Raw genomic sequence first — 62,924 nt, forward strand, 5'->3', positions numbered from 1 at the left:
TCACCAAAATTGGCAGACTGCCCCAGCTCGCGAAAAATGGCGATCTGAAACTGTCACAAGGACTGTGACTTGCAAAATGGCTCTGCAGCGCCCCCTAGATTTTCAAAATATTAAGCGTAACAGCTACGGCAATGACAATTGGTATGCTGATATATCGCCTCATACCAGGAAACATGGTTTTGGAAAAAAAAATTCCACCCCATACAGGGCATCGGCCATCTTGGAAAAACCATGCCAAGTTCCAATTTGCTCACCCCACACTATCGCGAACTCCTCCTAGGGGCCTTGCTTGATACGGCTGAAAATTGGTGCGCTCACCCTTGAGGGGTCAGGGACCAAAAGTTATCAAAAACTTGATAACTGAACAGATTGATATGCTAATGACCACAAACTCTCATAGCGCCACCAACTGGCGGTCTGAATTGTGTTCAGGCTGATTATCCATGTTCCACACCTCGTATTTGAACGAACTCCTCCTAGGGAAATACTCTGACAGACCTGAGATTTTGTCACATGGTTCTGAAGACATGGCTGAGCAAAAGTTATCAAAAACGCAGCTCAATGTTACACCGTGTGGGCGGGGCATCGCCACCAAGGTGACCCTTCGCCACCATAGAGAAAGCTGCTGTGTTTCTTGATTTGTTTATCCTACCTGCCTCTTACTCTATCATGACATCGGCCCCTGTACACCTTTTCATATCACCTCATCGTCATATTTGGCCATGGCCACATGGCTCAGTAGCGCCCCCTGGAATGAGATCTGCTTTCCCGTTTGACCTACAGACACGAACATTGGTACACATATGTATCACCTCTAGACAAGAAAAAAAGTCTCTGGGAGGTATCCTCTAAAACACACAGGAAGTCCGCAATTTTGAAAAAACTGCGCCATTTTGCATTTTCCACTCCCTGCACTTTTGCGAACTCCTCCTAGTGGATTTGTCCAATCCATCTGAAAATTGGTGTTGATACTCTTAAAGGATTGGGGACCAAAAGTTATCAATAACTGTGGCGCCACCACGAAATTGACCCTTCGCCAACACACAGGAAATAGATGTTTTTGTGGCTGTACCTCCCTCATACTTCATCCAATGTGGATGAAAAAAATCAGGCATGCTGGGCCTGTCATTCTGAACAGATTTATATAATTCAATTCAATTCAGTTTTATTTATATAGGGCATATTACAATCAGACATTGTCTCAAAGCGCTTCACAGGAACCCCCATAAGAGCACTGTGGCAAGGAAAAACTCCCTTTAAGAGGAAGAAACCTTGAGCAGGACCCGTCAGCTTAAGGGGGAACCAGTCCTGCCGCTAGTCAGAGAGGATGAAGGAGAGAGAGAGAGAGAGAGAGAGGAAAAAGAGAGAGAGAGGATGAAGAAGAGAGAGAGAAAGAGGAGCAAACATGATACAAACATGATACAGTACAGAGCAAACATGACAGCAAGATGAAACAGTGATTATATTGTAATAGATGTCTATATATATTGTTAGTCCATAAGTAGGAATAGTAATTTGGTAGCAAAGATGAGCAGCAGGGACTAGTGAAGTCGATGAGCACAGGAGAGACTGCAGGTCAGTATGCAGGTCTTGAGACCTGCAAAGAGAGAGAGCGAGAGCGAGGTACAGAACTACGAGGAAGACAGTGAACACAGATTATGAGACGATATTACCCAGTATGATCCAGACTAACGAGAGTAGAGGAGAGGTCAGAGGGTGAGGGGGAAACTGCTCAGAGGATAGTGTTTGTGCCCCCCGACAATGTAGAGCAAGAGAGACTTCACAGGCCGGACTGCAGGTCAGCGTGCAGGTCTTGAGACCAGTGTGAGCCAGACTAAGGAGAGAAAAGGAGAGGTTAGAGGGTGAGAGGGAATCTGCTCAGTGGATCATGTTTGTTCCCCTGACAGCATAGGCCTAGAGCAGCATAGCTGTGCTACACACTAGGTCTAAGGCTAACTGTACGCCTTACTAAACAGAAAAGTTTCAAGTCTAGTCTTAAAAGTGGAGGCAGTGTCTGCCTCTCAGACCCAGATTGGTAACTGGTTCCATAATAGCGGTGCCTGATAGCTGAAAGCTCGTCCTCCCATTCTACTTTTATGAATCCTAGGAACTACAAGGAAACCTGCACTCAGAGATCTGAGTGTCCTATTAGGAACATATGGTACAATCAGGTCCTGCAGATACAATGGAGCAAGTCCATGAAGAGCCTTGTAGGTTAGAAGAAGGATCTTGAAGTGTATTCTTGAGTCCACTGGGAGCCAGTGAAGAGATGCTAGAACAGGAGAGATATGATCCCTTTGGCTGCTTCCTGTCAGAACTCTAGCTGCTGCGTTCTGGATCAGCTGCATACTGTTGATGGAGTAATGTGGACATCCTGACAATGAAGAGTTTCAGTAGTCCAGTCTTGAAGTGACAAAAGCATGGATGAGCTTTTCAGCATCACTCTGAGAGAGGATGCTCCTGATCTTAGTAATATTACGCAGGTGAAAGAAAGCGGTCTTGGAGACCTGCTTAATATGAGAGACAAACGACATGTCTTGATCAAAGATAACGCCAAGGTTCCTCACAGTCGTACTGGAGGCCAGAGTAATTCCATCCAGAGAGAAAGTATTATCTGACAAACTAGTTCTGAGATGTTTAGGTCCAAAAACAATGACCTCAGTCTTGTCCGAGTTTAATAGTAAAAAGTTGGAGGACATCCAGTCCTTTATGTCCTTTAGACACGCCTGTAGTCTGACTAGCGGCTGCGTTTCTTCAGGCTTCATGGATAAATACAGCTGGGTATCATCAGCATAACAATGAAAGTTTATGCCGTGCTTCTGGATGATGTTTCCTAGAGGGAGCATGTAGAGGGTGAACAGGATCGGTCCAAGCACAGAACCCTGTGGAACACCGTGATTAACCCTTGTACCTGTGGAAGACACATCGTTAGCATGAACAAAGTGAAATCTGTCAGATAAATATGATTTAAACCAGCGCAGTGCTGTTCCTGTAATCCTGATCTCGTGTTCTAATCTGTGTAGCAGGATGCAATGATCTACGGTGTCGAAGGCAGCACTGAGATCCAGTAGAACGAGTACAGAGACGAGTCCCCGGTCCGATGCCATGAGGAGGTCATTGGTGACTTTAAGCAGTGCTGTTTCTGTGCTGTGATGGGCTCTGAATCCAGACTGGAAAACATCGAGCAGACTGTTCCTATGCAGGTGGTCATTTAGCTGACTTACAACAGCTCTTTCGAGTAGTTTGGAGATAAAGGTGAGGTTGGAGATTGGTCTGTAGTTTCCTAAGACGTCCGGGTCCAGTGAAGGTTTTTTAAGTATCGGAATGATCACAGCAGTTTTAAAAGCCTGTGGTACATATCCTGTTTCCAGAGACAAGTTGATCTGTCCTAATATAGACTCTCCGATCAGAGGAATAGCATCTTTGAGGAGCCGTGAAGGGATCGGATCCAGAAGTCAGGTAGTAGGTTTAGACTTGCAGATGCTGGTGGTCAGCTCAGGGAGGCCGATGGGCACGAAGCAGTCCAGAGTTAGATCAGGATCCGTTTCCAGAAGTGGCGGTGTATCCTCAGCGGTCACAGAGAGATTGTGGTTGATTTGTCCTCTAATAGTGGTGATTTTATCGGTGAAGAAGCTCATGAAGTCTTCACTACTAAGAGCTGCAGGAATGCGAGGCTCCATAGAGTTGTGGCTCTTTGTCAGCCTGGCTACAGCTTTAAAGAGAAAGCGCGGGTTGTTCTTGTTTTCTTCTATTAGTGATGAATAGTAGGCTATCCTGGCTTTGCGAAGGGCCTTCTTATACGTCAGCAGACTGTCTCTCCAGGCCCTCTGGGAGTCATCTGATTTAGAGGACTGCCACATCCTCTCCATCCTTCGTGTAATCCGTTTCAGTGATCGGATATTTGAGTTGTACCACGGAGCTAGCCTCTTCTGGTTTGTAGTTTTCTTCTTCTTCAGTGGAGCAATCCTGTTTAAGACTGAGTGTAGTGTGTCTTCAGTGTTGTTGACAAAGCGGTCCAGCTCTGCAGGAGTAATATTTAAGTTGGTACCCCCATCAGTACTTGGGACTGTGGGGAGTACTGGTAGGATTGCTGTCCTAAACTGCTTTACGTCGTCTTCAGACAGACATCTGCTGTAGTAGACCTTTTCCTTAGGTGCTGGTAGGTCTGAAAGAGAGAAGTCAAAGGTTATTAATGAGTGATCTGAAAGAACAGGATTTTGAGACCATACTAGCAGGTTCTCAGCTTCCAGGCCATAGGTGAGAACCAGGTCGAGGGTGTGACTGTGGCAGTGTGTGGGTTCATTTACTAACTGAGAGAACCCAACTGAATCAAAGAGTGAGCTGAAGGCAATCTTCAGACTGTCGGAGTCGACGTCCATATGAATGTTAAAGTCACCCACTATAATGACTTTATCTGTGCTAAGCACTAAACTTTATAAGAAGTCTGAAAACTCCAGCAGGAACTCTGAATAAGCAGCAGCAGGTGGACGATACACTACGACGAGTAAAACAAATTCTGACTTCTTCCAGCTTCCGTGAGACAGGCTGAGAGTGAGACTCTCAAAAGAAGTATGAGTAGACTTAGGTTTAGGATTCATCTGAAGACTGGAGCGGTAGATTGCTGCCACTCCTCCTCCGCGACCTGTAACTCTAGGAACATGACAGTTAATATAACAAGACGGAGTTGATTCATTTAAAGCAACATATTCTTCATCCTGTAACCAAGTCACAGTGAGACAAATTATATCAGTGTGATGATCAATAATTAGATCATTAACTAAGAGCGATTTAGAGTGGAGGGATCGTATGTTAAACAATCCACACCTGAGTGTTCTGTTACCTTGTTCTGTGTGTTTGTGTGTGTTAGTGTGTATTTTTATGAGGTTATTATGATTAATACATCTTAACTTGTGTGCTTGATGAACTGTGGGAGAACGTGTGACCGTCACCACTTCAATTATTAAGCTTAGTGTTTCTATGTGTAGACCTCCAGAAGCAGCAGAGAGGTGTGTAGGACAGCGACTCTGCCTCCTGGCCTCGACCCTGGGTTGTCAGGTTGGTCTAATAAACTTGGCTATGTTGCTAGAAATCAGAGCTGCACCACCCTGGGTGGGATGGATGCCGTCTCTCCTAATAAGGCCAGGTTTCCCCCAGAAAGTTTCCCAGTTATCTATAAAGGCCACGTTATTTTCTGGACACCACCATGACAGCCAGCGACGGAGCGAGGACATGCGGCTAAACATGTCATCACTGGTCAGATTTGGGAGGGGACCAGAGAACGCTACGTCCGACATGGTTTTAGCTAAATTACACACCGACTCAATATTAACTTTAGTGACCTCTGACTGGCGAAGCCGGGTGTCATTAACACCGACGTGGATTATAATCCTACTGTATTTATGCTTATCTCTCGCCAGCAGCTTCAGGCTACCCGCTATGTCGCCCGCTCTGGCCCCCGGCACCCCCTACATTGAGATGTGGGTTGCAGTTTCACCTACACACTCAAAAATTAATACACGTGTATCACCTCTAGACAACAAAAAAAGTCTCTTGGAGGTATCCTCTAAAATGCACAGGAAGTCCGCCATCGTGAAAAAAATGCGCCATTTTGCATTTTTCACTCCCTGTACTTTAGTGAACTCCTCCTAGGGGATTTGTCCAATCTACCTGCAAATTGGTCTGGTTACTCTTAAAGCATTGGGGACCAAACGTTATCAAACACGCACCACTTTGTCATACGGTCTGGCTAACAGATGGAGAGTTCTACTCTCCATCTGTTAGTTACCTGGGCTTCATTATCCACGAGGGACAGGTGGAGGCTGATCCTGAAAAGGTCAGGGCAGTAGTTGAGTGGCCTAGACCAACTACTCGTCGTAAGCTCCAGCAGTTTTTAGGATTTGCCAACTTTTACAGAAGGTTTATCTGCAACTACAGTCGCATTGCTCTCCCCTTAACTCAGCTCACCTCCACTCTTAGACCGTTTGTATGGTCCTCCCCAGCTGAGGAGGCCTTTTGTGAGTTAAAGGCCCGTTTTACCTCAGCTCCTATCCTGATCCAGCCTGATCCCACTAGACAATTTATCGTTGAGGTAGATGCATCCGATTCGGGGGTGGGGGCAGTCCTGTCACAGCGCTCTGCAGTAGATGATAAACATCACCCCTGTGCTTTTTTCTCTCACCGCTTCACCTCTGCAGAGCACAACTATGACGTGGGCAACCATGAGCTGCTCGCAGTGAAGTTGGCCCTCGAGGAATGGAGACATTGGCTGGAGGGTGCCGAGCAACCCTTTGTGGTTTGGACCGACCACAAAAACCTCGAGTTCATAAGGGGAGCTAAGAGACTGAACTTCCGCCAAGTTCGGTGGCAGTTGTTCTTTACCAGGTTTGATTTCACCCTCACCTACAGACCTGGTAGCTGTAATATTAAACCTGATGCTCTCTCCCGTCAGTATGAAAATCCTGGTGTGTCCCCTGAGACAGAATCCATCTTACCTGCCTCCAGGGTTATTGGTTCTCTTACCTGGGAGATTGAATCCACCGTCAAGGAGGCCCAGCGCCAAGAACTGGACCCAGGTGATGGTCCACCTAATTGCCTCTTTGTCCTCTCCGCAGTGCGGTCCAAAGTCCTGCTATGGGCCAATTCTTCTCGCTGGTCCTGTCACCCTAGAGTCCGCCGCACTGTCAACCTGCTTCAACGCCATTTCTGGTGGCCTTCCTTGGAACGGGACACGAAAGATTTTTTTTCTGCCTGCTCTGCCTGCTCCCACGGCAAGTCCTCTCATCGTCCTCCTGCTGGCCCGCTCTGTCCTCTCCCAGTGCCCGGTTGCCTCTGGTCCGATATTGCACTGGACTTCATCACAGGTCTTCCGCCATCTGATGGTAACACAGTCATCCTCACCATTGTGGACCGTTTCTCTAAATCTGTGCATTTTGTCCCACTCCCCAAGCCTCTATCTACCCTCGAGACGGCTCAACTTCTGGTCACCCACGTCTTCCGGCTCCATGGCATCCCTACCGACATCGTCTCCAACAAGGGTCCTCAATTCACCTCCGGGGTGTGGAGGGCATTCTGCCGGGCACTGGGGGCCTCCATCAGCCTGTTGTCGGGCTTCCATCCCCAGACGAACGGACAGACGGAGCGGGCCAATCAGCATCTGGAGTCTACTCTGCATTGTGTTGTGGCCGCTAACCAAGGGACCTGGAGTTCCCACCTGCCCTGGGTGGAATACGCCCACAATTCCCAGTCCTGTGCTGCTACCGGTTTCTCTCCCTTCGAGTCCTCACTGGGTTATCTGCCCCCCCTCTTCCCGGCCCAGGAGGAGGAGTTGGCCGTTCCCTCGGTGCAACATCACCTGCAACGCTGCCGCCGGATCTGGAAGCAGGCCAGGAGAGCTCTGCTCCGTTCCTCCGACCAGAACCGGAGGTCAGCCGACCGCCATCGTACACCAACTCCCCCCTACCAGGAAGGTCAGTCTGTCCTCCTGTCCACTAATGACATTCCGCTGCAAAACAAGTCCCGTAAACTTTCTCCCCGGTTCATTGGCCCATTCAAGATTCTGAAGATCATTAACCCTGTCACTGTCAAACTGTCACTTCCCTCATCCATGAGAATCCATCCTGTTTTCCACGTCTCCCACATCAAACCTGCTAACCATAGCCCCCTGCAGCCTCCTGTCCCCCCTCCTCCCCCTCCTCGCATCATCGATGGCGTCCCCACCTACACGGTCCGGAGGCTTTTGGATGTGCGCCGCCAAGGCAGGGGCTTACAGTATCTGGTGGATTGGGAAGGCTACGGCCCTGAGGAATGCTCCTGGGTCCCCAGATCCGCCATCTATGATTCTTCGTTGGTTCAGGAATTCCACTGTCTCCACCCTGACAAGCCTGGGGGACTGCCAGGAGGCATCCGTTGAAGGGAGGGTACTGTGGTGAGACGCATGAGCACCCTCTGTTGGTCTCCTGGTTGTTGTGCTTTTTGTTTTTGCCTTTGCTTTTCTTTCAGATGCTCTGTTCTGGCTGCAGCTTCCTCTGGGCGGAGTACTGGGCTGATTGGTCTCACCTGTTCCCCATCTGCATTAAGTTCCCCGCCTATTTAAGGACCTCACTTACGTGCCTTCCTCGTCAGTTCTTTAGTTCACATCGCGGTAATCAGCCCAATCTCCTTCCTGAACTTTTGATGCACCATCCGCATGTACTTACCCTTTTCTTCCGCCTCCTAGCAGCCTCAGCCTTGGTCTCTTACAGTCTTCCGCTGCAGTCTTCAGAGCGCCTTCAACGATTCTCACCGTCGTGGGTTTTTTCTGTTTCCTCAAAGACTTTCGCCCTTGTGGTTGTTTTCCATTTACTCCAGAGAGACCTTTTTGCCCTAGTGGTTGTATTTTGTTCTTTGAATAAACCTGAACACCTTCTGAGACCTGCATTTGGATCCAGTATTTATTGTCTCATAACAATATATATATATTATTAATATATGATGCAGAAAGTTTGATGCGTCAGTGCTTCAAACAGGGAAAAAATACACTGTTTATCATAGAAAGAAACAACATTCAATATATAATAACTGTACTCGAATGCACTATTAATAATGTTGAGAGACAAACGTGAGCATTAATTATCCGATATATTTAAAATTGCATGCACTAAAAAAATGTTTAGCTAAAAACAAAAAATTCTGCACATCTCAGCACAAATAGGAAGCTGTGATTGGCTTGTGTCCAGCCGAGGAAAAAAAAAAGACAATTTCTGCATTTAAGCTATTTAATCATGATTTGCAACCAGGTAATAGAAGCTGTAAAAAGTAAATGGGAGTTTGTAAACAATGACAGCAGGTGGTAGGTCGAGTATTTTTAGTATTAAGGTATAAACGCAAATCAGAATGTGGGTCTTCTAGTCCAGGAAGCAGTCCAGCATCCTCTGGATGTTTTCGTAGGCGTCTCTGCCCAGGTAGTCAGCCTGTCCGAGTTCCCACTTCCTGCGGTGCTCCAGTTGTTCCGTCTCTGGGTCCACTGCCTTTTTTTGTTGTAAAGAAATAAGTCAGACAAAGAATTTTGTGCTCATACATTTGCAATATAATGGTTTTTATTATTCTTTTAAAGCTCAGTTTATGTGACTTACAGGCTGTTTCATCATTTCATACTGGCTACATTAAGCTTTGATTTCTGTATGAACATGAACCCTGTCTGTGCAGCCATTGTAGTGAATTTAGTCCTCCTCATGGTTTTCTGACCCCTTATGTGGCTTCTTTTAGGGTAAAACTGCAAAACTATTCTCTTTTTTTTATTGGTTGCCATAGTGATGAGTCGCTTTTGTTGCCTGGAAACAGGACAGGGTTGTCAGGGAGCCCATTGTAGCTCTCTATGGGCAAGACGTGGGGTACATCCTGGATAGGTCGCCAGTGCAGACTCAGGAGTTCCCTGGAGGTCCCACTATGGTGGGACTGGTGCTTCAAAGAAGACAAAACCCAGTCTGGCTTAAGTACTTCTGCCATCTGGACCACCTTGCTTACAAACCTAGAGTTGGACAGTTAAAGTGGTCAACCATCACACTGTGGAACCCCACGGCAGGTTGTGAGGGGGCGCTGGAGCCCATTGCAGCTCTTAATGGACGTGGGGTCCGTTGTAGGGCTCGCACGTACGTTAGGCTAATTCAGAGTCCACAATTAACCAATAGTGCAGACTCAGGTCTTCCCTAAAGGTCTCACTATGGACTGGTGCTTCAAAATTTGACTCCTATGTCAAAGAAGCCAAACCCAGACCCAAACCTAGAATTGGACAGTTAAGGTGGTCATCCATCACCCTGTGGCACCCCACGGCCGTGTCTCTCTTGAACCTAGACCCCCTACAGTCTGCTTATAAAGTCAGAAAGAACAGTGTCCACCTCATTCAGGTTCTTTTCTTGGACTTCATTGTGCTCAGAGTGTTGGGTGTGGACTTCATCTGCATCTGGGCCCTCAACCATGACATGATTGCCAGACTAGGCCGTGCACCATCAAGGTTTGCATCCTAGGTCCCTGCCAGATTCAAGCACCAACTGGTGCCGGACGTGAAGAATCAAAAAGGGGACATCAACATACCAGAGGTGTACAGGTTTCTGCAGTTCCATCTCTGTCCTCTTGTCTTCCTGTACCCACATGTGGATCTTCATCTTCTGTCCTTATAGAAGATTCAAAGTGTTCCACCAACGGTGCGCTGTAATCTGCGTGGGACTACACACAGCAATGTTATTGAGTGCAGTTTGACAACCTCATTTTACAAGCTTGTATAAACACATCCGGCTGAAACAAATGAAACGTACGATAGAAAGGCAACAAGAAGTGGCAGATAATTGGTTCTGTGTCCCTTAATTCAGCTGGAGTCAAATGCAGTCAAGCAGAAACGCTCATAAATTAACAGGACTAACAAGAGGCACTTGAACTGCCTAGTAACCCGGCACAATAATCACTGTGATGCATTGTCAACACAAGCAGCTATGCTAATAAGATCCCCCCATTAAGCTAATTAATGGATTGATTAGTAAATATTTCTAATACTTATGTATTATGCTATGCTACGCTAACACATGCTGTGCTTATTAGAGCTGACACTGCTGTTGTTGTGCAGGAACGCCGCACTTATTCTGGGTAGGGCCTCCATTTTCACTCTGATACGTATTCTAAGACACCCCCTAGGTTTCCTGACAAGTGGTTACCTCAACCACTTAGGCAGTACTTGGACTGGACCGGAGAGACCACTGATCATTCTTCTGGCGCTGGTGGAGACCGGCTGCTGCTTGCAACGGCTCCTGCCTACTGTCTCGTTTTTTCCTATTTTTCGCTATTCTTCACTTTTTATTTTTGTACAAAACTTCTCTCTACCCACTTGTAGAGTATGGTACCGTGTCCCTGCAGTTTTTTTATTAGGATTCTCGCTGTTTTTCTGCTTTTACGATCCATTCAGCGCAACAATGCATGAAGCAGCTCACGTGCTCGTTGTTTACAGTAGGGAACAGCTGATTGCGCTGCGTAGCACTGTAGTGTTCCCCAAGGACAGACACCAAATACCCCCGGAACTGGTTCGGAAGACCTGCCGTGGTTGCAGTGCGGGAAGAAACATCGGGAAAAGAAGAGACGCTTCAGACCGGCTCTCCCCACTGTCACTATGGGAAATGTGAGATCTCTTCCCAACAAGATGGATGAGCTAGCGGCACTAACTCGGCATCAGCGTGAGTACAGGGAGAGCAGCGTCCTTCTGTTCTCCGAGACCTGGCTCACACCGAACATCCCGGATTCTACTCTTCTGCTGGAAAACTTTCATCTGCTGCGGGCAGACAGAACGGCAGACAGCGGTAAGGGAAAAGGAGGGGGGCTGGCTGTGTATGTGAATGTGAGGTGGTGCAAATCGGGACACTGCACTATTAAAGAACAACTGTGCAACAGGGACATCGAACTGTTAGCAGTTAGCATGAGGCCTTTCTATCTACCACGGGAGTTCTCACGTGATTGTAACGGTGGTGTACGTCCCTCCCTCTGCTAACGCGGACACAGCTTGTGACACCCTGCTCTCAGTCACCAGCAGGCTGCAGACAGCACCCACAGGCCCTCTTCCTCATCTCTGGACACTTTAACCACGCGTCTCCCTCATCTGTTCTGCCCACATTCACTCAGTATGTCACCTGCTCCACTAGAGACAATAGAACACTGGACTTGCTTTATGCCAACACCAAGGAGGCATATTCTGCATCCCCCCTCCCTCCCCTGGGAAGAGCTGACCATAACATAGTCCATCTGCAGACTGTGTACACTCCTGTTGTGCACAGGCAACCGGCGGTCTCACGCAGAGTGAAGAGATGAACCGAGGAGAGTGAGGCTGCTCTCATGTACTGCTTCAACACCACTGTGTGGACAGAGCTTTATGACCCACATGGGGAGGACATCAACACAATAACGGACTGCATAACGGACTATATTAACTTCTGCGTTGAGAACACCGTTCCTTCCAAGAAGGTACGGTGTTTCTCCAACAACAAGCTGTGGATTAGATTAACCCTGAAATCAAAGCTCTCCTGAAGGAGAAGAAGAGAGCTTTCAGGTCAAGGAACAAGGATGAGCTGAGGGCTGTATAGAGGGAGCTGAGGAGGAAGATCAGAGAGGGAAAAGCCAGCTACAGGAAGAAGATGGAGGAGCAGCTGCAGCAGCAAAACGTCAGCGGGGTGTGGAGAAGCCTGAAAACCATCTCTGGCTACAATACACCCCACTCACAGGCTGAGGGGGATCAGAAGTGGGTCAACGACCTAAGCCTACACTTCAATAGGTTTGATGAATCACCCACACCTCCCCCCATGCAGTCGCACCTCTACTCTCTGACTCCTGACCTTTGTTCCTCTCCCACAGCCCTCCACACTCTTAGCTTATCACAACATCAAACCATTTCACACCCACACAGAGACACTCATCCCCCACCCCCACCCCTGTCCTTCACAGCAGACGAGGTGAGAACAGAACTCAGGAAGACAAAGACGAGTAAGGCAGCTGGACCAGATGCCATTAGCTCCAGGCTCCTTAAGTCCTGTGCAGACCAGCTGTGTGGAGTTATGGAGCACGTCTTCAATCTGAGCCTCAAGCTGGGGGTGGTACCACAGCTCTGGAAGACCTCCTGTGTGGTACCAGTGCCTAAAACACCGCACCCCAAAGACCTCAGCAGCTACAGACCAGTGACTCTGACATCCCACCTCATGAAGACACTGGAGAGACTGGTCCTGAGACACCTCCGCTCCACAGTGGGCTCCTCCATGGATCCGCTGCAGCATGGTCCACTTTGTGGACTGGTGTCAGCGAAACCACCTCCTGATCAAGGCAGGGAAAACCAAGGAGATGGTGGTGGACTTTCGCAGACGACACTCTGCCCCCCTCACCGGTGAACATCCAGGGAATGGACATTGAACAGGTGGACTCTTACAAATACCTGGGTGTTCACCTCAACAACAAACTGGACGGGACTCACAACACAGATGCACGTACAAGAAGGGCCAGAGCAGGCTCTACCTGCTGAGGAGACCGCGGTCTTTTGGAGTGAAAGGCGCACTCCTGAAGACCTTTTATGACTCTGTGGTGGCATCAGTCATTCTGTACGGTGTGGTCTGCTGGAACAGCAGCATCACTGAGAGGGAGAGGAATAAGCTGGACAGAGTCATCAGGAAGTCCAGCTCTGTCCTGGGCTGCTCCCTGGACTCAGTGCAGGAGGTGGGTGACAGGAGGGTCCTGGCAAAACTGACATCCATGCTGGACAATGAGTCCCACCCCCTGCAGGACACCCTGTCAGCACTGCAGAGCAGCTTCAGTGGGAGACTGCTCCACCCTCATGTGTGAAGGAGAGATACAGAAGGTCTTTCCTTCCTGTTACTGTCAGACTGTATAATAAACTCATTGCGTCAGTGGGTAACGTATTGCGTCACTTCCTGTTTCGACACTGTCCTGTTTGTTCACTTGGTGTGCGCTGTTGGTGCTACGGACTTTCTGCATTAGACATATTGTGTTTGCTTTTATTGTGGTAATACACAAGCACCGTAGTGTTAGAGTTAAGTGCACCAGTTTCTGGGTTCCCTTCTCGTTTACCACTGTAGCGAAGCTTACCGTAACTTAGCGGTTAGCATTAGCGCTTAGCATGGCTTCTTCCACTCACTCTGCATCTCCCTCTCGTGCTCACTGCACGGTGTGTGACATGTTTAGCTACTCCTCTGCCTCCTTTAGTGAGCGTGAGGTGTGCACAAAGTGTAGCTTATTCACAGTCTTGGAGGCGAGGCTAAGCGAGTTAGAGGGTCGGCTCCGCATGTTAGATAATAGACCTGTAGCCACAGCAGCTAGCCAGCAGCAGTTAGCCTGTGCGGACCAGCCTGCCTTAGCTGATGTTATCCGCACCCCGGCAGCCCCTGAGCAGCCGGGAAGTCAGAGAGGTTGGGTGGCGGTTCGAAGGAAGCGTAGCCCGAAACAAAGGCCCGTGGTTCACCACCAGCCGCTTGACATATCGAACCGTTTTTCCCCACTCGGCGACACACCCGCTGAGAAGCCGACCCTGGTTACTGGCGACTCTATTCTGCGGCATGTAAAGCCGACACCAGCGGCTATAGTTAAGTGCATCCCGGGGGCCAGAGCGGGTGACATAGAGGGTAGCCTGAAGCTGCTGGCGAGAGATAAGCATAAATACAGTAGGATTATAATTCACGTCGGTGTTAATGACACCCGGCTTCGCCAGTCAGAGGTCACTAAAGTTAATATTGAGTCGGTGTGTAATTTAGCTAAAACCATGTCGGACTCCGTAGCGTTCTCTGGTCCCCTCCCAAATCTGACCAGTGATGACATGTTTAGTCGCATGTCCTTGCTCCGTCGCTGGCTGTCATGGTGGTGTCCAGAAAATAACGTGGCCTTTATAGATAACTGGGAAACTTTCTGGGGGAAACCTGGCCTTATTAGGAGAGACGGCATCCATCCCACCCAGGGTGGTGCAGCTCTGATTTCTAGCAACATAGCCAAGTTTATTAGACCAACCTGACAACCCAGGGTCGAGGCCAGGAGGCAGAGTCGCTGTCCTACACACCTCTCTGCTGCTCCTGGAGGACTGCCGCCCTCAGTTAGAAACACATTAAACACAAATACACATAGAAACACTAAGCTTAATAATGTTATTGAAGTGGTGACGGTCACACGTCCTCCCACAGTTCATCAAGCACACAAGTTAAGATATATTAATCATAATAACCTCATAAAAATACACACTAACACACACAAACACATAGAACAAGGTAACAGAACACTCAGGTGTGGATTGTTTAACATATGATCCCTACACTCTAAGTCGCTCTTAGTTAATGATCTAATTATTGATCATCACACTGATATACTTTGTCTCACTGAGACTTGGTTACAGGGTGAAGAATATGTTGCTTTAAATGAATCAACTCCGTCCTGTTATATTAACTGTCATGTTCCTAGAGTTACAGGTCGCGGAGGAGTGGCAGCAATCTACCGCTCCAGTCTTCAGATGAATCCTAAACCTAAGTCTACTCATACTTCTTTTGAGAGTCTCACTCTCAGCCTGTCTCACGGAAGCTGGAAGAAGTCAGAATTTGTTTTACTCGTCGTAGTGTATCGTCCACCTGCTGCTGCTTATTCAGAGTTCCTGCTGGAGTTTTCAGACTTCATCAAGTTTAGTGCTTAGCACAGATAAAGTCATTATAGTGGGTGACTTTAACATTCATATGGACGTCGACTCCGACAGTCTGAAGATTGCCTTCAACTCACTCTTGGATTCAGTTGGGTTCTCTCAGTTAGTAAATGAACCCACACACTGTCACAGTCACACCCTCGACCTGGTTCTCACCTACGGCCTGGAAGCTGAGAACCTGCTAGTGTGGTCTCAAAATCCTGTTCTTTCAGATCACTCATTAATAACTTTTGACTTCTCTCTTTCAGACCTACCAGCACCTAAGGAAAAGGTCTACTACAGCAGATGTCTGTCTGAAGACGCCGTAAAGCAGTTTAGGACAGCAATCCTACCAGTACTCCCCACAGTCCCAAGTACTGATGGGGGTACCAACTTAAATGTTACTCCTGCAGAGCTGGACCGCTTTGTCAACAACACTGCAGACACACTACACTCAGTCTTAAACAGGATTGCTCCACTGAAGAAGAAGAAAACTACAAACCAGAAGAGGCTAGCTCCGTGGTACAACTCAAACATCCGATCACTGAAACGGATTACACGTAGGATGGAGAGGATGTGGCAGTCCTCTAAATCAGATGACTCTCGGAGGATCTGGAGAGACAGTCTGCTGACGTATAAGAAGGCCCTTCGTAAAGCCAGGACAGCCTACTATTCATCACTAATAGAAGAAAACAAGAACAACCCGCGCTTTCTCTTTAACGCCGTGGCCAGGCTGACAAAGAGCCACAGCTCTGTGGAGCCTCGCATTCCTGCAGCTCTAGTGAAGACTTCATGAGCTTCTTCACCGATAAAATCACCACTATTAGAGGACAAATCAACCACAATCTCTCTGTGACCGCTGAGGATACACCGCCACTTCTGGAAATGGATCCTGATCTAACTCTGGACTGCTTCGCGCCCATCGGCCTCCCTGAGCTGACCACCAGCATCAGCAAGTCTAAACCTACTACCTGTCTTCTGGATCTGATCCCTTCACAGCTCCTCAAGGATGCTATTCCTCTGATCGGAGAGTCTATATTAGGACAGATCAACTTGTCTCTGGGAACAGGATATGTACCACAGGCTTTTAAAACTGCTGTGATCATTCCGATACTTAAAAAACCTTCACTGGACCCGGACGTCCTAGGAAACTACAGACTGATCTCCAACCTCACCTTTATCTCCAAACTACTCGAAAGAGCTGTTGTAAGTCAGCTAAACGACCACCTGTGTAGTAACAGTCTGTTTGATGCTTTCCAGTCTGGTTTCAGAGCCCATCACAGCACAGAAACAGCACTGCTTAAAGTCACCAATGACCTCCTCATGGCATCGGACCGGGGTCTCGTCTCTGTACTCGTTCTACTGGATCTCAGTGCTGCCTTCGACACCGTAGACCATCGCATCCTGCTACACAGATTGGAACACGAGATCAGGATTACAGGAACAGCACTGCGCTGTTTTTAAATCATATTTATCTGACAGATTTCATTTTGTTCACACTAACGATGTGTCTTCCACAGGTACAAGGGTTAACCACGGTGTTCCACAGGGTTCTGTGCTCGGACCGATCCTGTTCACCCTCTACATGCTCCCTCTAGGAAACATCATCCAGAAGCACGGCATAAACTTTCATTGTTATGCTGATGATACCCAGCTGTATTTATCCATGAAGCCTGAAGAAACGGAGCCGCTAGTCAGACTACAGGCGTGTCTAAAGGACATAAAGGACTGGATGTCCTCCAACTTTACTATTAAACTCAGGACAAGACTGAGGTCATTGTTTTTGGACCTAAACATCTCAGAACTAGTTTATCAGATAATACTTTCTCCCTGGATGGAATTACTCTGGCCTCCAGTACGACTGTGAGGAACCTTAGAGTTATCTTTGATCAAGACATGTCGTTTGTCTCTCATATTAAGCAGGTCTCCAGGACCGCTTTCTTTCACCTGCGTAATATTACTAAGATCAGGAGCATCCTCTCTCAGTGATGCTGAAAAGCTCATCCATGCTTTTGTCACTTCAAGACTGGACTACTGCAACTCTTTATTGTCAGGATGTCCACATTACTCCATCAACAGTCTGCAGCTGATCCAGAATGCAGCAGCTAGAGTTCTGACAGGAAGCAGCCAAAGGGATCATATCTCTCCTGTCCTAGCGTCTCTTCACTGGCTCCCAGTGGACTCAAGAATACACTTCAAGATCCTTCTTCTAACCTACAAGGCTCTTCATGGACTTGCTCCATTGTATCTGCAGGACCTGATTGTACCATATGTTCCTAATAGGACACTCAGATCTCTGAGTGCAGGTTTACTAGTAGTTCCTAGGATTCATAGAAGTAGAATGGGAGGACGAGCTTTCAGCTATCAGGCACCGCTATTATGGAACCAGTTACCAATCTGGGTCCGAGAGGCAGACACTGCCTCCACCTTTAAGACTAGACTTAAAACTTTTCTGTTTAGTAAGGCGTACAGTTAGCCTTAGACCTAGTGTGTAGCACAGCTATGCTGCTCTAGGCCTACGTTGTCGGGGGGCACAAACATGATCCACTGAGCAGTTTCCCTCTCACCCTCTAACCTCTCCTTTTCTCTCCTTAGTCTGGCTCACACTGGTCTCAAGACCTGGATGATGACCTGCAGTCCGGCCCGTGAAGTCTCTCTTGCTCTACGTTGTCGGGGGGCACAAACACGATCCTCTGAACACCCTCTGACCTCTCCTCCACTCTCCTTAGTCTGGATCATACTGGGTAATATCGTCTCATAATCTGTGTTAACTGTCTTCCTTGTAGTTCTGTGCCTCGCTCTCGCTCTCTCTCTTTGCAGGTCTCAAGACCTGCATACTGACCTGCAGTCTCTCCTGTGCTCATCGACTTCACTAGCCCCTGCTGCTCATCTTTACTATCAAATTACTATTCCTACTTATGGACCGACGATATATATAGATATCTATTGCAATATAATCACTGTTTCATCTTGCTGTCATGTTTGCTCTGTACTGTATCATGTTTGTATCATGTTTGCTCCTCTCTCTCTCTCTCTCTCTCTCCTTCATCCTCTCTCTCTCTCTCTCTCTCTCTCTCCCTCATCCTCTCTGACTAGCAGCAGGACTGGTTCCCCCTTAAGTTGACGGGTCCTGCTCAAGGTTTCGTGGGACTAATAAAGGTTTCTTAATCTTAATCTTAATTAATCCGGTGAACTCGGTGTCATGGAAATAGGAGGTCTATAATTGAATATATGGGTCAATATTTTGGGTTCTTACCTGCGGTTCGGACCGTGAAGGTAGTTTCTGGGATGGTGGAGAAAAATGTGCAAGCAGTGAATTGGAGTGGCCCAGGTTTTCTTGGATCTGCAGATCATGTGAAGATTTTTGAGTCATGGGACAAGACCAAGGCCTTAAGGCCTTAATTGTTATGTGTGTGTGGTTCCTTGTACCTGTTCTGGTTTGTCCCAGTCTTGACTAAGTTGGGTCATCGGAGCAGGTAACACTGTGTGACTATGGTATTCTTTCCACCACTGAGACACAAACTCTTCCATGGTGTCCAAACGCTGTGAGCTCCAGGGTTTAACCGGTCCTAGGAAGTGAACAATCTTTGCGTTGTGGCCAAACCTGCGGAAACAGAACTGGAACACTGAGAAAACTGAACCATAATCCTAGGAAGTCAAACAATGATGCTTGTCTAAGGTAACCACGGACGTTTAAGGGTGTTGTACTCACTGTTTAAAAGCAGGGAGGTAGGTGTAGACCGAGTTGGCACTGAGGTTGTAGACAAACGGTAGGTGTTTAGCGATGTCTTCCACCGGCCAGCTGCTGAAGAAGGAGTTCAGCAGACCCTGATCTCCTCCTAGTAGCATAGGAGGCTTTACGTAAGAATAGAAATGTTCCTAATGTTTTAGCGGTAGATTAAATTGGACTTCCTCTTACTGTCAAAGCTTCCATGCTGCAGGGCGAGATTCACAAGCTTCTTGTGGGTCTGTAGGGACGGCCTGAAGACGAACACACCTGAGTTAAAGCAGTCGGGCCAGCCTGGATCCGGAGCTGCTGACAGCTCGTCTCTCTCGAACAGCTCATCCACGTTGCACAGCACCTGAAAGGGGACAGAGTAGTAAACACAGTGGTTTTGGTTAAATATTACTCCTGCAGAACTGGACCGCTTTGTCAACAACACTGCAGACACATTACACTCTTAAACAGGATTGCTCCACTGAAGAAGAAGAAAACTACAAATCAGAAGAGGCTAGCTCCGTGGTACAACTCAAATATCGGATCACTGAAACGGATTACACGAAGGATGGAGAGGATGTGGCAGTCCTCTAAATCAGATGACTCCCAAAGGGCCTGGAGAGACAGTTTATTGACGTATAAGAAGGCCCTTCGCAAAGCTAGGACAGCCTACTATTCATCACTAATAGAAGAAAACAAGAACAACCCGTGCTTTCTCTTTAACGCTGTAGCCAGACTGACAAAGAGCCACAGCTCTGTGGAGCCTCGCATCCCTGCAGCTCTTACTAGTGAAGACTTCATGAGCTTCTTTACCGATAAAATCACCACTATTAGAGGACAAATCAACCACAATCTCTCTGTGACCGCTGAGGATACACCGCCACTTCTGGCGGATCCTGATCTAACTCTGGACTGCTTTGTGCCCATCGGCCTCCCTGAGCTGACCACCAGCATCAGCAAGTCTAAACCTACTACCTGTCTTCTGGATCTGATCCCATCACGGCTCCTCAAGGATGCTATTCCTCTGATCGGAGAGTCTATATTAGGACAGATCAACTTGTCTCTGGAAACAGGATATGTACCACAGGCTTTTAAAACTGCTGTGATCATTCCGATACTTAAAAAACCTTCACTGGACCCGGACGTCTTAGGAAACTACAGACCGATCTCTAACCTCACCTTTATCTCCAAAATACTCGAAAGAGCTGTTGCAAGTCAGCTAAATGACCACCTGCATAGGAACAACCTGCTCGATGCTTTCCAGTCTGGTTTCAGAGCCCATCACAGCACAGAACACTGCTTAAAGTCACCAATGACCTCTTCATGGCATCGGACCGTGGACTCGTCTCTGTACTCGTTCTACTGGATCTCAGTGCTGCCTTCGACAAAGTTTAGAACACGAGATCAGGATTACAGGAACAGCACTGCGCTGGTTTAAATCATATTTATCTGACAGATTTCACTTTGTTCATGCTAACAATGTTTCTTCCACAGGTACAAGGGTTAATCACGGTGTTTCACAGACACACATAATCCAGAAGCACGGCATAAAGTTTCATTGTTATGCTGATGATACCCAGCTGTATTTATCCATGAAGCCTGAAGAAACGGAGCCGCTAGTCAGACTACAGGCGTGTCTAAAGGACATAAGGGACTGGATGTCCTCCAACTTTTTACTATTAAACTCAGACAAGACTGAGACCATTGTTTTTGGACCTAAACATCTCAGAACTAGTTTATCAGATAATACTTTCTCTCTGGATGGAATTACTCTGGCCTCCACTACGACTGTGAGGAACCTTGGAGTCATCTTTGATCAAGACATGTCGTTTGTCTCTCATATTAAGCAGGTCTCCAAGACCGCTTTCTTTCACCTGCGTAATATTACAAAGATTAGGAGCATCCTCTTTCAGAGTGATGCTGAAAAGCTCATCCATGCTTTTGTCACTTCAAGACTGGACTACTGCAACTCTTTATTGTCAGGATGTCCACATTACTCCATCAACAGTCTGCAGCTGATCCAGAACGCAGCAGCTAGAGTTCTGACAGGAAGCAGCCAAAGGGATCATATCTCTCCTGTTCTAGCGTCTCTTCACTGGCTCCCAGTGGACTCAAGAATACACTTCAGGATCCTTCTTCTAACCTACAAGGCTTTTCATGGACTTGCTCCATTGTACCTGCAGGACCTGATTGTACCATATGTTCCTAATAGGACACTCAGATCTCTGAGTGCAGGTTTACTAGTAGTTCCTAGGATTCATAAAAGTAGAATGGGAGGACGAGCTTTCAGCTATCAGGCACCGCTATTATGGAACCAGTTACCAATCTGGGTCCGAGAGGCAGACACTGCCTCCACCTTTAAGACTAGACTTAAAACTTTTCTGTTTAGTAAGGCGTACAGTTAGCCTTAGACCTAGTGTGTTGACCTGACCTGCAGTCTGGCCCCTGACCTCTCTCTAGGCCTACCTTGTCGGGGGGTACAAACAGGACCCATTGAGCAGTTTCCCCCTCACCCTCTGACCTCTCCTCTACTCTCCTTAGTCTGGCTCATACTGGTAATATCGTCTCATAATCTGCGTTTACTGTCTTCCTCGTAGTTTTGTGCCTCGCTCTCACTCTCTCTCTTTGCAGGTCTCAAGACCTGCATACTGACCTGCAGTCCGGCCCCTGATCTCTCCTGTGCTCATCGACTTCATTAGCCCCTGCTGCTCATCTTTGCTATCAAATTACTATTACTACTTATGGAATGACGATATATTTAGATATCTATTACAATATAATCACTTTCATCTTGCTGTCATGTTTGCTCTGTACTGTATCATGTTTGTATCATGTTTGCTCCTCTCTCTCTCTCTCCTCTTCATCCTTTCTCTCTCTCTCCTCTCTCTCTCCTCTCTCTCTCTCTCCTTCATCCTCTCTGACTAGCAGCAGGACTGGTTCCCCCTTAAGCTGACGGGTCCTGCTCAAGGTTTCTTCCTCTTAAAGGGAGTTTTTCCTTGCCACAGTGCTCCTAGGGGGGGTTCCTGTGAAGCGCTTTGAGACAATTTCTGATTGTAATATGCACTATATAAATAAAACTGAATTGAATTGAATTGGTGGAACCCCTAAGCTAATGCTAAAGTTAGCACCTGCCTGCTACACTACTGTGAGGTTATATTTGTGCTTCAAATTGGGTCTGAATGTTTGATCCCGACTCTGGTTTACACATCCATTTGACCCCAAATTTAACCCCCAAATCCAGAAATTCAAGCTGTGGTTTGGGACTTTGATGACCTTGGCTCGCAGATTTGGAACCTTCACCTGTTTGACATCACTGAGCCGTGCAGAGACATTGGACAACAGATGAACTAACACAGTTATGTTGACTCTGACATTGTTGATAACCTCTGGCATAGATCAAAGCTTGAACTGGAGTTAGGAGTTCATCACTACCAATCCGGTTCTCTCTGACGTAGCATGTGTTGCAAACACAGGGGTTCAATTTTGCCAATAAGCTATTGACCAGTCAGAGGACTCACAAGCGTGTCGGCATCCAGGAAGACACATTTGCTGTACTGGGTCAGAGTCCAACAGTGGATCTTAGTGAATGTGGTGCCAAGCTCAGGGCGTCCCAGCAAGGCAAGGTGGAGGCGGTCCTCGCTGTCCATTACGTCCACGGTGATGACCTCATCAAACACCTTTTCCAGGGAAACCCTGCCAGGAGAATGCAAACAATGGACCGATGTGATGTTATTAAGTTTAAAGCCCCCCCCCCCATCTCCTACCTCGACTGCTCAGAGATGTTCGGCGTGACCATGACAACGATTTGACGAGTCGTCCCGTGCCGTCGCAGACTTTTGGCCACCACTGTGGCACCCATACAGTAGGGGTCTGTGGTGGCTAACGTCACAAAGGCTTCACCAGCTGAGGACAGAACAAGGAGGATTAGGGCGTTTACACACCAACAGTGCAGGGTTTGTCAGTCTCTACAAGACCTAAGGTCAACATTTCCCCCTTTCATCACTTGACAACAAGACCCTATGATTCAGAAGCACCTCCACCTCAGTGATATTAAATAAAGCCACCCACCTGACATTTTTGACATTCCCAGCATGGTTATTAATCCACAAAGAGGACCAGAAGACATGCACGCAGGAGGTCTAAAGGGTCCAGTCCTGGTGGAGGCAACTGATGACTGCGTGTGTGATGCTACTTCATGATTTTCTTTTTGTTTGTGTTCAAACTCAAGTGTACATAGTGGAGCTGAGGCCCAGTGTTGCTCAACAGGTCATTCAACCAATAAAAAGCAAGATCTGCCAGTTGTTGTGCAACAGACTCAACCTTCAAATGCCCCTTTTTTTGTTTCCCCTCATGTGAGAGGCAAACACACATGTCCAATATGACCACTACTAAAGTACACTAGGTGCAAGAAAATTGCACTAAACCCTGCGGATCAGTGATTTATTTATTTATTTTTTGGCATGTGACTGCTGGTTACACGTGAGTCAATCATGGCTTGCTAGTTGCGCTGACATGTGCAGAATTTTTTGCAAATGCCCATAGGAATATTTAAAGATAGAAGCTGAGGATCAAGTACAGATATTTAAATTGCGGTCTGAACTTTGCACACAAAATGCAAAAAAATGTGGATAGGTTGCCATGGTAACCACACCTCTCTGACAACATAACATCGTTTAGATCTACCTTGTTTATATTATTGAATGAAAAATGATGACTAAAAGCAAATGACCTGTAGACCATAACTTTATTAAAAACTTGTACACACACACAAAAAACATTCATCTTATAGTGTGTTGGTCTATGGTTGTAAAACAATTTGAATAATAATAAGAAGAAGAATAAAAAGCAAGCCTAAAGCAGGCGCCTATACACATTGTACTCGAGTATTTACAGCTCACAACACATGACAAACCAAAAGTGCAACTTAGTGGCAAATTAAAGAAAGCAGAGAGAGAGAGAAAAATAAAAAAAAATCATAATTTCCGTCCTTAAAACATTATTTTCTTTCGACAAAAATCATACATAAATGTCAGTGCGGCACATTTCTATACTACCAGCTTTGCAAATTTCCAAAAAATAAAACTTTTAAGGACTCAAATGACCAAACACATCAACACTGTCCCCTGATTATATATGAAGCTCCTTCTGCTTGATTCACATCCAGGTGTTGTAATTAATGTTGCTGGCATGTTTTTATTTTGAAAATAATTTAACCCAAAAAGGAGTTTTACGCAAAGAAAAATAAAATAAATCAATAAAATTGACAATTTAGGGTTCAAGGTGTTAAAGACATTTTTCAAAAAGTAAAAAAAAATAAATAAATAAAAAAAAAGGTTTGATCCTTCCTAGCTCCTAGCTGGGTTAGGTTCACCCTATAGGCAGCAACTAGTGTAACAGACATGGAAATCAACAATTGGCAGTGTTTCAAGTTGCATGAGGACCGTCGACTGGTTCGTAGATCAGGTGTTTGTCTGGAGCAGGTTGCTGAGAACTGATACAGAAGACGAGAATTTGTCCATATTTCACGCATAATCTATGCCTTCCTGCACATCCGTCAATCAAAATTATTTCATGGACTCACCTTGAGGCTCAGAATGTGCACCCTGGTGGGCTTTACCTCTCTCTGGATCTGCACCTTAAACAAATAATAGATTTTTTTTGTCAAATCTCTGCGATAACGCAAACGCAACCGTTTCCGTGATGACACACTCACCTCCCTGCAGTTTAAAGCAGAGCTTTTTCTTCTGGTAAGCGAAGTAACTGGACGCCGCACCCAGAAGAGCCACTCCTATGGCGCTGGCGATTCCGGCGATCTGTCCAGACCCGGCTTCTGTTAGGAAAAAAAAAACCCAGATGTTTAGATCTGATTGGCTTGTCATGATCACTTGATCACTTAATATGTTCTTACAAAAACAACTTTAAAATTGCAGTGAAAAAAATTAAAGCTGCAAGCAGCATTGCGGGCCCTCGCGCACCTTGCGATCCGCGGGGCTATTGCTGTCTTCTCTCCTATGCTCTTGTCTCCCATACTCTCCTGTGCTATGCTCTCCTCTCCTCTCATTTGCAGAGATGTACAACAAACACGTTTACAACCAAACTTTCCTGCTACCAGTAGGTGGCGCTATGACCGTATCATCCTAGTAGCATATATATTTGTTCAGACTCGGGTCCATAGCAGTACTGTAAGATTTTGTCCACATTGCATAAAGTACATGGGTAGTACTGCATAAAACACGAGTTCCTTTGTAATGGCGAATGGCCAACTTTGAGGCCACTCCCCCGCCACATGGTAATACTTTTGAAGGAGTTTTGGAATGCGTCTATTCCCTATGGTGTCCTGAGTGGACACAGTGAATTTCTGCTCAATTGCATGAAGTATGTGAGGCGTGAAAAGTTTTGAAGCAGGGTCACAAACAGGCAAAAAATGACCACAAAAGTCAAAATGGCGGACTTCCTGTTGGGTTTGGAGGGGGGGTCCAAGAGACTTTTTTGTGCGTCTTGGGATGATACATATGTGTGCTAATTTTCATGATCCTGTGTCAAATTTGCCAGCGGGGCTACGCATTAGGGCAATAAATACAGTGAGTTCCTTTGTAATGGCGAATGGTCAACTTTGAGGCCACTCCCCCACCACACCGTAAGACTTTTGTAAGAGTTTTGGAATGCGTCTATTCCCTATGGTGTCCTGAGTGGACACAGTGAATTTCAGCTCAATTGCATGAAGTATGCGAGGCATGACAAGTTTTATAGCAGGGTCAGAAAACGGTAAAAATTACAAAAAAAAATCAAAATGGTGGACTTCCTGTTGGGTTTGGAGGGGGGGTCCAAGAGACTTTTTTGTGCGTCTTGGGGTGATACACGTGTGCTAATTCTCATGATCCTGTGTCAAACTGGCCAGCGGGGCTACGCATTAGGGCAATAAATACAGTGAGTTCCTTTGTAATGGCGAATGGTCAACTTTGAGGCCACGCCCCCGCCACACCGTCAGACTTTTGTAAGAGTTTTGGAATGCGTCTATTCCCTATGGTGTCCTGAGTGGACACAGTGAGTTTTAGCTCATTTGGATGAAGTATGCGAGGCGTGAAAAGTTTTGTAGGAGGGTCACAAATCGCCAAAAATTAACAGAAATTTCAAAATTGCGGACTTCCTGTTGGGTTTGGAGGGGGGGTCCAAGAGACTTTTTTGTGCATCTTGGGGTGATACACATGTGTACCAATTTTCATGACCCTACTCAAAACAGGCCAGGGGGGCAGGCAGAAAAACCTATGAAAACACAACATTTTGTGTAGCCAGTAGGTGGCGCTCTGTCAAAGCCTCAATATTGTTGTATAGATGTGTTTAGGGTCAGACTCTGATCATACATGTGACATTTCGTACAGATCGGACAGAAAACGAAGAAGTTATAGAGACTTTCTGTGTCCTCAGAAATGGTCAAACTTTGAGGCCACGCCCCGGCCACACCGTCAGACTTTTGTAAGAGTTTTGGAATGCGTCTATTCCCTATGGTGTCCTGAGTGGACACAGTGAGTTTTAGCTCATTTGGATGAAGTATGCGAGGCGTGAAAAGTTTTGTAGGAGGGTCACAAATCGCCAAAAATTAACAGAAATTTCAAAATTGCGGACTTCCTGTTGGGTTTGGAGGGGGGGTCCAAGAGACTTTTTTGTGCATCTTGGGGTGATACACATGTGTACCAATTTTCATGACCCTACTCAAAACAGGCCAGGGGGGCAGGCAGAAAAACCTATGAAAACACAACATTTTGTGTAGCCAGTAGGTGGCGCTCTGTCAAAGCCTCAATATTGTTGTATAGATGTGTTTAGGGTCAGACTCTGATCATACATGTGACATTTCATACAGATCGGACAGAAAACGAAGAAGTTATAGAGACTTTCTGTGTCCTCAGAAATGGTCAAACTTTGAGGCCACGCCCCGGTCACACCGTCAGACTTTTGTAAGAGTTTTGGAATGCGTCTATTCCCTATGGTGTCCTGAGTGGACACGGCGAATTTCAGCTCAATCCGATGAAGTATGCGAGGCGTGAAAAGTTTGGCAGCAGGGTCACACATCGCCAAAAATGGCCACAAACCTTCAAATGGCAGACTTCCTGTTGGGTTTGGAGGGGGGTCCAAGAGACTTTTTTGTGCGTCTTGAGGTGATACATATGTGTGCCAATTTTCATAATCCTGTGTCAAACCGGCCAGAGGGGCTACGCGTTGGGGGCGCTATAGAGCCATTTTTATATGTGCGTTTCAAAAGTCAGCAAATTTCAAAATTTTTCGGGCGAATGAATTTTTCTACCAAGTTTGGTGAGTTTTTGGGCATGTTAAGGCCCCCAAAAATGCGATCTAAGGGGGGGAAAGAAAAAAAATGAAAGCTGCAAGCAGCATTGCGGGCCCTCGCGCACCTTGCGATCCGCGGGGCTATTGCTGTCTTCTCTCCTATGCTCTTGTCTCCCATACTCTCCTGTGCTATGCTCTCCTCTCCTCTCATTTGCAGAGATGTACAACAAACACGTTTACAACCAAACTTTCCTGCTACCAGTAGGTGGCGCTATGACCGTATCATCCTAGTAGCATATATATTTGTTCAGACTCGGGTCCATAGCAGTACTGTAAGATTTTGTCCACATTGCATAAAGTACATGGGTAGTACTGCATAAAACACGAGTTCCTTTGTAATGGCGAATGGCCAACTTTGAGGCCACTCCCCCGCCACATGGTAATACTTTTGAAGGAGTTTTGGAATGCGTCTATTCCCTATGGTGTCCTGAGTGGACACAGTGAATTTCTGCTCAATTGCATGAAGTATGTGAGGCGTGAAAAGTTTTGAAGCAGGGTCACAAACAGGCAAAAAATGACCACAAAAGTCAAAATGGCGGACTTCCTGTTGGGTTTGGAGGGGGGGTCCAAGAGACTTTTTTGTGCGTCTTGGGATGATACATATGTGTGCTAATTTTCATGATCCTGTGTCAAATTTGCCAGCGGGGCTACGCATTAGGGCAATAAATACAGTGAGTTCCTTTGTAATGGCGAATGGTCAACTTTGAGGCCACTCCCCCACCACACCGTAAGACTTTTGTAAGAGTTTTGGAATGCGTCTATTCCCTATGGTGTCCTGAGTGGACACAGTGAATTTCAGCTCAATTGCATGAAGTATGCGAGGCATGACAAGTTTTATAGCAGGGTCAGAAAACGGTAAAAATTACAAAAAAAAATCAAAATGGTGGACTTCCTGTTGGGTTTGGAGGGGGGGTCCAAGAGACTTTTTTGTGCGTCTTGGGGTGATACACGTGTGCTAATTCTCATGATCCTGTGTCAAACTGGCCAGCGGGGCTACGCATTAGGGCAATAAATACAGTGAGTTCCTTTGTAATGGCGAATGGTCAACTTTGAGGCCACGCCCCCGCCACACCGTCAGACTTTTGTAAGAGTTTTGGAATGCGTCTATTCCCTATGGTGTCCTGAGTGGACACAGTGAGTTTTAGCTCATTTGGATGAAGTATGCGAGGCGTGAAAAGTTTTGTAGGAGGGTCACAAATCGCCAAAAATTAACAGAAATTTCAAAATTGCGGACTTCCTGTTGGGTTTGGAGGGGGGGTCCAAGAGACTTTTTTGTGCATCTTGGGGTGATACACATGTGTACCAATTTTCATGACCCTACTCAAAACAGGCCAGGGGGGCAGGCAGAAAAACCTATGAAAACACAACATTTTGTGTAGCCAGTAGGTGGCGCTCTGTCAAAGCCTCAATATTGTTGTATAGATGTGTTTAGGGTCAGACTCTGATCATACATGTGACATTTCGTACAGATCGGACAGAAAACGAAGAAGTTATAGAGACTTTCTGTGTCCTCAGAAATGGTCAAACTTTGAGGCCACGCCCCGGCCACACCGTCAGACTTTTGTAAGAGTTTTGGAATGCGTCTATTCCCTATGGTGTCCTGAGTGGACACAGTGAGTTTTAGCTCATTTGGAGGAAGTATGCGAGGCGTGAAAAGTTTTGTAGGAGGGTCACAAATCGCCAAAAATTAACAGAAATTTCAAAATTGCGGACTTCCTGTTGGGTTTGGAGGGGGGGTCCAAGAGACTTTTTTGTGCATCTTGGGGTGATACACATGTGTACCAATTTTCATGACCCTACTCAAAACAGGCCAGGGGGGCAGGCAGAAAAACCTATGAAAACACAACATTTTGTGTAGCCAGTAGGTGGCGCTCTGTCAAAGCCTCAATATTGTTGTATAGATGTGTTTAGGGTCAGACTCTGATCATACATGTGACATTTCATACAGATCGGACAGAAAACGAAGAAGTTATAGAGACTTTCTGTGTCCTCAGAAATGGTCAAACTTTGAGGCCACGTCCCGGCCACACCGTCAGACTTTTGTAAGAGTTTTGGAATGCGTCTATTCCCTATGGTGTCCTGAGTGGACACGGCGAATTTCAGCTCAATCCGATGAAGTATGCGAGGCGTGAAAAGTTTGGCAGCAGGGTCACACATCGCCAAAAATGGCCACAAACCTTCAAATGGCAGACTTCCTGTTGGGTTTGGAGGGGGGTCCAAGAGACTTTTTTGTGCGTCTTGAGGTGATACATATGTGTGCCAATTTTCATAATCCTGTGTCAAACCGGCCAGAGGGGCTACGCGTTGGGGGCGCTATAGAGCCATTTTTATATGTGCGTTTCAAAAGTCAGCAAATTTCAAAATTTTTCGGGCGAATGAATTTTTCTACCAAGTTTGGTGAGTTTTTGGGCATGTTAAGGCCCCCAAAAATGCGATCTAAGGGGGGGAAAGAAAAAAAATTAAAGCTGCAAGCAGCATTGCGGGCCCTCGCGCACCTTGCGATCCGCGGGGCTATCGCTGTCTTCTCTCCTATGCTCTTGTCTCCCATACTCTCCTGTGCTATGCCCTCCTCTCCTCTCATTTGCAGAGATGTACAACAAACACATGTTTACAACCACACTTTCCTGCTACCAGTAGGTGGCGCTATGACCGTATCATCCTATTAGCATATATATCTGTTCAGACTCGGGTCCATGGCAGTACTGTAAGATTTTGGCCACATTGCATGAAGTATATGGGTAGTACTGCATAAAACACAGCGAGTTCCTTTGTAATGGCGAATGGTCAACTTTGAGGCCACTCCCCCACCACACGGTAATACTTTTGAAAGAGTTTTGGAATGCGTCTATTCCCTATGGTGTCCTGAGTGGACACAGTGAATTTCAGCTCAATTGCATGAAGTTTGTGATGCGTGAAAAGTTTTGAAGCAGGGTCACAAATAGGCAAAAAATGGCCACAAAAGTCAAAATGGCGGACTTCCTGTTGGGTTTGGAGGGGGGGTCCAAGAGACTTTTTTGTGCGTCTTGGGGTGATACACATGTGTGCCAATTTTCATGATCCTGTGTCAAACTGGCCAGCGGGGCTACGCGTTAGGGCAATAAATACAGGGAGTTCATTTGTAATGGCGAATGGTCAACTTTGAGGCCACGCCCCCACCACACCGTAATACTTTTGTAAGAGTTTTGGAATGCGTCTATTCCCTATGGTGTCCTGAGTGGACACAGTGATTTTCAGCTTGATTGGATGAAGTATGCGAGGCGTGAAAAGTTTTGTAGCAGGGTCACAAATCGCCAAAAATTAACAGAAATTTCAAAATGGCGGACTTCCTGTTGGGTTTGGTGGGGGGGTCCAAGAGACTTTTGTTGTGCATCTTGGGGTGATACACATGTGTGCCAATTTTCATGACCCTACTCAAAACAGACCAGGGGGGCAGGCAGAAAAACCTATGAAAACCCAACATTTTGTGTAGCCAGTAGGTGGCGCTCTGTCAAAGCCTAAATATTGTTGTATAGATGTGTTTAGGGTCAGAGTCTGATCATACATGTGACATTTGGTACAGATCAGACAGTAAACACAGAAGTTATAGCGACTTCCTGTTTCCTCTGAAATGGTCAAACTTTGAGGCCACGCCCCGGCCACACCGTCAGACTTTTGTAAGAGTTTTGGAATGCGTCTATCCCCTATGGTGTCCTGAGTGGACACAGTGAGTTTCAGCTCAATTCCATGAAGTATGCGAGGCGTGAAAAGTTTTGCAGCAGGGTCACACATCGCCAAAAATGGCCACAAACTCTCAAATGGCGGACTTCCTGTTGGGTTTGGAGGGGGGGTCCAAGAGACTTTTTTGTGCGTCTTGAGGTGATACATATGTGTGCCAATTTTCATAATCCTGTGTCAAACCGGCCAGAGGGGCTACGCGTTGGGGGCGCTATAGAGCCATTTTTCTATGTGCGTTTCAAAAGTCAGCAAATTTCAAAATTTTTCGGGCGAATGAATTTTCCTACCGAGTTTGGTGAGTTTTTGGGCATGTTAAGGCCCCCAAAAAGGCGATCAAAGGGGGGGAAAGAAAAAAAATAATTAAAGCTGCAAGCAGCATTGCGGGCCCTCGCGCACCTTGCGATCTGCGGGGTCATCGCAGTCTTTTCTCCTATGCTCTCGTCTCCTATACTCTCCTGTGCTATTCTCTCCTCCTCTCATTTCCACAGATATACAACAAACACATGTTTACAACCAAACTTTCCTGCTACCAGTAGGTGGCGCTATGACCGTATCATCCTATTAGCATATATATCTGTTTAGACTCGGCTCCATGGCAGTACTGTAAGACTTTGTCCACATTGCATAAAGTATATGGGTAGTACTGCATAAAACACAGCGAGTTCCTTTGTAATGGCGAATGGTCAACTTTGAGGCCACTCCCCCACCACACGGTAATACTTTTGAAAGAGTTTTGGAATGCGTCTATTCCCTATGGTGTCCTGAGTGGACACAGTGAATTTCAGCTGAATTGCATGAAGTATGCGAGGCATGAAAAGTTTTATAGCAGGGTCAGAAAACGGTAAAAATTACAAAAAAAAGGCAAAATGGTGGACTTCCTGTTGGGTTTGGAGGGGGGGTCCAAGAGACTTTTTTGTGCGTCTTGGGGTGATACACATGTGTGCTAATTCTCATGATCCTGTGTCAAACTGGCCAGCGGGGCTACGCATTAGGGCAATAAATACAGTGAGTTCCTTTGTAATGGCGAATGGTCAACTTTGAGGCCACGCCCCCACCACACCGTCAGACTTTTGTAAGAGTTTTTGAATGCGTCTATTCCCTATGGTGTCCTGAGTGGACACAGTGGGTTTTAGCTCATTTGGATGAAGTATGCGAGGCATGAAAAGTTTTGTAGGAGGGTCACCAATCGCCAAAAATTAACAGAAATTTCAAAATTGCGGACTTCCTGTTGGGTTTGGAGGGGGGGTCCAAGAGACTTTTTTGTGCATCTTGGGGTGATACACATGTGTACCAATTTTCATGCCCCTACTCAAAACAGGCCAGGGGGGCAGGCAGAAAAACCTATGAAAACACAACATTTTGTGTAGCCAGTAGGTGGCGCTCTGTCAAAGCCTCAATATTGTTGTATAGATGTGTTTAGGGTCAGACTCTGATCATACATGTGACATTTGGTACAGATCGGACAGAAAACGAAGAAGTTATAGAGACTTTCTGTGTCCTCAGAAATGGTCAAACTTTGAGGCCACGCCCCGGCCACACCGTCAGACTTTTGTAAGAGTTTTGGAATGCGTCTATTCCCTATGGTGTCCTGAGTGGACACGGCGAATTTCAGCTCAATCCGTTGAAGTATGCGAGGCGTGAAAAGTTTGGCAGCAGGGTCACACATCGCCAAAAATGGCCACAAACCTTCAAATGGCGGACTTCCTGTTGGGTTTGGAGGGGGGGTCCAAGAGACTTTTTTGTGCGTCTTGAGGTGATACGTATGTGTGCCAATTTTCATAATCCTGTGTCAAACCGGCCAGAGGGGCTACACGTTGGGGGCGCTATAGAGCCATTTTTATATGTGCATTTCAAAAGTCAGCAAATTTCAAAATTTTTCGGGCGAATGAATTTTTCTACCAAGTTTGGTGAGTTTTTGGGCATGTTAAAGCCCCCAAAAATGCGATCTCGGAGGGGAAAAAAAAAAAAAAAAAAAAAAAAAAAAAAAAAAATAATAATCCTAAGGGTTTCAATAGGGCTCTTGCACCATTCGGTGCTCGGGCCCTAATAATCCTAAGGGTTTCAATAGGGCTCTTGCACCATTCGGTGCTCGGGCCCTAAATAGGAGTTTGAAGGAAACACACTCATGATCCTCGGGTGCAGGGTGGGGTGCACACAAAGGCATGATGACTCACACACAGTGTGGCTGCATGAATAATAAGCATGGCTGGCACAACTTCACAATGACTCATAAGAGAGAGATGTATCTTGTGATGTCTACTGGTTTTATTATGCTGCACTGTAAAAATATATATAAAAAAATCCAGTACTAGATTTAAAAGTATTTTAACACATTTTTTCTGCACGTGTCACTCAAAAGTTGTAATTATTTGATTATTAATTTTAATTTTTATTATATATATTATATTATAATATATAATAATATTTCTGTCATCTATTTATGTTTAACTGTAAAATTTGTAAAGGTAAATTAATGTAAGTTTTAATAAAGTTATTTTATTTCATTCAGTTTTTTTATTTTTTTGGCACACACATTGTTTTTACAGTGTACATGTGCACAAATGTATACTATATTATACACTTCTACGCAACATTATTGATTATTTTCATAGCATATGAGATGCTAACAGTTAGCTTTTGTTTTTAGCTTGTTCCATCACATGCAGAGAGCTACTAGCTACATGCTACTTTAGCATGGAAGCGATCATGCTGAAGAAGCGGGATGTTAAAGCTTAAATGAGAGTGTGAAGGGTTAATTATAATCATGCAAGACGTGGGGAGAGGAGACATGTTTGAGCAACATGTGAACTGAGCCTTTGTGCTAAAAGATAGCTAGCTAGCGCCATGGATCAAAAAGCACCACATTATGTAACCATTCAGTTGTTTATTATTTTTAAAACCACACACCACTAAAAAATAAATATTCTCATACAGGAGAAAAACATCAGATGATCAGAAGACAGTGAAGTGATTGTGCACAACATGCCTCGGAGCATTGCACCTTCACATGCTGCACCTCTCTGCAAAGTGCTTAGAATGCTATCTATGCTAAGAATGTGTGTCTGCCTGGCTGTTAAAGCAGGCGTGTCCTGACACACACAGAGAAATCCACACCCAAAAACCAGATCCTAGGTAAGGTAGTTCTAACCACAGAGTTTTTAAGCTTGTATGTTAGAATTTGGTCCCAGGATTGGGCGCGTCTTATTTTATAATCTGTACTCTGTAATCTGTTTTAAGAACTCCATTCTGGTACAGATGCAACAAAACAGGCGTGAACCATGACACCGACACTGCCATGCTTCACTAATGTGAATGTAAACTTTAGAAAATAAAAGGTAACCATCATAGAAAAATATGAGAAATACGCCCACTGCCCAAGCATTTAAAGTTCAAAAGAGAGATCTGATGTGGCACCTAGCCCTGATTTTGTTTTTTGTTTTTTTTAACCCGAGATCCAACTGGACCAGTGCCGTCATGGCAAGGCTTGCAGCAGATCCATGACCCTGTCTAACAAAGGCGCCAAGATTTGCTTTAAGTTGGATGTCCATGCATAGAATTCCTCTGGCATGTTAGCATAAATCATCTTCAGGATTTTGCCCCACAGAAGGTCTGGATCTGCAACGACACACAATTGTAGCAGTGGTTTTTCAGAGAGACACCAGACCAGGGCTATCTCTTAGCAACAGCTAAATCTCCCCGAGCTGCGATAGGTCAATGTGACCAAAGGAAGCTACTAAAGCAGTGAACATCCTCTAAGAAGGGAACAAAACAGGAAGTGCCCCATAAAAAGTCAACAGCAGGTCACAAACACAATGAAAGGAAGGGGGGGGGGGGTGCTCCCATCATGCAAAGCTAACTTTTCAGATTTGATTTATACAGAGGACTTACCTTGAGGCTGATCGGCACCACCTGTAAGGAATAAAGAGTCCAAAATCAGTCTTAAAATGTTGATTACAGAAAACTATTACAATTATTTGCGATTTATTTTGAAAATATTCTGTTTTCATGGTTTTATTTTGTCTGTTTTAACTTAGTTTAATGTCCAAATCCAGTTTCTCGTACTTCCTGTTTTATTTTGAAAGTCAGCGATCCATGTGTGTCCCAGTTTATTGGGTTGTTATTTACATATATGTATATTACTAGCTGTCTTTTATTTTGAAATACTTTTCCTTTTGTGTTAGTTTTAATTTCCAAAGGCAATTTCTTTATATTGAATGTACTTCCTGTTTTATTTTGAAAATATCCTGTGACATTATCCTGTTTTGTATGGTTTTAATTAGTGTCTTTTATTTTGAAATACCTTTCCTTTTATATTAGTTTAATGTTCAAAGCAGTTTCTCTCATACTTCCGGTTTTATTTTGAAAATATCCTGTGACATTTTCCTGTTTTATATGGTTTTAATTTGTGTCTTTTATTTTTAAATACGTTTCTTTTGTGTTGCAAAAATGTGTTCAAATGCAGTTTCTTAATGCTTCTCGTACATCCTGTTTTATTTTGAAAATATCGTGTGACATTTTTCTGTTTTTATGGTTTTAATTTGTGTGTTTTATTTTGAAATACCTTTCCTTTTATATTAGGTTAATGTTCAAAGCCAGTTCCCCTCGTACTTCCTGTTTTATTTTGAAAATATCTTCTGACATAATCCTGTTTTATATTGTTTTAATTTGTGTCTTTTATTTCGAAATACCTTTCCTTTTATGTCCAAAGCCAGTTTCTCGTACTTCCTGTTTTATTTTGAAAGTCAGACATCCACGTGTGCCTCAATTTATTTTACTTCTCTCTCTGATTGGCTGCTCCGCCCTCATTGGTTGCACCTGTGTCTCGTTACCCCTGCATACTTAGACCATGCACTTCTCCTCTGACTCTGTGTTGTCTCTTATGTGTTCAATGGGTTGTTCTGCATGTGGCTGCTTCCTCCACTTTAACTGCTTTAATACTCACCCTGATCGTAGCCGGGGTCCGATGCTCGACCTGTGGTTGAAAACAAGGGGTTAAAAAGTCAGACATTTTGTTTCCTCCGTCAGAAACAATCGAACAAACTCCTTCTGAAAGGCGCCCATGTGTTTTTCATTACAGCTGAATCCTTTTTATTCTTTTTTTTCTCCAAGCTCAGAGTAAACAACAGAACAGAGTAGTACTCTACTAGTAGTGTTGCCATGGCAGTAAACAATGAGTCGTTGTTTTGGGACATAGAGAACAGCTGAGTCAGCTGTAGTGCAGACAATATAACAATGGAAAGAACAGACCTGCATCCTCTCTATGACTAATGATACTCTCATTCCAAGATGTTAAATAAACTACGATAATCACAATAATCAATGTGTTACTTTAATGCAAATTCTCTAAATATTTTTGAACTTCTCACATTTTTTTATTTCATTTTTATTTATTTATCTAAACTATTTATTTATTTATGTATTTATCTATTTATTTATTTAAAGAACTGCTTTTCCCCATTACTTATAAAGAATATAATTATAAAAGAATATTAAAAATTTAATTACAAATTAAAAATAATATTAAACATTTTATTAAATTTAGAAATAAAAAAGGTTTTTTAAACTTTTGTTTTATTTTATTTTATCTACCGTAAATCCATAACGGACACAGGCATAACTATATTTTAATTGTGTATTTATAGAACTGCTCATTGTATTTTCCCAGTTACTGAAAAGCAAATATTAAAAATGTGTAAAATTAAATTAAAAATAATATCAAACATTAAATTTTGAAATATTTTTTTAAATGTTATCTTTTTTATTTTATTTTATATTATTTTATTATATTATATTATAAATTAAAATAGTAATAAAATATTATTAAATTTAGAAAGAAGAAAATTTTGAAATAACCAAAACGTTTTTTTTAACTTTTACTTTTTTATTTTATTTTATAAAAATCTAAATTAATAACTGCCACAATACAGGCATAACTATATTTATTTATTTATTTATTTATACCACTACTCATTGTATTTTCCCAGTTACTTATGGCTGAAAAAAATATTGTATTTCCTTTTTGTAGTTTCTATTTTATTAAAAAAAATATATATATAACATAATATATATATATATATATATATATATTTTAATAAATATTATTAAAAAGTTTACTAATACAAAAAAAATTATTGGCTTTCCACTGTGCAAAAACTGATTTGACTTATGACTGACTTATTTGGTCCTTTTTAATTTTTAATTTAAAAATATTTTAATAATATTTTAGGCTTCACTACAGTTACTTTTGTCTCATTTTCAATTCGTGCTTTAGAAAGCATTGTAGTACGACACAAGATCCTACTGGTGTGCTGAGGTGTAAAGCACACTGGGGTGTATTTTTAGGACAGACCACAAAGTGTGTATATATTTAGGTGACATCTGATCGGCCGGCTCCTTACCTCCTGAGCGTCCCCTGTCAGGTGTGTAGTCCCCTTCGTTGACGTCCACCAAGTCCGAGTCTCCGAACGGTCTTCCACCTGTCAGACACCACAGATTTATTTCTTCCTGTCTGCGGTGATGTCACATGACATCGGGTAAAAAGACTCACCCCCTCCGCTTGGTTTGTCGATGGCCGGTTTGTCAGGTTTTGGGTTGGGGTCTGTGGGTGTAAAAGCGGATCAGTCAATGATCCCAATGGTTGTCAATGGGGAGGAAACAAATGTTGAAAAGATGGCGGCTTCTACCTGGTTTGACAGCATCCTCCAGATCAAATCCAAAGCCACCAGTACCTCCAGAACTTGGTTGCTTTGGTTTTTCAGTTGGTGGCGCACCTACAAAAACAATATATATATATATATTTTTTTCATGAATTTAACGCAAGTAAAAATCATCACTGTGAATTTTTACCTGGTCCAAAAGCATCGAAAAGGTTGAGGTCACCTGAAAGAAGCAGAGGAATGCATTTTTACTGCGAAATCAAAACTTTAAAGTCCCCCTGCTGGCTGTCTGCCTGTATTTTTTTGTTTATTAGGGCCCAAGCACCGAATGGTACAAGAGCCCTATTGAAATGCAAACGTTTCTTATTAGGGCCCGAGCACCGAATGGTGCAAGAGCCCTATTGAAATGCAAGCGTTTATTATTAGGGCCCGAGCACCGAATGGTGCAAGAGCCCTATTGAAATGCAAGCGTTTATTATTAGGGCCCGAGCACCGAATGGTGCAAGAGCCCTATTGAAATGCAAGCGTTTATTATTATTATACGTCATTCTTGTTCCGCCCATGGTATCGGGATTTTGCCTCCCTGAACGTGCTCAAAAACTCACCAAATTTGGCACAAAATTGTCCCCCGATGAAAATCACGACTTCACACTGTCGCCATTGGCGGGCATGGCTGCATGGCTCTGCAGCGCCCCCTAAAGTGTGAAAATATTCACCGCAAGTGCTACAGACCTGAAATTCGGTACACTGATGTATCGTCTCGTGACAAGAAAAAAAGCCTCTTGGACGAAAATTCCACCACGTATAGGAAGTCCGCCATTTTGAAAAAACCACGCCTTGTTCCAATTTGCACACCCCACAATTTTGCGAACTCCTCCTAGGGGAATTGCTCGATACGGCTGAAAATTGGTGCACTCGCCTTTAAGGGGTCAGGGACCAAAACGCAGCACTTCGTCATATGGTTTGGCTGTGGCGCCACCACGAAGTTTACCCTTCGCCAACGCACAGGAAATGGATGTGTTTGTGTCTGTATCTCCCACATACTTCATCCAATGTGGATGAAAGAAAACAGGCATGCTGAGCCTGTCATTCTGAACAGATTGATATGCTAATGACCAGAAACTATCATAGCGCCACCTACTGACGGCATGGATTGTGTTCAGGCTGATTATCCATGTTCCACACCTCGTATTTGAACGAAATCCTGCTAGGGGAATACTCTGACAGACCTGAGATTTTGTCACATGGTTCTGAAGACATGGCTGAGCAAAAGTTATCAAAAACGCAGTTCGATATTACACCGTGTGGGCGGGGCAATGCCACAAAGGTGACCCTTCGCCACCATAGAGAAAGCTGTTGTGTTTCTTGATTTGTTCATCCTACCTGCCTCTTACTCTATCATGACATCAGCCCCTGTGCATCTTTTCACATCACCTCATCGTCATATGTGGCCGTGGCCACATGGCTCTGCAGCGCCCCCTGGAATGAGATCTGCTTCCCCGTTTGACCTACAGACACGAAAATAGGTACGCATATGTATCACCTCTACACAAGAAAAAAAGTCTCTTGGAGGTATACTCTAAAACGCACAGGAAGTCCGCCATTTTGAAAAACCTGCGCCATTTTGCAATTTTCACTCCCCGCACTTTTACGAACTCCTCCTATTGGATTTGTCCAATCCATCTGAAAGTTGGTCTGGTTACTCTTAAGGCATTAGAGACCAAAAGTTATCAAAAACGCAGCACTTCGTCACACGGTCTGGCCGTGGCGCTGCCACGAAGTTGACCCTTCGCCAATGCACAGGAAATAGATGTCCTTTTGGCTGTATCTCCCACATACTTCATCCTATGTGGATGAAACTTTACAGTCATGCTGAACATCGGACACTGCACAGATTTACATGCTGATATGCTACAGTCACTGCACCACCTGCTGGCCGGAGGACCTGTCTTTTGTACATGTGTGTTTTGCTGTACTCTTCTGCCCTGCAGACCACAGCTCGTGCCGGTACAGCTGGGAGAGAGGTTTTTTTCCATTGTTTTCTTTACAAACAAGAAAAAAAACACACAGATGAACAACAGAACAAAAACAAAACCTGCCAGACCATAAGACAAAGTGTGCAACTAGTATTGTACAGTAGAGTAAGATAAAAATAAAATATTATTGGATAAAGTATACAACATCCCTCCAGATCATGTGGTTATAAGGCATTGAGCCAAGAAGGGTCTCCATATAGTCACATGCCTATTTCGTTTATCTTGTTTCTCCTGACGAAGGCGCTCTATCTGTATTACAGACACCATTTCCTTAAGCCAGTGATCAAAACTTGGGGAAGTGGTAGATTTCCAGTTGAGTAGAACAAGTTTTTTCGCAACCACCATCCCAAGTTGCAGGGCCATTTGCAGGTCAGATGTGTAATCTAACGTCTCTGTGGAACATCCAAATATTGCCAGGTTGTGGTTCGGTAAAATATCTTTAGAGTAACATTTGGAATACCATTTGAAAACTGCAGACCAAAAGCCAAACAATTGAGGGCAGAACCAAAACATATGAGCCAAAGACCCTTCAGCAGAGGAACATTTATCACATTGAGTAGATACTGATGGAAAAATTTTGTTCAGTTTAATCTTTGAATAATGCAATCTATGGATCACCTTGTATTGTATCAGACGATAACGAGTGTTAATAGAACAAGAGTGAACCAGTGACAAGGCTTTCTCCCAAAGTTCTGCTGATACATCCGATTGTAGGTCACTAGCCCAGGCTTGTCGAAGAAAGTCAGAGGAGACAGAGACAGTGAAACAATCTACAAATTTAGTTATGAAATGTTTTGACTCTGGAGCAAGCATTAGATTATCATAAAAAGGATGAGAGGTTGGAATAGTTTCAAAATGTTCAAACCTTTGTTTGACATAATGCCTAACTTGAAGGTAACGAAAGAAGTGCGAATTAGGAATGTTATATTTATTGCATAATTGGGCAAACGAGGCAAAATCAATCAATGTATCAATATACAAATCAGCTAGAGTTATGATACCCTTCCTTTTCCAAATAGTACACGTCACATCCAATTGCCCTGGCTTAAAAAAAGGGTTTTGACAAATTGGAATATATATTGAATCTTTTTTTCAGCACTTTGGCTGACCCTGTTGTCTTTTAAAAGGTGCTCTATAAATAAAGATGGATTGGATTGGATTGAATCTTTAGGGATTTTATTGGCCACTTTAATCCGACGTAATATGCGCAAGGAATTCCTTAGGACAAAATCTTTCCGAGTTGATTTATCAAATGTAGAGTCAGAAAATAAACATGTACAAAGTGATATGTTCTTATTATCAGGATCAGGGGTTTCAAGTTGTAACCAGGAGGGAATGTCTACCTGTCCCTCATCTGTAGGGTTGCTGTTTCCAATAAGTGAGAGCCCTGGAGTTAGCAGCCCAGTAATAATGCTTAAAAATTGGAAGACCAAGACCACCTTTATCTGTTGATTTGTGTACATGAGCCTTAGAAATTCTATGTGACCTATAGCCCCATACAAAGGGTAGTATGATAGAATCCAACTTCTTGAAAAACCTTGCACTTAAATAAATGGGTAAATTCTGGAACAAATACAGAAATCTAGGTAAACTAACCATTTTAATTGCATTAACTCGTCCGATCATAGTTAAAGGTAATATCCTCCAAGCCTCAATATTAGCTTTAAGTTTGTTTATTACCTCAGTAAAATTGGCTTTAAAGAGATCTGTGGCATCCTTTGTCAGTTTTAATCCTAAGTAATTGAAATAATTATCCACCACCCTGAAAGGCAAGGTGTCCAGGAACTCTTGAGGCAGGTTGTCCCCTAGAGGCACAAATTCACTCTTTCCCCAGTTTATTGTGTAACCAGAAATGTTGCCAAATAAATTAACATAGTCCAGGAGAGCAGGGATGGAAACTTTAGGGTTGGCTAAACAAACAAGAAGATCATCAGCATAAAGCACCACTCGGGTCTCTATTTTGCCCAGTTTGATACCCTTAATATCTGGGTGTGCCCGGATTCCTATTGCAAGTGGTTCAAGCGTGATATCAAACAGTAGGGGAGATAATGGGTCCCCCTGTCGCACGCCTCTTTGCAACAGGAAGGCTTTGATTTGTTCCCATTTGTAACAATGGAGGATCTAGGATTTGTATACAAAATTCTGACCCATTCAATAAAGTTATTACTGAAACCAAATTTTCTGAGTGTAGTAAGAAGGTATGGCCATTCTATTGTGTCAAAGGCTTTTTGGGCATCTAGCGACAGTGTAGCTGCACCTTCATCATCCTTGTGATCTGTGTATAGAACATTAAGAATTTTACGAACGTTGCAGAAAGAGTATCTACCCGGAATGAAACCCGTTTGATCTGGGTGCACAATGCTTGCTATGCATTTGCCTAATCGTGTAGCTAAAATCTTAGTGATTATTTTCTGATCATAATTTAATAAGGCAATAGGTCTGTAGTTGCCTGGGTCCATTGCCTGGGTTTCATCTTTGCCATCTTTTAGAAGAACACAAATGTTGGCATCACCTAGAGAGGATGGCAGCAATTTACTTATAAAGGTTTGACGAATCATTCTTAATAATAAAGGTGCTAACATTTTTCCAAAAGCCTTGTAAAATTCCGGGCCAAAACCATCCGCGCCAGGAGCCTTTCCAGTAGGGAATGCCTTTATGGACTCCTGTATTTCCAAAATAGTAAAATCTGAATCTAGATGTTCCCGAGATGACGCATCCAACTGTGGAAGGGATAAAGATCTGAAAAAGCTATCAAAATCATCTTGTGTGGCAGTTGTCTTGGAAGAATACATATCAGAATAAAACTCTCTGAAACGTTCATTAATATCATGTAAGTCTGTCAGCATGGACCCTGTTCTTGACGTCACTCTATAAATGGCTCTCCTCGCCTGTTCACCTTTTAATTGCCTCGCCAACAATTTGTGAGGCTTGTCACCAAATTCAAAATGTTTTTGTTTTAATTTTAATAAAATTTTACCAACCTGCTCACCTAGAATAGAGTTATATTCGTATTGCAATTTAAGGACTTTATTATAATCAGACTGGAGTTGGGTACTTTTGTAAATTTGATCTGCAGATTTTAATTCTTCCTCTATCTCCTCTAATCGACCATGCCTGAGTTTATTTTGTCTAGCCTCGTAAGAAATGACTTGTCCTCTAATGTAAACTTTAAGGGTTTCCCATAGAGTTGAGTCATTGACCGGCCCATTATCATTGGTCTCAAGGAAGAAAGAAATTTGTTCGCTGATATATTTATTAAAGGCCGGGTCTGCAAGTAGCGTTAAAGCGCCAACAGTAGGACTGTTTGGGAAGGGAAAGTTTAAGGTTGATGCTAACTGGACTGTGGTCTGATATGATTATGTTATGATACTTACTACTCTCAATGTTAGAGATTAATCTAGAGTCGACTAAGAAATAATCAATACGTTTAAAAGACTTATGAACATGGGAGTAAAAAGAATAATCACGACCAGTTGGATGCTGTAATCTCCAGATATCCACGGTTCTCTTTGATTTAATTAGGTTATTGAGGGTCTGTACAGAAAGAATATTAGGTGGTGGAGCTGTAGAAAACCTGTCCAGGTATGGATCCAAATAGCAATTAAAGTCACCTCCAATCAGCACATGAGTGGAGCCATCATCTGGAATCATATCAAATACTTTACGAAAAAAGGCCGGATCATCAGAGTTTGGACCATATATGTTAACTAAAGTTACTGGGAGCAAGTTGATAAGCCCGTTTACAATAATGAACCGACCATTAGGATCTGTTGTGTAGGACTGAAAGCTGAAAGGTACGGATTTACGAAAAACAATTGCTACCCCTCTAGCTTTAGATGTAAATGGTGAATGATAGGCTTGAGAGATCCAGTTGGCTCTAATTTTCCTATGCTGTGTGGCTATAGTGTGTGTTTCTTGTAAAAACATAATATCAGCCTTTAATGACTTAAGATGTGTGAAGACTTTACCCCGTTTAATAGGGTGTCCCAGACCGTGAACATTCCATGAGACCAAGGACAAGGTGTCAACAGGATTAGACATTATCGGTATTGATAGTTAAAAAAAAAAATAAATAAAACAAAGTGTAGTTGCATTTAAACAAAAAACAGATATTAATGATTGTCTGGCAGTGAAGAACATAGAACAACAGAAAAAACACACTCATATAAAACTTAAGTGTGAAGAATATCCCCACCCATTCCTTCCCCAAACAAAGCTGAGCTACCTTCATTCCTTTCTAGGGCGTCAGGCCGCCAAGAAAAAAAAAAAAAAAAAAACTCACCTCATGTCACCTCATAGACACGTAGAATAAAATAAAACAGTATTCCATCCATTATAAAACTACCGTTCTATGTATTAACATTAACAGTATGTCCTCCTTCTTGACTCAGTTTGTTGTCCACAAATTTTTCAGCATCAGCAGGATTGCTGTATGTTTTCACCTGCCCTTGATGATGAACGTGAAGACGCGCTGGGACGCGAAGCGAATGCTGGATATTCTTCTCCTGCAGCCGCTTTAGCACATCTCTGAAGCTCCGCCGTTTCTCCATCACGTCTGTGGTATAGTCGGGAAAAATGAAGATCCGTTTTCCCCCGTAATCCAGAGAGCGCTGTCTTCCAAGCCGTAGAATCTTCTCCTTTTCCTGAGCCAGATGCACTCGTGCGATGATGGTGCGCGGTTTAAAGCCATCAGCTGGTTTGGGTTGTAAGGTGCGGTGTGCCCTGTCAATGACCACCGGCTTATCAAAGTTTTCTGCTCCAAATAGCTTAGGGATCAAGTGAGAGACGAAATCCGTTGGCCTCCCTTGCTCTTCATCTTCAGGGATACCCACAATTTTTATGTTGTTGCGCCTAGACCTTCCCTCCAGATCCAAAAGTTTGGAGCGGAGCTTTTAATTCTCCTGCTGTACTTCCGCGAGTGATGTTTCCAGGCTCTGAATGTGCTGCTCGTGGTCTGCTGCTTGACTTTCCACATCTCCCATCCTCTCAATTAGCGCTTGCTGGTCAGCTATAAGACTTTGAAAACTTTGCTCGAATTTGTCGAACCGATCATTAATTGACTTGGATGTTGTTTGAGATCTTCTGCCACATAAGTGGCAACTCGTCTTCTTCCTCGCTGGGCTGCATACTTTGGCTTGATTTAGCATGGCTAGCTTTAGCCGTAGCCTCGGCTAGCTGACGACCCTTACCCTCACGTTTACTAGCCATTGTGCTATTCGACTTGACTGGATAGTGTGGACAAACGAACACTGCTTGTCTTAAAAACACAACGGAGGTCCGGACGTTCACTGAAAGTGGTTTTTTAAAATGATGAATGGTCGTGTCATGAGGAGCTCAAAAAAACACGTCTACTCAGTGGCCATCTCTCTAGCGCCCCCCTTGCAGCTTTAATTAGGGCCCGAGCACCGAATGGTGCAAGAGCCCTATTGAAACCCTTAGGATTATTATTAGGGCCCGAGCACCGAATGGTGCAAGAGCCCTATTGAAACCCTTAGGATTATTAGGGCCCGAGCACCGAATGGTGCAAGAGCCCTATTGAAACCCTTAGGATTATTATTAGGGCCCGAGCACCGAATGGTGCAAGAGCCCTATTGAAACCCTTAGGATTATTATTAGGGCCCGAGCACCGAATGGTGCAAGAGCCCTATTGAAACCCTTAGGATTATTATTAGGGCCCGAGCACCGAATGGTGCAAGAGCCCTATTGAAACCCTTAGGATTATTATTTTTTTTTTTTTTTTTTCCCCCTCCGAGATCGCATTTTTGGAGGCCTTAACATGCCCAAAAACTCACCAAACTTGGTAGAAAAATTCATTCGCCCGAAAAATTTTGAAATTTGCTGACTTTTGAAATGCACATATAAAAATGGCTCTATAGCGCCCCCAACGCGTAGCCCCTCTGGCCGGTTTGACACAGGATTATGAAAATTGGCACACATATGTATCACCTCAAGACGCACAAAAAAGTCTCTTGGACCCCCCCTCCAAACCCAACAGGAAGTCCGCCATTTGAAGGTTTGTGGCCATTTTTGGCGATGTGTGACCCTGCTGCCAAACTTTTCACGCCTCGCATACTTCAACGGATTGAGCTGAAATTCGCCGTGTCCACTCAGGACACCATAGGGAATAGACGCATTCCAAAACTCTTACAAAAGTCTGACGGTGTGGCCGGGGCGTGGCCTCAAAGTTTGACCATTTCTGAGGACACAGAAAGTCTCTATAACTTCTTCGTTTTCTGTCCGATCTGTACGAAATGTCACATGTATGATCAGAGTCTGACCCTAAACACATCTATACAACAATATTGAGGCTTTGACAGAGCGCCACCTACTGGCTACACAAAATGTTGTGTTTTCATAGGTTTTTCTGCCTGCCCCCCTGGCCTGTTTTGAGTAGGGTCATGAAAATTGGTACACATGTGTATCACCCCAAGATGCACAAAAAAGTCTCTTGGACCCCCCCTCCAAACCCAACAGGAAGTCCGCAATTTTGAAATTTCTGTTAATTTTTGGTGATTTGTGACCCTCCTACAAAACTTTTCACGCCTCGCATACTTCATCCAAATCAGCTAAAACTCACTGTGTCCACTCAGGACACCATAGGGAATAGACGCATTCAAAAACTCTTACAAAAGTCTGACGGTGTGGCGGGGGCGTGGCCTCAAAGTTGACCATTCGCCATTACAAAGGAACTCACTGTATTTATTGCCCTAATGCGTAGCCCCGCTGGCCAGTTTGACACAGGATCATGAGAATTAACACACATGTGTATCACCCCAAGACGCACAAAAAAGTCTCTTGGACCCCCCCTCCAAACCCAACAGGAAGTCCACCATTTTGACTTTTGTGGCCATTTTTTGCCTATTTGTGACCCTGCTTCAAAACTTTTCACGCCTCACATACTTCATGCAATTGAGCTGAAATTCACTGTGTCCACTCAGGACACCACAGGGAATAGACGCATTCCAAAACTCTTACAAAAGTCTTACGGTGTGGTGGGGGCGTGGCCTCAAAGTTGACCATTCGCCATTACAAAGGAACTCCCTGTATTTTTTGCCCTAATGTGTAGCCCCGCTGGCCAGTTTGACACAGGTTCATGAAAATTAGCACACGTGTATCACCCCAAGACGCACAAAAAAGTCTCTTGGACCCCGCCTCCAAACCCAACAGGAAGTCCGCCATTTTGACTTTTGTGGCAATTGTTTGCCTATTTTTGACCCTGCTTCAAAACTTTTCACGCCTCACATACTTCATGCAATTGAGCTGAAATTCACTGTGTCTACTCAGGACACCATAGGGAATAGATGCATTCCAAAACTCTTTCAAAAGTATTACCGTGTGGTGGGGGAGTGGCCTCAAAGTTGACCGTTCGCCATTACAAAGGAACTCGCTGTGTTTTATGCAGTACTACCCATATACTTTATGCAATGTGGACAAAATCTTACAGTACTGCTATGGACCCGAGTCTGAACAGATATATATGCTAATAGGATGATACGGTCATAGCGCCACCTACTGGTAGCAGGAAAGTTTGGTTGTAAACATGTGTTCGTTGTATCTCTGTGGAAATAAGAGGAGAGCATAGGACAGGAGAGTATAGGAGACAAGAGCATAGGAGAGAAGACTGCGATGACCCCGCGGATCGCAAGGTGCGCGAGGGCCCGCAATGCTGCTTGCAGCTTTAATTAGGGCCCGAGCACCGAATGGTGCAAGAGCCCTATTGAAACCCTTAGGATTATTATTTTTTTTTTTTTTTAGGGCCCGAGCACCGAATGGTGCAAGAGCCCTATTGAAACCCTTAGGATTATTAGGGCCCGAGCACCGAATGGTGCAAGAGCCCTATTGAAACCCTTAGGATTATTATTTTTTTTTTTTTTTTTTTCCCCCTCCGAGATCGCATTTTTGGAGGCCTTAACATGCCCAAAAACTCATCAAACTTGGTAGAAAAATTCATTTGCCCGAAAAATTTTGAAATTTGCTGACTTTTGAAATGCACATATAAAAATGGCTCTATAGCGCCCCCAACGCGTAGCCCCTCTGGCCGGTTTGACACAGGATTATGAAAATTGGCACACATATGTATCACCTCAAGACGCACAAAAAAGTCTCTTGGACCCCCCCTCCAAACCCAACAGGAAGTCCGCCATTTGAAGGTTTGTGGCCATTTTTGGCGATGTGTGACCCTGCTGCCAAACTTTTCACGCCTCGCATACTTCAACGGATTGAGCTGAAATTCGCCGTGTCCACTCAGGACACCATAAGGAATAGACGCATTCCAAAACTCTTACAAAAGTCTGACGGTGTGGCTGGGGCGTGGCCTCAAAGTTTGACCATTTCTGAGGACACAGAAAGTCTCTATAACTTCTTCGTTTTCTGTCCGATCTGTACGAAATGTCACATGTATGATCAAAGTCTGACCCTAAACACATCTATACAACAATATTGAGGCTTTGACAGAGCGCCACCTACTGGCTACACAAAATGTTGTGTTTTCATAGGTTTTTCTGCCTGCCCCCCTGGCCTGTTTTGAGTAGGGTCATGAAAATTGGCACACATGTGTATCACCCCAAGATGCACAAAAAAGTCTCTTGGACCCCCCCTCCAAACCCAACAGGAAGTCCACGATTTTGAAATTTCTGTTAATTTTTGGCGATTTGTGACCCTCCTACAAAACTTTTCACGCCTCGCATACTTCATCCAAATGAGCTAAAACTCACTGTGTCCACTCAGGACACCATAGGGAATAGACGCATTCAAAAACTCTTACAAAAGTCTGACGGTGTGGCGGGGGCGTGGCCTCAAAGTTGACCATTCGCCATTACAAAGGAACTCACTGTATTTATTGCCCTAATGCGTAGCCCCGCTGGCCAGTTTGACACAGGATCATGAGAATTAGCACACATGTGTATCACCCCAAGACGCACAAAAAAGTCTCTTGGACCCCCCCTCCAAACCCAACAGGAAGTCCACCATTTTGACTTTTGTGGCCATTTTTTGCCTATTTGTGACCCTGCTTCAAAACTTTTCACGCCTCACATACTTCATGCAATTGAGCTGAAATTCACTGTGTCCACTCAGGACACCACAGGGAATAGACGCATTCCAAAACTCTTACAAAGGTCTTACGGTGTGGTGGGGGCGTGGCCTCAAAGTTGACCATTCGCCATTACAAAGGAACTCCCTGTATTTTTTGCCCTAATGTGTAGCCCCGCTGGCCTGTTTGACACAGGATCATGAGAATTAGCACACATGTGTATCACCCCAAGACGCATAAAAAAGTCTCTTGGACCCCCCCTCCAAACCCAACAGGAAGTCCACCATTTTGACTTTTGTGGCCATTTTTTGCCTATTTGTGACCCTGCTTCAAAACTTTTCACGCCTCACATACTTCATGCAATTGAGCTGAAATTCACTGTGTCCACTCAGGACACCACAGGGAATAGACGCATTCCAAAACTCTTACAAAGGTCTTACGGTGTGGTGGGGGCGTGGCCTCAAAGTTGACCATTCGCCATTACAAAGGAACTCCCTGTATTTTTTGCCCTAATGTGTAGCCCCGCTGGCCAGTTTGACATAGGTTCATGAAAATTAGCACACGTGTATCACCCCAAGACGCACAAAAAAGTCTCTTGGACTCCGCCTCCAAACCCAACAGGAAGTCCGCCATTTTGACTTTTGTGGCAATTGTTTGCCTATTTTTGACCCTGCTTCAAAACTTTTCACGCCTCACATACTTCATGCAATTGAGCTGAAATTCACTGTGTCTACTCAGGACACCATAGGGAATAGATGCATTCCAAAACTCTTTCAAAAGTATTACCGTGTGGCGGGGGAGTGGCCTCAAAGTTGACCGTTCGCCATTACAAAGGAACTCGCTGTGTTTTATGCAGTACTACCCATATACTTTATGCAATGTGGACAAAATCTTACAGTACTGCTATGGACCCGAGTCTGAACAGACATATATGCTAATAGGATGATACGGTCATAGTGCCACCTACTGGTAGCAAGAAAGTTTGGTTGTAAACATGTGTTCGTTGTATCTCTGTGGAAATAAGAGGAGAGCATAGGACAGGAGAGTATAGGAGACAAGAGCATAGGAGAGAAGACTGCGATGACCCCGCGGATCGCAAGGTGCGCGAGGGCCCGCAATGCTGCTTGCAGCTTTAATTAGGGCCCGAGCACCGAATGGTGCAAGAGCCCTATTGAAACCCTTAGGATTATTATTTTTTTTTTTTTTTTTTTTTTTTTTTTTTTTTTCCCCCTCCGAGATCGCATTTTTGGAGGCCTTAACATGCCCAAAAACTCACCAAACTTGGTAGAAAAATTCATTCGCCCGAAAAATTTTGAAATTTGCTGACTTTTGAAATGCACATATAAAAATGGCTCTATAGCGCCCCCAACGCGTAGCCCCTCTGGCCGGTTTGACACAGGATTATGAAAATTGGCACACATATGTATCACCTCAAGACGCACAAAAAAGTCTCTTGAACCCCCCCTCCAAACCCAACAGGAAGTCCGCCATTTGAAGGTTTGTGGCCATTTTTGGCGATGTGTGACCCTGCTGCCAAACTTTTCACGCCTCGCATACTTCAACGGATTGAGCTGAAATTCGCCGTGTCCACTCAGGACACCATAGGGAATAGACGCATTCCAAAACTCTTACAAAAGTCTGACGGTGTGGCCGGGGCGTGGCCTCAAAGTTTGACCATTTCTGAGGACACAGAAAGTCTCTATAACTTCTTCGTTTTCTGTCCGATCTGTACCAAATGTCACATGTATGATCAGAGTCTGACCCTAAACACATCTATACAACAATATTGAGGCTTTGACAGAGCGCCACCTACTGGCTACACAAAATGTTGTGTTTTCATAGGTTTTTCTGCCTGCCCCCCTGGCCTGTTTTGAGTAGGGGCATGAAAATTGGTACACATGTGTATCACCCCAAGATGCACAAAAAAGTCTCTTGGACCCCCCCTCCAAACCCAACAGGAAGTCCGCAATTTTGAAATTTCTGTTAATTTTTGGCGATTTGTGACCCTCCTACAAAACTTTTCATGCCTCGCATACTTCATCCAAATGAGCTAAAACTCACTGTGTCCACTCAGGACACCATAGGGAATAGACGCATTCAAAAACTCTTACAAAAGTCTGACGGTGTGGCGGGGGCGTGGCCTCAAAGTTGACCATTCGCCATTACAAAGGAACTCCCTGTATTTGTTGCCCTAACGCGTAGCCCCGCTGGCCAGTTTGACACAGGATCATGAAAATTGGCACACATGTGTATCACCCCAAGACGCACAAAAAAGTCTCTTGGACCCCCCCTCCAAACCCAACAGGAAGTCCGCCATTTTGACTTTTGTGGCCATTTTTTGCCTATTTGTGACCCTGCTTCAAAACTTTTCACGCCTCACATACTTCATGGAATTGAGCTGAAATTCACTGTGTCCACTCAGGACACCATAGGGAATAGACGCATTCCAAAACTCTTTCAAAAGTATTACCGTGTGGCAGGGGAGTGGCCTCAAAGTTGACCATTCGCCATTACAAAGGAACTCGCTGTGTTTTATGCAGTACTACCCATATACTTTATGCAATGTGGACAAAATCTTACAGTACTGCTATGGACCCGGGTCTGAACAGATATATATGCTAATAGGATGATTCGGTCATAGCGCCACCTACTGGTAGCAGGAAAGTTTGGTTGTAAACATGTGTTTGTTGTATATCTGTGGAAATGAGAGGAGGAGAGCATAGCACAGGACAGTATAGGAGACGAGAGCATAGGAGAGAAGACTGCGATGACCCCGTGGATCGCAAGGTGCGCGAGGGCCCGCAATGCTGCTTGCAGCTTTAATTATTTTTTTTTTTTTTCTTTCCCCCCCTTAGATCGCATTTTTGGGGGCCTTAACATGCCCAAAAACTCACCAAACTTGGTAGAAAAATTCATTCGCCCTAAAAATTTTGAAATTTGCTGACGTTTGAAACGCACATAGGAAAATGACTCTATAGCGCCCCCAACGCGTAGCCCCTCTGGCCGGTTTGACACAGGATTATGAAAATTGGCACACATATGTATCACCTCAAGACGCACAAAAAAGTCTCTTGGACCCCCCCTCCAAACCCAACAGGAAGTCCGCCATTTGAAGGTTTGTGGCCATTTTTGGCGCTGTGTGACCCTGCTGCCAAATTTTTCACGCCTCGCATACTTCATCGGATTGAGCTGAAATTCGCCGTGTCCACTCAGGACACCATAGGGAATAGACGCATTCCAAAACTCTTACAAAAGTCTGACGGTGTGGCTGGGGCGTGGCCTCAAAGTTTGACCATTTCTGAGGACACAGAAAGTCTCTATAACTTCTTCGTTTTCTGTCCGATCTGTACGAAATGTCACATGTATGATCAGAGTCTGACCCTAAACACATCTATACAACAATATTGAGGCTTTGACAGAGCGCCACCTACTGGCTACACAAAATGTTGTGTTTTCATAGGTTTTTCTGCCTGCCCCTGTGGCCTGTTTTGAGTAGGGTCACGAAAATTGGCACACATGTGTATCACCCCAAGATGCACAAAAAAGTCTCTTGGACCCCCCCTCCAAACCCAACAGGAAGTCCGCAATTTTGAAATTTCTGTTAATTTTTGGCGATTTGTGACCCTCCTACAAAACATTTCACGCCTCGCATACTTCATCCAAATGAGCTAAAACTCACTGTGTCCACTCAGGACACCATAGGGAATAGACGCATTCCAAAACTCTTACAAAAGTCTGACGGTGTGGCGGGGGCGTGGCCTCAAAGTTGACCATTCGCCATTACAAAGGAACTCACTGTATTTATTGCCCTAATGCGTAGCCCCGCTGGCCAGTTTGACACAGGATCATGAGAATTAGCACACATGTGTATCACCCCAAGACGCACAAAAAAGTCTCTTGGACCCCCCCTCCAAACCCAACAGGAAGTCCACCATTTTGATTTTTTTTTGTAATTTTTACCGTTTTCTGACCCTGCTATAAAACTTTTCATGCCTCACATACTTCATGCAATTGAGCTGAAATTCACTGTGTCCACTCAGGACACCATAGGGAATAGACGCATTCCAAAACTCTTTCAAAACTATTACCGTGTGGTGGGGGAGTGGCCTCAAAGTTGACCATTCGCCATTACAAAGGAACTCGTTGTGTTTTATGCAGTACTACCCATATACTTTATGCAATGTGGACAAAATCTTACAGTACTGCCATGGAGCCGAGTCTAAACAGATATATATGCTAATAGGATGATACGGTCATAGCGCCACCTACTGGTAGCAGGAAAGTTTGGTTGTAAACATGTGTTTGTTGTATATCTGTGGAAATGAGAGGAGGAGAGCATAGCACAGGAGAGTATAGGAGACGAGAGCATAGGAGAGAAGACTGAGATGACCCCGCGGATCGCAAGGTGCGCGAGGGCCCGCAATGCTGCTTGCAGCTTTAATTTTTTTTTTTTTTTTTTTTTTCCCCCTCCGAGATCGCATTTTTGGAGGCCTTAACATGCCGAAAAACTCACCAAACTTGGTAGAAAAATTCATTCGCCCGAAAAATTTTGAAATTTGCTGACTTTTGAAATGCACATATAAAAATGGCTCTATAGCGCCCCCAACGCGTAGCCCCTCTGGCCGGTTTGACACAGGATTATGAAAATTGGCACACATATGTATCACCTCAAGACGCACAAAAAAGTCTCTTGGACCCCCCCTCCAAACCCAACAGGAAGTCCGCCATTTGAAGGTTTGTGGCCATTTTTGGCGATGTGTGACCCTGCTGCCAAACTTTTCACGCCTCGCATACTTCAACAGATTGAGCTGAAATTCGCCGTGTCCACTCAGGACACCATAGGGAATAGACGCATTCCAAAACTCTTACAAAAGTCTGACGGTGTGGCCGGGGCGTGGCCTCAAAGTTTGACCATTTCTGAGGACACAGAAAGTCTCTATAACTTCTTTGTTTTCTGTCCGATCTGTACGAAATGTCACATGTATGATCAGAGTCTGACCCTAAACACATCTATACAACAATATTGAGGCTTTGACAGAGCGCCACCTACTGGCTACACAAAATGTTGTGTTTTCATAGGTTTTTCTGCCTGCCCCCCTGGCCTGTTATGAGTAGGGTCATGAAAATTGGTACACATGTGTATCACCCCAAGATGCACAAAAAAGTCTCTTGGACCCCCCCTCCAAATCCAACAGGAAGTCCGCAATTTTGAAATTTCTGTTAATTTTTGGCGATTTGTGACCCTCCTACAAAACTTTTCACGCCTCGCATACTTCATCCAAATGACCTAAAACTCACTGTGTCCACTCAGGACACCATAGGGAATAGACGCATTCCAAAACTCTTACAAAAGTCTGACGGTGTGGCGGGGGCGTGGCCTCAAAGTTGACCATTCGCCATTACAAAGGAACTCACTGTATTTATTGCCCTAACGCGTAGCCCCGCTGGCCAGTTTGACACAGGATCATGAGAATTAGCACACATGTGTATCACCCCAAGACGCACAAAAAAGTCTCTTGGACCCCCCCTCCAAACCCAACAGGAAGTCCACCATTTTGATTTTTTTTTGTAATTTTTACCGTTTTCTGACCCTGCTATAAAACTTTTCATGCCTCGCATACTTCATGCAATTGAGCTGAAATTCACTGTGTCCACTCGGGACACCATAGGGAATAGACGCATTCCAAAACTCTTTCAAAAGTATTACCGTGTGGTGGGGGAGTGGCCTCAAAGTTGACCGTTCGCCATTACAAAGGAACTCGCTGTGTTTTATGCAGTACTACCCATATACTTTATGCAACGTGGACAAAATCTTACAGTACTGCCATGGAGCCGAGTCTAAACAGATATATATGCTAATAGGATGATACGGTCATAGTGCCACCTACTGGTAGCAGGAAAGTTTGGTTGTAAACATGTGTTTGTTGTATATCTGTGGAAATGAGAGGAGGAGAGCATAGCACAGGAGAGTATAGGAGACAAGAGCATAAGAGAGAAGACTGCGATGACCCCGCGGATCGCAAGGTGCGCGAGGGCCCGCAATGCTGCTTGCAGCTTTAATTAGGGCCCGAGCACCGAATGGTGCAAGAGCCCTATTGAAACCCTTAGGATTATTATTTTTTTTTTTTTTTTTTTTTTTCTTTCCCCCCCTTAGATCGCATTTTTGGGGGCCTTAACATGCCCAAAAACTCACCAAACTTGGTAGAAAAATTCATTCGCCCGAAAAATTTTGAAATTTGCTGACGTTTGAAACGCACATAGGAAAATGACTCTATAGCGCCCCCAACGTGTAGCCCCTCTGGCCAGTTTGACACAGGATTATGAAAATTGGCACACATATGTATCCCCTCAAGACGCACAAAAAAGTCTCTTGGACCCCCCCTCCAAACCCAACAGGAAGTCCGCCATTTGAAGGTCTGTGGCCATTTTTGGCGATGTGTGACCCTGCTGCCAAACTTTTCACGCCTCGCATACGTCATCGGATTGAGCTGAAATTCGCCGTGTCCACTCAGGACACCATAGGGAATAGACGCATTCCAAAACTCTTACAAAAGTCTGACGGTGTGGCCGGGGCGTGGCCTCAAAGTTTGACCATTTCTGAGGACACAGAAAGTCTCTATAACTTCTTCGTTTTCTGTCCGATCTGTACGAAATGTCACATGTATGATCAGAGTCTGACCCTAAACACATCTATACAACAATATTGAGGCTTTGACAGAGCGCCACCTACTGGCTACACAAAATGTTGTGTTTTCATAGGTTTTTCTGCCTGCCCCCCTGGCCTGTTTTGAGTAGGGTCATGAAAATTGGTACACATGTGTATCACCCAAAGATGCACAAAAAAGTCTCTTGGACCCCCCCTCCAAACCCAACAGGAAGTCCGCAATTTTGAAATTTCTGTTAATTTTTGGCGATTTGTGACCCTCCTACAAAACTTTTCACGCCTCGCATACTTCATCCAAATGAGCTAAAACTCACTGTGTCCACTCAGGACACCATAGGGAATAGACGCATTCCAAAACTCTTACAAAAGTCTGACGGTGTGGCGGGGGTGTGGCCTCAAAGTTGACCATTCGCCATTACAAAGGAACTCACTGTATTTTTTGCCCTAACGTGTAGCCCCGCTGGCCAGTTTGACACAGGATCATGAAAATTTGCACACATGTGTATCACCCCAAGACGCACAAAAAAGTCTCTTGGACCCCCCCCTCCAAACCCAACAGGAAGTCCACCATTTTGATTTTTTTTTGTAATTTTTACCGTTTTCTGACCCTGCTATAAAACTTTTCATGCCTCACATACTTCATGCAATTGAGCTGAAATTCACTGTGTCCACTCAGGACACCATAGGGAATAGATGCATTCCAAAACTCTTTCAAAAGTATTACCGTGTGGTGGGGGAGTGGCCTCAAAGTTGACCATTCGCCATTACAAAGGAACTCGCTGTGTTTTATGCAGTACTACCCATATACTTTATGCAATGTGGACAACATCTTACAGTACTGCCATGGAGCCGAGTCTAAACAGATATATATGCTAATAGGATGATACGGTCATAGCGCCACCTACTGGTAGCAGGAAAGTTTGGTTGTAAACATGTGTTTGTTGTATATCTGTGGAAATGAGAGGAGGAGAGCATAGCACAGGAGAGTATAAGAGACGAGAGCATAGGAGAGAAGACTGCGATGACCCCGCGGATCGCAAGGTGCGCGAGGGCCCGCAATGCTGCTTGCAGCTTTAATTTTTTTTTCTTTTTTTTTTTTTTTTTCCCCTCCGAGATCGCATTTTTGGAGGCCTTAACATGCCCAAAAACACACCAAACTTGGTAGAAAAATTCATTCGCCCGAAAAATTTTGAAGTTTGCTGACTTTTGAAATGCACATATAAAAATGGCTCTATAGCGCCCCCAACGCGTAGCCCCTCTGGCCGGTTTGACACAGGATTATGAAAATTGGCACACATATGTATCACCTCAAGACGCACAAAAAAGTCTCTTGGACCCCCCCTCCAAACCTAACAGGAAGTCCGCCATTTGAAGGTTTGTGGCCATTTTTGGCAATGTGTGACCCTGCTGCCAAACTTTTCACGCCTCGCATACTTCATCGGATTGAGCTGAAATTCGCCGTGTCCACTCAGGACACCATAGGGAATAGACGCATTCCAAAACTCTTACAAAAGTCTGACGGTGTGGCCGGGGCGTGGCCTCAAAGTTTGACCATTTCTGAGGACACAGAAAGTCTCTATAACTTCTTCGTTTTCTGTCCGATCTGTACGAAATGTCACATGTATGATCAGAGTCTGACCTTAAACACATCTATACAACAATATTGAGGCTTTGACAGAGCGCCACCTACTGGCTACACAAAATGTTGTGTTTTCATAGGTTTTTCTGCCTGCCCCCCTGGCCTGTTTTGAGTAGGGTCATGAAAATTGGCACACATGTGTATCACCCCAAGATGCACAAAAAAGTCTCTTGGACCCCCCCTCCAAACCCAACAGGAAGTCCGCGATTTTGAAATTTCTGTTAATTTTTGGCGATTTGTGACCCTGCTACAAAACTTTTCACGCCTCGCATACTTCATCCAATCAAGCTGAAAATCACTGTGTCCACTCAGGACACCATAGGGAATAGACGCATTCCAAAACTCTTACAAAAGTCTTACGGTGTGGTGGGGGCGTGGCCTCAAAGTTGACCATTCGCCATTACAAAAGAACTCCCTGTATTTTTTGCCCTAACGCGTAGCCCCTCTGGCCAGTTTGACACAGGATCATGAAAATTGGCACACATGTGTATCACCCCAAGACGCACAAAAACGTCTCTTGGACCCCCCCTCCAAACCCAACAGGAAGTCCGCCATTTTGACTTTTGTGGCCATTTTTTGCCTATTTTTGACCCTGCTTCAAAACTTTTCACGCCTCACATACTTCATGCAATTGAGCTGAAATTCACTGTGTCCACTCAGGACACCACAGGGAATAGACGCATTCCAAAACTCTTACAAAAGTCTTACGGTGTGGTGGGGGCGTGGCCTCAAAGTTGACCATTCGCCATTACAAAGGAGCTCACTGTATTTATTGCCCTAATGCGTAGCCCCGCTGGCCAGTTTGACACAGGATCATGAGAATTAGCACACATGTGTATCACCCCAAGATGCACAAAAAAGTCTCTTGGACCTCCCCTCCAAACCCAACAGGAAGTCCGCCATTTTGACTTTTGTGGCCATTTTTTGCCTATTTGTGACCCTGCTTCAAAACTTTTCACGGCTCACATACTTCTTGCAATTGAGCTGAAATTCACTGTGTCCACTCAGGACACCATAGGGAATAGACGCATTCCAAAACTCTTTCAAAAGTATTACCGTGTGGCGGGGGAGCGGCCTCAAAGTTGACCATTCGCCATTACAAAGGAACTCGCTGTGTTTTATGCAGTACTACCCATATACTTTATGCAATGTGGACAAAATCTTACAGTACTGCTATAGCCCCGAGTCTGAACAGATATATATGCTAATAGGATGATACGGTCATAGCGCCACCTACTGGTAGCAGGAAAGTTTGGTTGTAAACATTTGTTTGTTGTATATCTGTGGAAATGAGAGGAGGAGAGCATAGCACAGGAGAGTATAGGAGACGAGAGCATAGGAGAGAAGACTGCGATGACCCCCGCGGATCGCAAGGTGTGCGAGGGCCCGCAATGCTGCTTGCAGCTTTAATTCTATATTTTATTTTGTCCCTTTGTGGACTTGCCAGAGTATCACATGATCGGATGACATGAGGCAATATGTTCATATGTACTGTGCAGCATCATATAGGAAAGTCATACAAACCGTCAGATTTGGGCGGGGCCTTCTTTGGGTCTTTGGGTTTGGGAGGTGTGGGTGCTATAGCAACAAAAAGATATAATAAGTGTTATATCACTTTTATGTGGTTTAAAGCGTCCAACCACAGAGAAAGTCACTCACCTAGGTCATTGAGGGCATCTCCCAAGTCGAATTCTGTTCACAGAGGACAACACAATCATTAGTAAGTCATAGAAATATTTGCTGGTTGCCATGGCAGCACTGATACACTCTTATGAGTCTGCTCTATTATTTATTTATTTATAGAACTGCTCATTGTATTTTCCCAGCTACTGATGGCTGAAAAAATATTATTAAATTTAGAAATAACAAAAACATTTTTTATTTTAATTTTTACAAATATTTTAAAAAATATTATTTATTTATTTATTTATAGAACTGCTCATTGTATTTTCCCTTAGTTACTGATGGCTGAAAAAAATTGTTAAATTTAGAAATAATTATGAATTTTTAATTCTATTAATTTTTAATTATAATTTTTAATAAATGTTATTAAAAATACATATTTTTCATCGAAGGCATCTCCCAAGTCGTATTCTGTTTGCAGAAGACAACACCATCCGCAGTATTATGTGCTAACAGGAAGTCATAGAAATATTTGCTGGTTGCCATGGCAGCACTGATACACTCTTATGAGTCTCCACTGTATCATGCCCACAGATTAGTCAGAACCACATTTTTGCTCTAAGTGCCGTTTCAGGCATGGTAGAAGGTAAATCTGTGATAAATATCTAGTCCACTTCTAGCAAACAGCGTGCCATCTGCTTGGCAGCACGTGTCAGTGGTTTAGCCATCCTTATACAGGAAGTGTGCGCGGAACGAAGCAGACCGCAGAAAACTGTGCTCAGCATGTAACTCAACTGCTTCATTCGCTGACTGTGGTGGTAGTTTTTGACATCTGGCTCACATACACAGTGGGAAAAAATATTCATAACAGCTGGAAAAAGTGAAGTTGTTCCCAAAACACCACTGACTGAAGAAGCTAAAGCAAAAAAAAGTAGTCCCTGTAGTCTTCAGTTCATGCCGCATCAGCATTGAGGACAAAATGTTCACTTCCTGCATCTTATATCATTAAATCATATTTGGATTCTGTTCTATAGAAGTGTCGGCCATCTTGATATATTGATATATCAATGATAAGCCGATACCCATAAAATCATATATCCGTCGGCCGCTAATCATTTATATATAATGTATATAGGATGCTGGCTAGCTGCCTTGCTAATTTTTTGGTACTGTAGCTACTACAAGCAGCTCACTTAATCCTTATTATGTTTAATAACCATAATAATAATATATATATTAGGCCGATACCGGTGAAATCAAATATCCTTCTGTCGCTAATTATTTATATATAATCTTTATAGGATGCTGGCAGCTACCTTGCTAACTTTCTGGTACTGTTGCTACTACAAGCAGCTTACTTAACAAAAATAATAATAATAATATAGGCCTATACTGATATATCAGTCTTGCTCTGATAAAACATAGCTTGCTAGCCACTTTGCTAACTTTTTAACCCTGCACCTAACCTACTAAAAGCTTCCTGTAATCACATTACTGCTGCTAATATTAGTGCCAGCATCATTGTTAGCACGTAGCTAATGTATATATTTAAATTTCGACAAAAGTATCGTCCATGATATCGATGAAGCGATATATCTGTCAGGCTCAGATACATAACATATAATAGAAGTGAATGTAATGTCTGGTGTTTTGCATGATGAAAATTCTCCAGCACTCTTCTTCATCTGCCCCTCCTCCACATCAGCTCCCTGAATAAGGTCTAATAATGTTTTTAAATGTGCTTACCTTGTGTTAAAGTTCCAGTAACGAGGAAAAAAAGTAAAGAAATCCTTAGGTGAAACTTCATGTTGGCTGTAAAGTTCCCCTCTCCCCTTTACTTCTTCACTTCTTCAGTAGTTCTGAGGCTGCTGTAGCTTTGTGCTGCTCTCTCATAGACCTCTGTAGTTTGTGGTGTGCACAGACAAACCTCCACTGGTGTCCTCTTGCATGTTGTTATGACTCAGACTTGCCTTTCTGGGTGTGGCAGCCCCTGAGGGGAGGAGGGGGGGGGGGGGCGTTCCAGCCTGGCTGGTAGCTGTTAAAGTATTTCAAAATGAACCCTTTACATGCCGAATGATGGAATTGAAACTTTTTTGCACATGCAAACTAAACAACAAATGTAGCGCAGTGTAATTCGGCTCGCTTTACAAATGAAACCCTTGTGTGTGTGTGTGTTTATGGCATTCAGATGTGTGTGTGTCACAGAAACACAACAGTGGAAGGTGGGACCGGTCATTGAATGCAACATTTTTGCGGTCTTTCTGATAGAAATGTGTAGCCGAAATGACCGAAATATGTGACTTTTAAGCATGTTTCATGTGGTGTGAACTCAAATTGTGTGTGTGTTGTTGTTTAGAGTGAAGGTATGCGTGAAAAACAAGCACAATATTTCAATTTGGTTTGAGATTTGGTTGAGTGCTCTCATTTTGAGAAGTAAACAGAAGAAAAAAGACATGTAAGTGATTAAAAACAAGGAGAAGAAGAGAGGTGTGTCTGGTTCTGGGTTTACCACACTGTTGGCCCAACATGAACCATGAAGTGATACTAGTGTGCCATCGAGTGGTGGATGATGATAAGGTCAGAAAAAAATCTATATTGAGTTATTACATTAATACATTAATAATACATTACATTGATCGTATCCATGGTAACCAATGCTGCTTGCAGCTTTAATTAGGGCCCGAGCACCGAATGGTGCAAGAGCCCTATTGAAACCCTTAGGATCATTATTAGGGCCCGAGCACCGAATGGTGCAAGAGCCCTATTGAAACCCTTATGATTATTATTTTTCATTAGGGCCCGAGCACCGAATGGTGCAAGAGCCCTATTGAAACCCTTAGGATTATTAGGGCCCGAGCACCAAATGGTGCAAGAGCCCTATTGAAACCCTTAGGATTATTATTTTTTTTTTTTTTTTCCCCCTCCGAGATCGCATTTTTGGAGGCCTTAACATGCCCAAAAACTCACCAAACTTGGTAGAAAAATTCATTCGCCCGAAAAATTTTGAAATTTGCTGACTTTTGAAATGCACATATAAAAATGGCTCTATAGCGCCCCCAACGCGTAGCCCCTCTGGCCGGTTTGACACAGGATTATGAAAATTGGCACACATATGAATCACCTCAAGACGCACAAAAAAGTCTCTTGGACCCCCCCTCCAAACCCAACAGGAAGTCCGCCATTTGAAGGTTTGTGGCCATTTTTGGCGATGTGTGACCCTGCTGCCAAACTTTTCACGCCTCGCATACTTCATCGGATTGAGCTGAAATTCGCCGTGTCCACTCAGGACACCATAGGGAATAGACGCATTCCAAAACTCTTACAAAAGTCTGACGGTGTGGCCGGGGCGTGGCCTCAAAGTTTGACCATTTCTGAGGACACAGAAAGTCTCTATAACTTCTTCGTTTTCTGTCCGATCTGTACGAAATGTCACATGTATGATCAGAGTCTGACCCTAAACACATCTATACAACAATATTGAGGCTTTGACAGAGTGCCACCTACTGGCTACACAAAATGTTGTGTTTTCATAGGTTTTTCTGCCTGCCCCTGTGGCCTGTTTTGAGTAGGGTCACGAAAATTGGCACACATGTTTAATACCCCAAGATGCACAAAAAAGTCTCTTGGACCCCCCCTCCAAACCCAACAGGAAGTCCGCCATTTTGAAATTTCTGTTAATTTTTGGCGATTTGTGACCCTGCTGCAAACTTTTCACGCCTCGCATACTTCATCCAATCAAGCTGAAAATCACTGTGTCCACTCAGGACACGATACAGAATAGACGCATTCCAAAACTCTTACAAAAGTCTTACGGTGTGGTGGGGGCGTGGCCTCAAAGTTGACCATTCGCCATTACAGAAGAACTCCCTGTATTTTTTGCCCTAACACATAGCCCCTCTGGCCAGTTTGACACAGGCTCATGAAAATTAGCACATGTGTATCACCCCAAGACGCACAAAAAAGTCTCTTGGACCCCCCCTCCAAAACCAACAGGAAGTCCGCCATTTTGACTTTTGTGGCCATTTTTTGCCTATTTGTGACCCTGCTTCAAAACTTTTCACGCCTCACATACTTCTTGCAATTGAGCTGAAATTCACTGTGTCCACTCAGGACACCATAGGGAATAGACGCATTCCAAAACTCTTTCAAAAGTATTACCGTGTGGCAGGGGAGTGGCCTCAAAGTTGACCATTCGCCATTACAAAGGAACTCGCTGTGTTTTATGCAATACTACCCATGTACTTTATGCAATGTGGACAAAATCTTACAGTACTGCTATGGACCCGAGTCTGAACAAATATATATGCTAATAGGATGACACGGCCATAGCGCCA

General features: G+C 44.3%; 3 protein-coding genes across 5 annotated transcripts; all 3 read right to left on the minus strand.

Moving 5' to 3' along the window:
- Positions 1-8,410: 8,410 nt before the first annotated feature.
- Positions 8,411-23,087, minus strand: LOC114432372 (glycogenin-1-like). Its single transcript, XM_028400363.1, has 9 exons — positions 22,956-23,087; positions 22,652-22,790; positions 22,406-22,580; positions 19,089-19,251; positions 18,882-19,008; positions 18,599-18,773; positions 18,426-18,512; positions 10,069-10,200; positions 8,411-9,005 (listed from the first exon to the last, which is right to left on the minus strand). Exons 1-9 carry the CDS (start codon positions 23,011-23,013, stop codon positions 8,883-8,885), a joined length of 1,179 nt encoding a protein of 392 aa, XP_028256164.1. The 5' UTR covers positions 23,014-23,087; the 3' UTR covers positions 8,411-8,882.
- A 525-nt stretch (positions 23,088-23,612) lies between these two features.
- LOC114427650 (CD99 antigen-like protein 2) lies at positions 23,613-60,550 on the minus strand. Of its 3 annotated transcripts, none has more exons than XM_028395835.1 (12): positions 60,337-60,550; positions 58,627-58,659; positions 58,492-58,545; positions 37,788-37,820; positions 37,625-37,711; positions 37,489-37,539; positions 37,340-37,417; positions 35,884-35,913; positions 34,830-34,850; positions 24,601-24,717; positions 24,469-24,522; positions 23,613-24,378 (listed from the first exon to the last, which is right to left on the minus strand). In XM_028395835.1, the coding sequence occupies exons 1-12, from the start codon at positions 60,395-60,397 to the stop codon at positions 24,347-24,349; spliced, it is 651 nt and encodes a 216-aa protein (XP_028251636.1). In that variant the 5' UTR covers positions 60,398-60,550; the 3' UTR covers positions 23,613-24,346. The 3 variants fall into 3 exon arrangements, with proteins under 3 accessions (XP_028251636.1, XP_028251627.1, XP_028251644.1); XM_028395826.1 differs by having other exon boundaries at positions 24,601-24,720; XM_028395843.1 differs by lacking the exons at positions 23,613-24,378; positions 24,469-24,522; positions 24,601-24,717 and adding an exon at positions 33,811-34,556.
- LOC114427641 (uncharacterized) lies at positions 39,687-45,099 on the minus strand. Its single transcript, XM_028395816.1, has 2 exons — positions 40,799-45,099; positions 39,687-40,718 (listed from the first exon to the last, which is right to left on the minus strand). The coding sequence occupies exons 1-2, from the start codon at positions 41,094-41,096 to the stop codon at positions 39,790-39,792; spliced, it is 1,227 nt and encodes a 408-aa protein (XP_028251617.1). The 5' UTR covers positions 41,097-45,099; the 3' UTR covers positions 39,687-39,789.
- Positions 60,551-62,924: the final 2,374 nt, after the last annotated feature.

The sequence above is a fragment of the Parambassis ranga genome, chromosome 2 (genome assembly GCF_900634625.1).
Source record: "Parambassis ranga chromosome 2, fParRan2.1, whole genome shotgun sequence".
NCBI classification, from domain to species: Eukaryota; Metazoa; Chordata; class Actinopteri; family Ambassidae; genus Parambassis; species Parambassis ranga.

Bases quoted from the DNA above. Each gene is read 5' to 3' on its own strand.
- LOC114432372 (XM_028400363.1), bottom strand. From the start codon at position 23,013: ATGTCTTCTGGTCCTCTTTGTGGATTAATAACCATGCTGGGAATGTCA. The intron at 22,791-22,955 runs GTGGGTGGCTTT...TTCTGTCCTCAG, and splicing joins GGGAATGTCAAAAATGTCAG to CTGGTGAAGCCTTTGTGACG. The intron at 19,252-22,405 runs GTGAGTCCTCTG...GTCCCCTTTCAG, and splicing joins TCCTGGATGCCGACACGCTT to GTGCTGTGCAACGTGGATGA.
- LOC114427641 (XM_028395816.1), bottom strand. From the start codon at position 41,096: ATGTACACAAATCAACAGATAAAGGTGGTCTTGGTCTTCCAATTTTTA. The intron at 40,719-40,798 runs ATTCAATCCAAT...GCTGAAAAAAAG, and splicing joins GGCCAATAAAATCCCTAAAG to ATTCAATATATATTCCAATT.
- LOC114427650 (XM_028395826.1), bottom strand. From the start codon at position 60,397: ATGAAGTTTCACCTAAGGATTTCTTTACTTTTTTTCCTCGTTACTGGA. The intron at 37,418-37,488 runs GTGAGTCTTTTT...GGTGTCTGACAG, and splicing joins CGACAAACCAAGCGGAGGGG to GTGGAAGACCGTTCGGAGAC. The intron at 24,721-34,829 runs GTAAGTCCTCTG...TTTTTTTCCTAA, and splicing joins TGGTGCCGATCAGCCTCAAG to CAGAAGCCGGGTCTGGACAG.